The sequence below is a fragment of the Miscanthus floridulus genome, chromosome 8 (genome assembly GCF_019320115.1).
Source record: "Miscanthus floridulus cultivar M001 chromosome 8, ASM1932011v1, whole genome shotgun sequence".
NCBI classification, from domain to species: domain Eukaryota; kingdom Viridiplantae; phylum Streptophyta; class Magnoliopsida; order Poales; family Poaceae; genus Miscanthus; species Miscanthus floridulus.
This window is the reverse complement of record NC_089587.1, coordinates 153,699,631-153,771,719: the sequence shown is the minus strand read 5'-3', so window position 1 is coordinate 153,771,719 and position 72,089 is coordinate 153,699,631. Positions and strand designations below refer to the sequence as shown.

The following is a 72,089-nucleotide window of genomic DNA, read 5'->3' as shown; positions in this document are numbered from 1 at the left end:
ATCAAGAACTTTATGAAAGGTGTCGTAGTGACAGACCCTGCACCACCGATAATGACTGGTGCCGCGGTTCATGAACAGATAGATGGTCTCATGGTCAATTCAAAAGGTGGTTTTGTGGGATATGGAGAGCAACATATGTGGACTCATAAGTTAGGCTTGACTTGGCTCCCCTATTTTGATGACCTTCTCCTTCCACACAACATTGATGTAATGCATACTGAAAAGAATGTTGCTAAGGCACTTTGGGCAACAATCATGGACAATCCTGACAAGTTAAAGGACAACGTTAAGGCTAGAGTGGATCTGACAATGTTATGCGATAGACCAAACTAACATATGAAGCCTCCTAGTCACGGCAAGACATAGAGAAGGCCTAAGGCTGATTTTGTCTTGAGCAAGCCCCAAAGGAGGGAAGTACTAGAATGGATGCAAACGTTAATGTTTCCTGATGGGTATGTAGCTAATCTGAGGAGTGGAGTGAACTTATCTACTATGCAAGTCTTAGGGATGAAGAGTCATGGCTACCACATATGGATTGAGCGGCTTCTTCCGATGATGGTTCGAGGCTATGTCCTTGAGCATGTCTGGTTAGTGCTGGCAGAGTTGAGCTATTTCTTTCACTAGCTTTGTGCCAAGGAGTTATCTTGGGCCATGATTGCTGACTTGGAAATAATGGCACATGTGTTGCTCAGTAAGTTGGAGAAGATCTTTTCACCTGGCTTCTTCAATCCAATGCAGCATTTGATTTTGCACCTCCCATATGAGGCATGAATGGGGGGCCCGTGTAGGGTCGTTGGTGCTATCCAATCGAGAGATGTCTAAAGGTTCTTTGAAAGAAATGTAGAAATAAATGCAAAATCGAGGCTTCCATTGCAGAGGCATACATTCTGGAGGAGGTGGTGAACTTCACAACAACATACTATGGTGACAACCTCCCTAGCATGTATAATCCACCCCCTCATTACAATGCTGGCGAAAATGAATCGAACCTCAGCCTTTTCTGAGGGCAACTCGGAAGCGCAAGTGCATCGATCCCTAAGACCTTGAATCATGAAGAGTGGCACCATATCATGCTATACGTGTTGACCAACCTTAATGAAGTGGCACCATACATGCAGTAAGTTCTCAACGAACTTGTTAAATATGCTGTCACTATTCTGCACCCAACCCCCTTGTTTCTCGTTGGTACAGGGAATTTCTTCATGAATTCTGGCATCAATCAAGAGATCCTACCCCGCAATAGGTAGATACCCTTCTTAGACAGGGTGCGGGAAATGGAATGCTCGATTTCATTTTTTGGTTCAAATAGAAGGTACCGTCCAATTTAGCTCGTACTTAGTTTGACATTCCAAGTTAATCGTACGTGCGAATAATATAACGATGTATCTTGCTTGAGCTTATAGGGCCAAAGGGATGTGTCTATGCATGCCGAGTTGAGATAGGTTGCTGATGGCTTTGCCTATAGGGTCAGGTCATTTTCTGGTTATGACGTGAATGGATATCGCTTTCACACAATAAGCTACGAGTAGAGTCGGCCCAATCGAAGAACCACAAGTTCTAGAGTTTTTACGCCCGGCGTTGATGAGGTCGAGTATTATGAAAGAATTAAAAAAATATACGAACTCAAGTTTCATGGTTCCAAACCTTTTAATCCCATTATATTCAAATGCTATTGGTTTGATCCTGAAGTAATGAGACGGACATATTCTAATCTTGGGCTAGTCAAAATTTGACATGATTTCGTCTTACCAGGAGACGATGTCTATATTGTGGCCCAACAGGCCACGCAAGTTTATTATCTCTCATATGCATGTCAAATCATAAGGCATCTTAAGGGTTGGGATATTGTGCACAGGATATCGCCACATGGTAAAGTGCCTGTCCCAAATGATGAAGATTACAACTTAGACCCAAACACATATGACGAAGAGTTCTTTCAAGAAGAGGGACTAGAAGGGAGGTTTGAGATAGACTTAACCGAAATGATCGGAATGGAAGTAGACAATGAAACGATTATTGAAGAAGACGCTGGCGATGAGGTGCAAAATGTGAAGGACTTACAAATGCTTGAGCGATTACATTTAGACAATGACAATGACAACATTGCTCATTCGGATAGTGTTGATTATTTCGACATGATTGATAGTGATGAGGAGACTTATGATCCAGCTAATTTCGATCATGAAGATTATTTTTAATACATGTAATACTATGTTATTTTGTAATTGTGTTTTGTTTATTTTGCATCTATTTCTAAGTACTTCTTGTTTATCTGTGCTTATTGGTTTACTTTTTTTAATTGTAGGTGATTGAACAAAGATGGTGGGCGGTGGGATGAGGAAGCTAATGTCCTTGTACCAAAGGACAAGGACCGCTACACCAGGGGAGAGTAGGAGGAGGAGGAGCCACAGGAGGGAGTCATCACCTACCACCCCGTCACGTGAGGAGGAGGAGGAGGAGTAGGTGCCCTAGGAGGATGCCGAGGAGGCACAGAGGACACACAGGAGGATGACGAGGAGGCACAGGAGGACGATGAGGATGAGGCGACAGCGGGGGTTCCGCTTCCTCTAGTTCGTCGAGCGTCTACTTGCGAGGTTCCGTGAGCCTCCCTCAGCGACCGATACCTCATGAGAGACGCCCGCTGATTCAACCCGAGGGGGAAAAGTAAGTAACTTTAGATGTTATCACTACTTTATATGATATGTTGAAAATCAAAATAGAAATTAATAATTTTTCTTAATCATTTGGGTAGGAACTGAACGATTATGGCGAGTGGAGGTGGTCACAGACGCCAAGTCAATGTCATCATCGGTCTTCTATGCAAGGAGCACTAGGGATGAAAACAGTCGGGGACGGTCGGGAAAATGTCTTAACCATTCCCGCTCCTATATTTTTTTGCCGGGAACAGAAACGGGAACGGGAAGGTCGGACGGGAAAACGAAACCGGTATTACGGGATATCGGGAACGGAATATTTCGAATGGGAATGCGTCGATTATGATCGGAAAGCGGTAACACAAAATGGGAACATCAATATATATAACCACTTAAAACAATGAGCTCAATGCAACAATATCAACCATATGCAAACAAGTTGACAAGTTCATAACATCCTGGAGCGTTGTTATATTGTTAATAGAGGATACATTGTCAATAGTCCAATCCTGGGCATTTATTTTCTTTGTGGAGGACCAACTATATACGGAAGACAATAGAGGATACATTGTCAATTTTGGTACCCAAACCTAAGCTGACTTAATTCTCTTTCATTGTGGAGTAGCTATAGTGCTGTACTGTAGTTCATTTAAGTCGACAACAACAGTAAGGTAGCATATTGTGTACACGCTTGTACAGTTTGGTCTAAGCCGCCTGCTGACTGGCTTATTGCAGGGCGGCTTACTAATTTCAAGCCCTTTTCTACAGGTACTAACCAGCTATAGTTCATCGGTTATAGTTAACACACTTCAGTGGCGTCATTATCAGTATTAATATTTCTTGAGAGAGGTGATGATGATTATTGGTGTACCAAATACGGGAATACCATTGGGAATTTTCCTGCCCAAATACGAGAACCGTGAATACAGTCGGGAAAATTCCTTAACTGATTCTGTTCCCGTTCCTACCTAAAATACGGTGTCGATTTCCCGTTTCCTATTTTTCCTACAAAAACGGTATGCGATCGGTTAATGTGGTATACGGTGTTGGTCGGTACGGGAATTTCCCGTCCCATTTTCATCCATAAGGAGCACTTCCCTGGCCTAGTTGAGTACGCCAGAGTGACAGGGCCGGCCTACTCGTTTGAGCACTACACCGCCGCCCCCGATGCTACAGATTAGGCCCGCAGGGTATTCAACAACAAGGCGGAGTGGGTGAAGCAAGAGCTATGGGTAAGTCTTCCTCGCACTACATTGCTCAATACATTCTTGAAATAATGAATCGATACATCGTGTTTGTATACAAGATTTCTTTAGATGCCAGGACGAACATGATGCCAGGGCGGATGCGGTGGCTACCAAATGCTGCAAAAAACTCATCGTGGACATGCATTACGAGGTGCGTATTCAGGTCATCGTAACTTACCACGGGACCATCCTTGGAACGAAGGTCACCAAAAGGGATGCAAGATCCATGACGCTGACCCAAGACCAGTACCTGCAGGTGAAAGGTCCTAATGGCTAGAGGGGGGGGGTGAATAGCCTAATAAAATTTCTACAACAACACTTAACAAAATAGTTAGACAATTATGAGGCAAAGCAAGTGTTGCGCTAGCCTACTCAAAATGCAAGCCACCTACCACAATTCTAGTTTAGATAGTGTCGATTCACACAAGAGCTAAGACACTACCCTATGTTAGTGTGCTCTCAAAGGCTAACTAAAGAGCCACACCAACCAAGCAAGCAAGCTCTCACAACTAGCTACACTAAAGAGCTTGTCAACTAGTTTGCGGTAAAGTAAAGAGAGTGATCAAGAAGGTTATACCGCCGTGTAGATGAAAGAACCAATCAATCACAAGGATGAATAACAATGAAGACCAATCACCTCGGAATCAATTATGAACGCAATGATTTTTACCGAGGTTCACTTGCTTGCCGGCAAGCTAGTCCTCGTTGTGGCGATTCACTCACTTGGAGGTTCACGCGCTAATTGGCTTCACACGCTAAACCCTCAATAGGGTGCCACACAACCAACACAAGATGAGGATTACACAAGCCACAAGCAATCCACTAGAGTACCTTTTGGCTCTCCACCGGGGAAAGGTCAAGAACCCCTTACAATCACCACGATCGGAGCCGAAGACAATCACCACCCTCCGCTCGACGATCCTCGCTGCTCCAAGCTGTCTAGGTGGTGGCAACCACCAAGAGTAACAAGCAAAATCCATAGCGAAACACGAACACCAAGTGCCTCTAGATGCAAACACTCAAGCAATGCACTTGGATTCACTCCCAATTTCACAAAAATTATGAATCAATGATGGAGATGAGTGGGAGGGCTTTGGCTAAGCTCACAAGGTTGCTATGTCAATGTAAATGGCCAAAGGTACTAGCTTGAGCCGGCCATGGGGCTTTAAATAGAAGCCCCCACCAAATAGAGCCGTTGGCTCAAAAAATGGGCTGACTGTACGTCGACCAGACGCTCCGGTCACAATGCACCGGACGCAGCACCGGACGCTCTGGTCGTGAATACCAGACATGTCCGGTAGGTCGACCGGACGTGTCCGGTCTCTCCCAGACTGCCATGTGTCTAGTTCAAGACAAGGTAGCCATTGCAGCCCACACTTTCATGCGATTGGATGCTCAGATCGGACGTGGAACTACGAATGACCGGACGCTGAGCCGCTAAGTTCGGTCGAGTCCAGTAAGCCACTAGGCCGACTAGACGCGTCTGTTAGAAACTGATTGGACGCTGAGCCTCAGCGTCTGGTGGAGTATAGTAAGCATCCACACTCGACCAGACGCATCCGGTCACACCAGACCAGACGCTGCCAGCGTTCGATCGACTGCTCTACCGAGCACAGCATTTTTTGATTCACACCGGACGCATCCGGTGTGGCGACCGGACGTGTCCGGTCGTGGAGTTCGTCACCAAATATCGGACACGTCCGGTCACTCTATAACCAGCGCGGCTAACTCCTCTTCAACTCTATCTTCTTCACCCTTGCTCAAATGTGCCAACCACCAAGTATATCACCTTGTGCATATGTGTTAGCATATTTTCACAAACATTTTTCCAAGGGTGTTAGCACTCCACTAGATCCTAAATGCATATGCAATGAGTTAGAGCATCTAGTGGCACTTTGATAACCGCACTCCGATATGAGTTTCATCCCTCTTAATAGTATGGCTATCAAACCTAAATATGATCACACTCTCTAAGTGTCTTGATCACCAAAACAAAATAGCTCCTATAGTTTATACCTTTGCCTTGAGCTTTTTGTTTTTCTCTTTCTTCTTTTCAAGTCCAAGCACTTGATCATCATCATGCTATGATCTTTATTTGCTTCATCACTTAGAGTGTGCTATCTATCTCATGATCACTTGATAAACTAGGTTAGCACATAGGGTTTCATCAATTCACCAAAACCAAACTAGAGCTTTCAATCTCCCCCTTTTTGGTAATTGATGACAACCCTTTCACATAGATATGAATTGAAATTCAATTGAATCCATGTTGCTTGCCCAAGCATATTTACCATGTGTATAGGATATGGACAAGTTTCATGAACCCCAAATGGTAGCAATTGCTCCCCCTACATATGTGCTAAGAGTTTGGATTGTAGCTTGCACATATGCTTAGATAGAAAATATAGGAGTCAATGTCTACCACATGATGCTAAGGTATAAAAGATGGACCTTTGAAGCGTGATACCAATCGGAGTGCACGATTATACCATCCTTAGCACCATGGTTAGCTCAATACCACTTAGAAATATTTGGAAGCAAAATCACTAGATATCCTATGCATGCTAGTTTTCATTTCATCATTCAAACCTACAACTAGCATACACCACACAAGCATGGATATCAAAATTTAAAACTTGTGCCATGCAAGCAAACATATGAAATCCACATTCAAATGCACCATACAAGTTTATGAGCTTGCTCCCCCTACTTGTATGCTTAAAATTTTAGTTGATCCCTTTTCTTTGTCATATATCTCCCGTTATGATATTTCTCCCATGTTTTCACTATCTTTACTACCTATCTTTGTTTCTCTCCCTCTTTATCATCAATGACCACAAAGGTTAAAAATATAGATAGTATTACTTGTAGGGTCAAGATTATCAATGTCAATCAATGGGATGAGGATCAAAGTTCTGAATTTGGTTCAAACTAGAATATATGCCAAAGATATTTAACTCGGTTTGATCCAAGGACAAGCTTCTTCACACCTCCAAATGAGGGTTATCTTGTACCATGTTGAGTTAAACACTTAGAGCTCATTTTCTAGATTAAATACTAGGTTTACAAGCCCACAAACATGGCATATGCTATCACTAGATCAAGTCAAACATAGAAGCAATAGTGATACCATATAAACATCAAATTCATTTGATTTTCATGAATGGGCCTAATAAAATGGAGAAATAACTAGATGCACTAAACATGTCCTTAGCAAGGATGTATGACATGCCAATCAACTTTTACCTTGGATTGCTCAAATGAGAGGCATGTCATATTAGTGGGGGTGCATCAACACATATTTGAGAAATCTAATATGTTCAACTCATTCCTTAGCTTGCAAAACCTTTTCTCATCCAATGGCTTGGTGAATATATCAGCAAGTTGATCTTCGGTGCCTACACTCTCAATGCAAATATCCCCTTTTTATTGGTGATCTCTTATGAAATGATGGCGGACATCAATGTGCTTTGTTCTTGCATGTTGAACCGGATTGTTGGTTAGCTTGATTGCACTCTCATTGTCACATAGCAATCATAGTTTCTTGAACTTGATTCCAAAGTCACACAAAGTGGCCTTCATCCAAAGGATTTGTGCACAACAACTATCGGCGGATATGTATTCGGCTTCGGCGGTTGATAATGCAACACTATTTTGCTTCTTTGATGACCATGAAATAAGTGATCTTCTCAACAATTGACATGTGCCCGAGGTGCTCTTTCTTTCAACCTTGCATCCCGCAAAATCCAAGTCGGAGTAACCAACTAGCTCAAACTTTGCTCCTTTGGGATACCACAAACCAACATTTGGTGTATGCTTCAAGTACCTCAATATTCTCTTTGTAGCCTTCAAATGACTTTCTCATGGTGAGGCTTGAAATCTTGCACACATGCATACACTAAACATGACATCTGGCCTTGATGCAGTCATATAGAGTAGGCTTCCGATCATAGACCGATACAATTTTTAATCCACCATATTGCCACTTGCATCACTATCCAGGTTGCCATTTGTTCCCATTGGTGTGCTAATGACTTTGCTATCAATCATGCCAAACTTTTTGATTATGTCCTTAATATACTTGCCTTGACTCACAAATGTACCATTCTTCAATTGCTTGATTTGAAGATCAAGGAAGTAACTCAACTCTCTAATCATGGACATCTCAAACTCATTAGCCATCATCTTTCCAAAATCATCACAAAAGTCTTGATTGGTTGATCCGAATATGATGTCATCAATATATATTTGCAATACAAATAGATCTTTTCCAATCTTCTTGATGAAAAGAGTAGTGTCAACCTTGCCTATTATGAACCCTTTAGAGAGTAGGAAATCCCTCAATCTCTCATACCATGCTCTAGGTGCTTGCTTCAAGCCATACAATGCTTTCTTCAACTTGTACACATGGTTGGGCTTCTTATCATCTTCAAAACTGTGAGGTTGCTCAACATATACTTCTTCATTGATGTAGCCATTGAGAAATGCACTATTAACATCCATTTGATAGAGCTTGATGTTGTGGGCACAAGCATAGACTAGCAAGATTCTAATTGCTTCCAATCTAGCAACCGGGACATATGTTTCTCCAAAGTCAAGACCTTCAACTTGTGTATAGCCTTGTGCTACCAATCTTGCTTTGTTCCTTACAACTATCCCATCTTGATCTTGCTTGTTTCTAAAGACCCATTTGGTTCTAATCACATTGTGTCCCTTTGGTCTTTCTATCAACTCCCATACTTGATTTCTTGTGAAGTTGTTCAATTCTTTATGCATAGCATTCACCCAATCAACATCCTTCAATGCTTCATCTATCTTCTTTGGTTCAATGGATGACACAAACAAGAAGTGTTCACAAAATGATGCCAATCTTGATCTTGTTTGTACACCTCTTGAAATATCACTAATGATAGTATCCAATGGATGATCTCTTGCAATATTAGTTGGTTGGAGGATTGGAACTTGATTGCTTGCACTTGCTTGATCATTGGGTTGAGATGATGTACTAGCCACTTGATCTTGTTCATTTTCTTGAGATCCATTTGCACTAACTTGATTTGTATCATCTTGCACATTTAAGTTAGAGAGCACTTGCACTTGATCATCTTCATCATCATTTACTTGCCTAGGCCTCAATTCACCAACATCCATGTTCTTCATGGCATTTGAAAGTTGAATGCCTCTAATATCTTCTAAGTTCCCATTCTCAACTTGTGAATCCTTGGTTTCATCAAATTCAACATCATGAACTTCCTCAAGAGTACCATTATCCAAATTCCAAACTCTATATGCTTTGCTTGTGGTGGAATAGCCAAGTAGGAATCCTTCATCACATTTCTTGTCAAACTTGCCTAATCTTGTGCCTTTCTTCAAGATATAGCATTTACAACCAAAGACCCAAAAATGTGTAATGTTGGGCTTTCTACCATTCAAGAGCTCATACGGTGTCTTTTCTTTCAATCGGTGACAATAGAGGCGGTTGCTCCAATAGCAAGCCATGTTGATAGCTTCGGCCCAAAAGGATTGACTCACATTGTACTCACTAAGCATAGACCTTGCCATATCAATGAGTGTTCTATTCTTCCTCTCAACAAGGCCATTTGATTGAGGAGTGTACTTGGCTGAGAATTGATGTCTAATTCCAAATTTATCACATAACTCATCAATTTTAGTGTTCTTGAACTCACTACCATTGTCACTTCTAACTCTCTTGATGGTTGCTACAAATTCATTATGAATGCCTTTGACAAATGATTTGAATGTTGCAAATACATCACTTTTGTCCACTAGAAAGAATACCCATGTGTACCTAGTGTAGTCATCCACTATCACAAAGTCATATTTGTTACCACCAATATTAGTGTATTGTGTTGGCCTAAACAAATCCATGTGCAATAACTCAAATGCTTTACTAGTGCTCATCATGCTTTTCTTAGGATGGGTGTTTCCAACTTGTTTGCCGGCTTGACAAGAGCTACAAAGTTTATCTTTCTCAAACACAACATCTTTCAAGCCTCTAACCAAGTTATGCTTAACCAATCTATTCAATTGTTTCATTCCAACATGACCAAGCCTTCTATGCCATAACCAACTAATGCTAGACTTAGTGAACAAGCATGTAGATAATCTAGCTTCACTAGCATTGAAATCAACTAAGTATAGATTCTTATATCTAAAGCCTTTGAAGATCAAGTTAGATCCATCTACACTTATGATCTCTACATCATCTACTCCAAATATGCATTTGAATCCAAGATCACACAATTGAGCCACAGATAGCAAATTGAAATTTAAGCTCTCTACTAGCAACACATTGGATATGCTCATGTCATTGGATATTGCAATCTTACCAAGCCCTTTGACCTTACCTTTGCCATTGTCACCAAATGTGATACTATCATAACCATCATTGCCATTGGTGTTGATTGAGTTGAACATTCTTGCATTACCGGTCATGTGTTGAGTGCACCCACCATCAAGAACCCAATGCCTTCCTCTGGCTTTGTAATTAACCTACAAAAGAAGATTAATTCTTTTTAGGTACCCAAACTTGGGTCCTTGAAGGTTAGTCACTAAGCTCTTTGGTACCTAAATGGCTTTCTTCTTTGAGCCCATCCATGGTTTACCAATAAACTTAGCCTTCACACCATTTATACCCTTAGTAAGCATATAGCATGAATCAAGCTTAATGGAGGATACATTAGCATTTTTGCTCTTATTTTTGCATTCTTGCTCTTTGTGACCCACTTGCTTACAACTAATGCAAAACCACCATTGTTCTTCACAAAACTAGTCTTGTGAGGAGCAAAGGCTGCTTTACCTTTCTTGGGGGTACAGCCCAATCCCTCTTTATAGAGAGAAGTTCTTTGGCTACCCAAGCACATAAGCAAGTGGTCCTCACCACCATAAGCTTTAGCTAAGGTGTGAGTGAGCTTATTGACCTCCTTCTTGAGGTTCTCATTCTCAACCACTAGTGAGGTGTCACAAGTGAGACCATCACTACTAGATGAGGAGAAAGCAGAAGTACTACAAGAAGGGTTAGTAGGAGAAACAATGATAGGCATAGATAGTGATTCATCAATTATATCACAAGTTAAACCTACATTGCAAGTTTTAACATGCTTCTTTTTATTTTGCTCTTTAAGTGAAGAAGATTGAGCTTTTTTAAGCTTTTTGTGAGCTTTGCCAAGCTTCTCATGGGCTTCCTCTAGCTTCTCATGAGTTGCTTTGAGCTCATCAAGGGCTTGCTTAAGGGCTTTTACCTCCTTATTCAAGCTCTTGCATTCCCTTGTCTTAATGTCAAAGTGTTCTTTAGCATCTTTTAGCATGTCAAATAATTTGTCCTTAGTAGGTTCATCATCATCACTATCACTATCATTTTCATTTTCATATTCATTATCATCAACATGTTCTTTATCACTTTTATCATCACAAGATTGTACCTTAGTGGCCTTAGCCATAAAGCATGATGAAGATTCGAAGAGAGAAGGCTTCTCATTGATAGCAATGCTTGTAAGAACCTTCTTCTTGGTGGTCTTGTTATCATCACTATCATCATCATCATCACTTGAGGAAACATCACTATCCCAAGTGACTACATATGAACCACCCTTCTTCTTGAATGCCATCTTGTCCTTCTTCTCTTTCTTTTCCTTCTTGTCCTTCTTTCTGTTCTTCTTGTTGTCATCATCATTGTCGCTATTGTATGGGCATTGAGCAACAAGATGATCTTTGCTTCCACACTTGAAGCACCTTCTTGACTCTTCTTTGTTCTTGAATGAAGATTTCTTTCTTCTTACACGGTAGCCCTTCTTCACTATGAACTTGCCAAATCTTTTGACAAAGAGAGCCATCTTCTCATTATCATCATCATCCTAAGATTCATCTTCTTCACTTGATGTCTCTTGCTTAGCTTTGCCCTTTGATGATGTAGCTTTGAATGCCATGCTCTTCTTCTTGTCATCCTTCTTGTCATCTTTCTTCTCCTTCTTTTCTTCCTTCTCATCATCATCTCTATAAGCATCATCGGTCATGATATCTCCTAATATTTAGTTTGGTGTCATTGTGTTCAAACCGGTCCTCACTAGTAAGGTGACCAACATGCCAAATCTTACGGGCAAACATCTCAAGAACTTATTGAAGAAGTCCTTGTCCACTATCTTTTCACCAAGTGCTTTGAGATCATTGATAATCACTTCCATCCGATGGAACATGTCCGGCACACTCTCATCTTCCTTCATCTTGAAGCTTGCAAACTTCTCTTTGAGAATATGTGCCTTTGCACCCTTCATGGCTTGAGTACCCTCAAATGATTCTTCCAATTTCTTCCAAGCTTCATGAGCCATCTCAATATTCTTGATTTGCTCAAATGTTCTCACATCAATTGCATCATGAATGGTACTTAGAGCAATGTTATTATTTTGGAGAAGCATTTCTTCGGTCGTAGTGGGATTTTTTGGATCATCAATCTCAATTTTGGTTTCTACCACCTTCCACACCTTTCTATTAATTGACTTGATATGTGTGGTCATCTTTGTCTTCCAATAAAAATAATTTGAGCCATCAAATTGGGGTGGCTTCTTGGTGTTGTTGATTTGAGCCATTTTAACACCAAAGGTTGTTAAGCCTCAAATAACGGTGACCTCGTCTCTGATACCACTAGAAAGGTCCTAATAGCTAAAGGGGGGGGGGTGAATAGCCTAATAAAATTTCTACAATAATACTTAACAAAATAGTTAGACAATTATGAGGCGAAGCAAGTGTTGCGCTAGCCTACTCAAAAAGCAAGCCACCTACCACAATTCTAGTTTAGATAGTGTTGATTCACATAAGAGCTAAGACACTACCCTATGTTAGTGTGCTCTCAAAGGCTAACTAAAGAGCCACACCAACCAACCAACCAAGCTCTCACAACTAGCTACACTAAAGAGCTTGTCAACTAGTTTACGGTAAAGTAAAGATAGTGATCAAGAAGGTTATACCACCATGTAGATGAAAGAACCAATCAATCACAAGGATGAATAACAATGAAGACCAATCACCTCAGAATCAATGATGAACACAATGATTTTTACCAAGGTTCACTTGTTTGCCGGCAAGCTAGTCCTCGTTGTGGCGATTCACTCACTTGGAGGTTTACGCGCTAATTGGCTTCACACACCAAACCTTCAATAGGGTGCCGCACAACTAACATAAGATGAGGATCACACAAGCCATGAGCAATCCACTAGAGTACCTTTTGGCTCTCCGCTAGGGAAAGGTCAAGAACCCCTCACAATCACCATGATCAGAGCCGGAGACAATCATCACCCTCCACTCGACGATCCTCGCTGCTCCAAGCCGTCTAGGTGGCAGCAACCACCAAGAGTAACAAGCAAAATCCACAGCGAAACACAAACACCAAGTGCCTCTAGATGCAAACACTCAAGCAATACACTTGGATTCAATCCCAATCTCACAAAGATGATGAATCAATGATGGAGATGAGTGGGAGGGCTTTAGCTAAGCTCACAAGGTTGCTATGTCAATGTAAATGGCCAAAGGTACTAGCTTGAGTCAGCCATGGGGCTTTAAATAGAAGCCCCCACCAAATAGAGCCATTGGCCCAAAAAATGGGTTAGACTGCGTGTTGACCGGATGCTCCGGTCACAATGCACCGGACACAGCACCGGACGCTCCGGTCGTGAATACCAGACGTGTCCGGTAGGTCGACCAGACGTGTCTGGTCTCTCCCAGACCGCCACGTGTCTAGTTCAAGACAAGGTAGCCGTTGCAGCCCCCACTTTCATGCGATTGGACGCTCAGACCGGACGCAGAACTACGAATGACCGGACGCTAAGCCGTCGAGTCCGGTCGAGTCTAGTAAGCCACTAGGCCGACCAGACGTGTCTGTTAGAAACTAACCGAACGCTGAGCCTCAGCATCCGGTGGAGTACAGTAAGCATCCACGCTCGATCGGACGTGTCCGGTCACACCGGATCGGACGCTGCCAGCGTTCGATTGACTGCTCTGCCGAACACAGCGTTTTCTGATTCACACCGGACGCGTCTGGTGTGGCGACCGGATGTGTCCGGTCGCGGAGTTCATCGCCAAATACCGGACGTGTCCGGTCACCATACCGGACGTGTCCGGTCACTCTGTAACCAGCGCGGCTAACTCCTCTTCGACTCTATCTTCTTCACCCTTGCTCAAATGTGCCAACCACCAAGTGTATCACCTTATGCACATGTGTTAGCATATTTTCACAAACATTTTTCCAAGGGTGTTAGCACTCCACTAGATCCTAAACGCATATGCAATGAGTTAGATCATCTAGTGGTACTTTGATAACCGCATTCCAATACGAGTTTCACCCCTCTTAATAGTATGGCTATCAAACCTAAATGTGATCACACTCTCTAAGTGTCTTGATCACCAAAATAAAATAGCTCCTATGGTTTATACCTTTGCCTTGAGCTTTTTTATTTTCTCTTTCTTCTTTCCAAGTCCAAGTACTTGATCATCATCATGCTATGATCTTCATTTGCTTCATCACTTGGAGTGTGCTACCTATCTCATGATCACTTGATAAACTAGGTTAGCACATAGGGTTTCATCAATTCACCAATACCAAACTAGAGCTTTCAGCAGGTAAATACAGAATATTAACACTGATTCCTTTTGAGATTAAGTAGGCTTAATTTCATCTTCTGATATGTCATATACTTGATGGCCTGTAGATGATTCCTTATTGGTGCGCCGCGCATCCCCAGTGCTGGGAACAGATGGTGGACAGGTGGTGCTCGCGCGAGTGGGAGGAGACGCACATGTGCCGGGAGTGGCGTTTGATGATGCCAGGTGTAGCACACCATCAAGGTAGCCGCAGCCTTAGCGAATACGTAGAAACATGGGTACGCAAATTCATTTATTTATTCTAACGCTCAATTCTGCATGATTTCTAATCATCTTACATTTTTTCTCGCAGTCGGCATCACATGGTGGCCAGCCTTGCTCCATCTTCAAGGCATTTGCTATGGCCCACAAGGGCAAGGCGACGTCCAACGTCGACTACAACTCGGAGGACGGGCCTGAGGCGTACAATAATGCGACCGCCCACAACCGCCTCAGTGAGTACACATCGATGGCAAGGGAGGTTCATGTGTCAGAGTATGATCCGAGCATCGAGGACCTTGATGGAGAAGTCATCATGAGGGTGGGAGGAGGCAAGAAGCATGGGCGGTACTGGATTGCGATGGCGCAATTGACTCGGTCGCTACTCCCAGTCTCTCCCAGATTCGAGCAAGCAGCCGAGCAGGAGCCCCGCCATACGACCTCGGCAGGACACTTCACACCACCAGGTGGAGGCACTCGAGGTTATTCTTGGTTTATTCGTCGTTCATTAGTTTTTTTCATACCTTTTCTTTGCATTATTGTAACATTGGGGTGAATATATTATAGGCCCAGCTGGAACAAGAGAGGAGGATACGAGAGCAGATGCAGGCGAAGATGGAGAGGGTGGAGGCTGAGCGGGAGGCCGAGCAGCGGAGGATGATGGAGATTCTTCAGTACATGCAAAGTCTTGGTGCCGCTACGGGTGTAGCTCCGCCACCTTTGCTATTCGCTCCACCTCCACCTCCACCTCCTCACTATTCTACTCCTGTGAGTATAAATGTTTTAGTTTGTATGTTCATACTTACGGTCAAATCTAGTGGACTATGAAAGTTTTATTCATGTATGGTATATATTTATCTTATCTCACACATACAATCTCTTCTCCTTTATGCAGAATCAATCGGCGGCATCGAACGATCCTCATGCTTCAGCAAATCCTTCACCAAATCAGTGATGATACTTGTGGTTGTTAATGATACTTCTATTTGCAATTGTGGTTGACGATGATGGAGCACTTGGATTGCTTGTGAACTAATTTGTGATATATTGTGAGACATATAACGTTTGTGATATATATGTGGCGTTTGTGATATATATGTGGTGTTGGTGATATATATGTGATGTTGATGATATATATGTGATGTTGGTGATGTTTGTTATATATATCTTCTGTTTGTTTGGATGGGATGTAAAAAACAAATAAAAAAACTGTTTTCAGTCACTTTGCTGAGTGCAATGGTTATGACACTCGGCAAAGTGACCATCTGAGAACCACCTGGGAACATGCTTTACCGAGTGCAATGGCCATTGCACTCAGCAAACATCACAGATTTGCCGAGTGCCACGGTCTAGGCACTCGGCAAAGGTCGCCACTTTGCCGAGTGTCTGTCTTGTCGGCGACACTCGGCAAAGTGGCCACCTTTGCCGAGTGTCTAAGTCAATGGCGCTCGGTAAATCGGGTACCTTTGCCGAGTGCTTGACCTTGACACTCGGTAAAGCCGTCGTCACGGTGGCACTCGCCGTCACGGTCACTTTTCTTTGCCGAGTGTCGGATTGGCCGAGTGCCCGATAAAGTGCACTCGGCAAAGAGGTCTTTGTCAATAAACTGTTTACCGAGCGCCCTTTGCTGAGTGTAACACTCGGCAAAGACTTTGCCGAGTGTATATCGACCTTTGCCGAGTGCCTAAGCCGCCTCCGGTAGCGAGTGTGAGCACATTCTTAGTCTAAGAAGATATGCATCCCCACTCGTGGGCCGGGTGCCTATATACTTTCCCTACCTTTGAATCGATTCCAGAGCCCTACCTTTGAATCGATTCCAGAGCAGGAGTGAGCTAGAAGAATTCCAAAACCACAGCTCTATCCAAAGCGCCCAAACACAATACGAATTACGAACAACGCCTAGCACCATTCAAAGAACTCGCTGCGCGCCACAGCTCGCGTGCGTCGCTTGCGCACGAAAGCCTCCGGGCCACTCCAGCTACAGCCTGTCATGACCTGACCCGTGTAGAACGCTCCTCTCGCCACTCAAAGTATCCTGCTAGAGCTCAGAGCTCACTATATAGAGCGGCCACTGCAACGTTCCTGATGGATCGCTACGAGAGCAGCTACGACGTCGATCAAGAATTGCACGCCCTCCTCAACAAGCACGAAAAGGCCCAAGCTTCTCGACCAAAAACTTCGGGTGTTGTTGGTCTGTTGGGAGAGATGGCGGGGCCCAGACGAATGCGGCCGTCGACGTTCCGGTGCGCCGCGGCGACGGTGCTGGCGCTGCTGGTGGTGGTCTTCATCATCGTCCTCCTGTGGCTCTTCCTCCACCCGTCCAAGCTCTACCTCTCCGTCGACCACGCCGCCACGACGGGGTTCAACTTCACGGCCGCCGGCGGGCTGGCGGGCGCGTTCGACCTCACCCTTAGCGCCTTCAACCCGAACGAGCGCGCGAGCGTGTACTACCGCTGGGTCGACGTCGGGGTCTGGTACAACAGCACGTACCTCGCGGGCGCGCACGCGCCGGGCTTCTTCCAGCCGCCGGAGGACGAGACCCGCGTCGACGTGGTCGCCCGGGCGGCGCCGGACGCCTGGACGCTGCCGCGGGACGTGGAGGAGGGCATGAAGAAGGAGCGCACGGCGGGGAAGCTGACGGTGGACGTGCACGTCGTCGCCAAGGTGCGGTTCCGGTACGGCGTGGTGAGGACGCGCAAGTACACCGTCCGCGCCAGCTGCCCCGCGGTGCCCATCGACTTCGCGTCGCCAACCTCGTTCCACCGGGTGAACTGCCACGTGCACATATGATGAGTTTTACGATGCTCTGCGTGAGATGATTCGAGGGTTCGGCTCGATCTGTGTGGATTGATTGATTTTATTTATCGCTGCCTTCTTTTCGTGTTATGGTTATTATTATATATCTTTGGTTTGTTGTATGCATGCTTATTTAATTTCTTCACTTACTATTGTTTGCTGTCAAGGTTTTAAATCTCCGGCTATAGCCTCCGCTATCTCCGGCTATAGCTGTTAGAGAAGGATTTAGCTAAGTTTTTTCATGTATAAGTTAGCCTTTAGCTGCCGCTATAGCCCGATATAGCCGGCTATAGCCTATTTTTGGACATAGAAAGCTAAATGGCTTAGCCGGCTATTTAAAACCTTGTTTGCTGTAAACTGATTTTCATGGATTGGTGTAAATATCTGCTGAAAATTTAATTTGAACCAACCGAGGTTGCATGAGATTAGTCGTTTTTTCAGCACGAAAGTATTTTTGCTGGTGGAGCAACTAGTTTTCGTGTGATAGGGTGTTCCCCTAGCCTAGTGGGATGGCGGACTTTCCTTTCATTTGAGTGGGCTCGTCATTTGGCCCGTGAAGAAGTTTGCTATCATGCTATTGGCCCAAGCTAATTGTGATCATCTTCTTTGAGAAAAGAAAAAGAAAAAGAGCTCACCTCCAAATTTTCAACACCGTTGCGCTTATGATACTGATGATTTAACCTCTACAATAAACAAAGCACAAGTTGAGATGTTAGACGAATGATATGGCAAGAGTGTCCAAGAGATGAGATCCAGTCGTAAGCATAAACTGGCCTATCACATGGCTACGAAGTGTGTAACATGCTGAAGAAGGACTTGGCAAGTTGGGATCTTGTGTAAAGAGAGCTTCGTTGGAATCCTCAACCAGTCTCGCCAACACGCACCTAATGGCTCTTTAAAATACTCCAGCTGATTGTTCATTCTACCCTCTGATTCCCATCGCACGGCTGAGGTCTCACTCCAGTAGTCACGATCCGACGGCAACCGAGCCCACAAGGAATCAGGAGGCTTCGCTGTCGAAAGCAGTGGGCCCGGATGCACAGTCACACCCAGAGCAACTAACCAAGCAACAAGATGTCAAGATCCCCATATCCCAGATCCTCTCGTGCCTACCGCAAAGCTCCCACAGACCCAACCCTGTCCAATCTCACATCCTCTGCTCTGCCTCCCCTGCTTCTCCCGTTCTCCGGCCGGGCGGCCATGGCCATGTCCATGGCGATGTCAAAGGCCTTCACCGCGCGCCATTCGGAACATTTGCACCACCGCCTCGTGGCGGCGAGCTCCAAGTCCCAGGCGGCGCCGCGGCTGCCACTCCTCCCGCGGCGTCCGGGCCTAGCGGCGGTCACGGTCACGGTCGCGTCCCGCCCGCGGCTCCTGCCGGCGAGCCCCAGGTCGACGACGTCGGATGAGTCGGACCTTTCCCCTACCCCGCCTTCGGAACGCACCATGACGGCCTGGGACCTCGCCAGCCTCTGGGTCGGCCTCGTCGTCGGCGTGCCGTCCTACTACCTCGCGGGCAGCCTCGTGGACCTCGGCATGTCCGCGCTCCAGGGCGTCGCCACCGTCGCCTTCGCCAACCTCATCGTCCTCGTCACGCTCGTCCTCACGGCCGCGCCCGCGGTCACGCACGGCCTGCCGTTCCCGGTGCTCGCGCGCGCCGCCTTCGGCGTCCGCGGCGCGCACGTCCCGGCCGTCATCCGCGCGCTCGTCGGCTGCGGCTGGTTCGGCATCGAGTCCTGGATCGGGGGCCGCGCCATATTCTTGCTCCTTCCGTCCCGGCTCAAGTCCTACCCGCCGCTGCTCACGCCGGTGCCCGGGCTCGGCGCGGCGCCGCTCGAGTTCGCGTGCTTCCTCGCGTTCTGGGCCGCGCAGCTCGGCGTCATCATGAACGGCATGGAGGGCATCCGCAAGCTCGAGAAGTACTCGGCACCGGTGCTCATCGTGCTCACCTCGGCGCTGCTGGCCTGGGCCTACACATCGGCCGGTGGGTTCGGGCGCATCCTCGCGCTGCCGCCGAGGCTGACAGGCGCAGAGTTCTGGAAGGTCTTCTTCCCGTCGCTCACAGCCAACATCAGCTTCTGGGCGACGGTGGCCATCAACATACCGGACTTCGCGCGGTACGCGCGCAGCCAGGTGGACCAGGTGCTCGGCCAGGCGGGGCTGCCAGTGTTCATGGGCATGTTCACCTTCGCCGGGCTCGCCATCACCTCGGCCACCGAGGCCATCTTCGGCCACGTGATATCCGACCCGATCGAGCTCCTTGGCCGCATCGGAGGGCCGGCGACGACGTTCCTTGCCATCTTCGGCATCGGCCTCGCAACCATCACGACCAACATCGCCGCCAACGTCGTCGCACCGGCAAACGCGCTAGTCAGCATGAGCCCGCGGAGGTTCACGTTCGCCAAGGGGGCGTTCGTCACCGCGCTGCTCGGCATCGCCTTCCAGCCTTGGCGGCTGCTCAGCTCCAGTGAGAGCTTCGTGTACACCTGGCTTCTCGGCTACTCGGCGCTCATGGGCCCCATCGGAGGGGTCGTCCTCGCCGACCACTATATTGTCCGGCGCACCGCCTTGGACGTCGACGCGCTCTACTCCCAAGACAGGGGCAGCCCTTACTACTTCCAGGGTGGTTTCAACGTCTCTGCGATGGTTGCAATGGCGGCCGGAGTTGCGCCTATCGTGCCGGGATTTCTGCACAAGGTTGGAGTTCTGCCTAGTGTCTCCAGTGCGTTTGTCACGTCGTACAACAATGCCTGGTTCGTCAGTTTTTTCGTCGCCGGCGCCGTCTACTGTCTGCTCTGCAGCCGGCGGGGGATGCAAGCGAAAAACAGTACAATTGATACTATGCTGAACTTGTAAAAATGGCAGTACACAGTTGAAGTGTAATGGGAGCGAAAAAAAAGGTTAACTACCGATAAAAAAATCGATGACACAAAAAAGTACACAATTATTGATCCGTCAATCTTGGGTCACTAATGGAGTGTTTGGTTTTACAGAATCAAGTCAATCAACCTATTCTAGATGAGATGAGGCATCGTGAGTCTATTTCTCAAATTAGATAGAATGATTTTATTCGTCACACTAGTACTAATTATTACCTCGTAAAGAATAAGATATCGATAGATAACTCATTCTATTTCACTAATCAAATAAAAAACTAAAGACTAAGATAATAATGGACCAATTTTCCATACCCGGCCCCATAACTACACGAAAACATTCGAGCGTTCAATTGGCAGTCTCCTTACCCATTTTTACTCACGGTGTCCTCTTAGATCAATGGCTTGAGTAATCGTATCACCAGAAGTAGCTGTTGTACCATCAATAACATGTGCTGACGCGGCAATACAACTCCAGCTTTATTTATATCTATATCTTTTATAAGGCAAAACTTAAATAACCATATTTTTTGCTTACACGCTGCACTACATTATCTTAGTATTGTTGGTTCAATTCATTCAGTAGCTTAGTCCAACAACCAACATTAATACTGTACTACTTGGATTTGATATTCGTTGGCAACATAATGTCCATCCCGAACTACCATCATAAGTGTATATGTGCGGAAGGATTTTCATCTCTGCTAAAAAAAGCTGAACAAGAGGGGCTGATTTCGGGAGTGAAAATTTGTCCAGCTACGCCTAGTATCTCTCATCTCCTTTTTGCCGACGACTCTTTGATTTTGGCTCGTGCAAACAGAGAGGAGGCTACACAGCTACAGAACATTCTTGAATTATATGAGAGGTGTTCGGGACAGATGATTAACTGGTCCAAGTTGGCGGTTTTTTTTCAGTACTAATACGAGGGACAGGGACAGAGAAGATCTGAGAGAAGTGCTACATATTACTTGTGAGACTATGAATGAGAAGTACCTTGGTCTTCCTATACATGTGGGTAGATCGAAATCCGAAGCCTCTGGGTATCTAAAAGATAGGATATGGAAGCGAATTCAAGGGTGGAAAGAGAAGTTCTTGTCATGGGCAGGAAAGGAAGTGTTGATAGAGGCTGTTGCTCAAGCAATTCCAACTTTTGCAATGGGTTGCTTTGATTTGACAAAAGAACTTTGTGATAAAATCAGTGCTATGGTTTGCAGAAACTGGTGGAATCAACAAGAAGGAGTGAATAAAGTTCACTGGCTAAGTTGGGAAAAGATGATGATGTCTAAGAAGGAAGGTGGTTTGGGATTCCGAGATATCTACGCTTTCAACCTTGCTATGCTAGCCAAACAGGGATGGAAGCTATGGCAAGATCCAAATTCGTTATGTGCCAGGGTCCTGCAAGCTAAGTACTACCCGGGCACTAACTGTTTGGAAGCAAAGGTGAGAAGCGGGATGTCTTATTCATGGCGAAGTATTTTGCATGGTATTGACTTGTTGAAGAAGGGGGTGATTTGGAGATTGGGGGACGGCTGCAACATAAATATATGGAATGACCCATGGTTGCCAAGGGAGTGGTCGAGGAGGCCAAAAACACCAAGGGGACAGAATTTGGTTACTCAAGTCATTATTGATCCGTTAACAGGTGATTGGGACAGAGAAATGGTTAGGGACATATTTTGGGAGGATGATGTTAAATTGATACTGGCTCTACCAATACATGAGAATCGTTCAAATGTGTTGGCTTGGCATTTTGATTCAAAGGGTATTTTCAGTGTCCGAAGTGCATACAAGGTCTGTCGGGCTGATTTTATTCGAAATAAGAACCAGTCTGTTGCTCAGCAGAGTAGCAGTGGAAAAGTAGATCCTGTGTGGGGACAAATATGGAAATTGGAATGCCCAAATAAGATCAAACATTTTATGTGGAGATTTGCACATAATAGTCACCCTTTGAGGATAAATTTGAAGCGCAGAAAGATCAATCTGGATACTCTATGTCCGGTTTGCAATCGGTATGATGAGGATGGGAGTCACCTATTTTTTAAGTGCAAAACAATTAAGGAGGTGTGGCGCCTTCTGAATTTAGAGAGAGAACGAGCAGTGATGGCAGAAATGGAGTCGGCATTAGCAGTAATTCAGTATATTTTACAAATGAAGTTGGAAGCGAAGTACATGACACTGATTACTCTCTGGATGTGGTGGACTGAAAGGAATTCTATACGAACTGGAGGTAAACGAAGATGCACTGCATTGATGGCTCAATCAGTGCGCTTGTATATTGGGGAGGTGATGCACATGGTGAAGGGACCAAGACTATCAGCATCGAGGGTGAAAGAGAGATGGATGAAACCGCCTGAGGGGATTCTGAAAGTCAATTGCGATGGGTCCTTTTCTGCTTCTACTAAAGCCGGTGGGTGGGGCTTTGTGATCAGAGATTGTGATGGAGATGTGGTGGTGGCGGGAAGAGGGAGAGTTGATCATCTTTTTTATGCCTGCCAAGCTGAAATCATAGCCTATGTTCATGGTGTTCAGGCTGCAGTCGATCAGGGAATTGGTAATCTGATAGTGGAAACAGACGCGGTGCTAGTCAAGTAAGCTATATTGTCTGAAGATTTCTACAATTCAATGGTGGGTGGGCTTGTGGAGGAACTGCGGCTTTTAGCAAGCACTAATTTCATTAATTTTCGAGTTTCTTCAGTTTCTAGAGATTGTAATAGAGTTGCTCATGAATTGGCAGCTGTTGGGTGTAATTGTGATGAAGGAAGTGAGACGATCATCAGTTTACTTCCAGAGCACATTGATGTAATTGTTGCTGAAGAATCTTCAGCTTATGAGTAATGAAATTCACCCAAGTTCAAAAAAAATTGATAAGATTCGAACAAATAATTCTAAATAAACAAATTATAATGGTATATCTTAGAAATGTAAAAATTATAATGCACGGCACCGTTTCAAATACCCCCCTTTTCAATGAATCCTGATAACCCACTAGAAAGACATACTTAGAAAAAAATTGAAATGATGCATATCCATAGTATATTGTCACAAAAGTTGATATTCAGACTCCATCTTGAAAATTTATACAAAAAGAACAATTTCATGTGCATATGCATTGCAAGATTTTTTTTTGAGAATTTGTCTTATCATGCATATGCACCTGGAATTTGTTCTTTTTGTATGATTTTTTATAAAATGTGGTTGAATCTTAAATTTTGTGACAATGTACAACTACATATGTGCTATCGATATGCATAGTTTCAAGTTTTTTGAAAACTCCTAAGTACCACCTCCTCTTTTATTTACATGATTTATTAGCTTTGTCCTAAGCTAAAGATTTGTATTTTTTATCATCGATTTTTTACAAATATATATAGGTTCATGACATAAGATTTATAGAATTGCCATAAGAAATATTTTCATAATATATGATTCATATGTTGTGAAACTATAGGAATTTGTTGAAATAGATGGTCAAGGATAATAATGTTTCACTTAGGACAAAGCTAATGTGATACCTAAAAAAGAGCGGAGGGAATATGGTTTTCTAGTGGGTTTTCACAATTCCACCCAAGAGTTAGTTTGCATTAAATATTTTTCCATGGAGGTGTGGCCACCAGCAGGTGCCAGGTGGTAGTGAATTTGGATAATCTATAATCTAATTAGACTCTAATTGTTTCGGATGTACTTTGATATGATCCATTTGGATTCAGATATCATAATCATTTGATCCAACAAAATCAAAAATCCATTGGATATTAACTCAAAAAATCTCATGTCTATTGGATTTATATGGACTTGACTGTTTGTAAGATAGACCAGCCTTTAATGTCTAGTTTTAGGTTTATGACGTGGGACCCATGTGTATATCAAATCACACCGCCATGCACAAAAGTAGTGACTGAGCAATCGTAGTGAGACATCTCCATTTAATTTCGCTGAAATTTTAAAGTGTGAAAACAATAGTTTTATTTCCATGGTCTGATTTTTGACGTGGAGCACATATATATATTTCAAAAAAAGAGTGGAGACCAGTCTGTACAAAGTAACTGGCAATCTATTATATGTCACCAGCAAAAAATTCAAATGATTTTGCTAAAATTATAAAGTTTGAATGTAAGGTTTTCTAATTCTATGGTCTGATTTTCGATGTGGGATCCACTTATATACCTTGTCACACCGATCTACACAATGTAGCAAGCAATTATATCGATTCTTCTCTAACAAAATTTAGTCAATTTCGCTAAAGTATTAAAGTGTGAATGTACGATTTTAATTCTAGGATCCGGCTTTTGACGTGGGGCGTATATATCTAGTCATGCCTGTCTGCATAAACTAGATGGTAATTGTGCTAACTCGTCTGTAACAATTTTTAATTATTTTTTCTACAATTTTAAGGTGCGAACATAAACTTTTAAATTCTAAAGTCCATCTTTTGACATAGAATTAACAGATAGTAATAATAATTTTTTATTATTGAATTATATTGGATGGATTTGGACTTTGCAATTGGATTAGGCCTTAATCACTTTGTGTTAGGGTAGATTTGTACTTAAATGTTTTTAGATTTAATTAGATTTATCTATATGAATTTGGATACTAATCCATTGCCAGCTCTGCATCCGCTCGGTGCGCCGGTGGTCCAACAATGGCCGGGAATGGTCGGCGTCGTGACTCGCCTCCAGCGACTAAACGGAGGACTGGAGGACCGAACAAAGGGGAGCAGGGAGAACTGACTTTGGCTTTGGTTCATGGCTGTGCATGGATTGGGTTGGACGGACTGGGTCCATGTTGAACACAAAAGAAAAATATACTTATATAATTAAGAGAAAGTTTTAATTAGTTAGACGGGCTGCTTTAAGATCCATACAGATCTTTTTAGAAAATATATATGAAAAGTTCCTGTACAAAGTTACTTTTGGGTTATATATAGAAATCTACTCTCTATGTCCTATACTAGAATAAAAACACGTCTATGTTTTGGGAGCACATTACTATAGATGGAAAATTATGTTGTAGCCCCTACAAAATGGTCTGACACTTGTGGCATGCGGATGAACCTGTGGCTGGTATTCTGACTGCTGGTCTTTAGCATGCCCTAATCGAAAGTGCTGTATGTCTTTTTCTTCTATATGAGCATCTATTTTGGGATAATATTTGAATTCTATAGTTATAATTATTTTAAGACGGAGGGAGTATATTTTTTATAAAACTAATTGTCACTATAAGTTCTATCTCAATATCACATCATCTCTCATTAACTATCCACATAATTTTTCATTAATAATCATGTCATCCCACTAACTTTCAACCTCCTAATGCAAGTTATCGACGTCATCTCCACTTAGCGTAACTACTACATTCAATATACAAAAAGTATAGAAGGCATCCATGTATTGCTATGCTGTCATTCCATCCTATTATATTTTGATCCAATTCTGTTAGTTTTTTTATTAGACCTTTTCATTGTCTTGCCCAATTTTAATAAAAATGGGTGTAAGAATATATATGTTTAACTCATACGAGCAATGGTTTTATTTCTAAGAAAGTTTCGCTGCAACATGTGGTATGCTTCTAATTAATTGAAATTTGAAACCCACACATAAAAGGATGATTCTCTAAATTTCAAGAGATGCACCCACGTACTAGGTACTACATACTCTCCTTTAGAATCTAGTGAAGAATACTTGGTAGTTGGTACATGCCTTCAAACTTTGTGCTTTTATTCTCCTTATTATTTTTATTATTATTATCCGAGAGCCTTTTTTTATTTCGTGCAACCCCTTGATGATATCTTTGGTTGACATCCTAGTCGATGGCGTTTCCTCAGTGCATAATATCCCAAGTTTAAGTAATGAAACAAGGACCAGCCTTTTTCTGGTCGGTGCACCATCTACTCTCGCATTCTCATTTTCAATCTGTCACCAACTCCATGTTGATAATGTCCATAACTCGGTTGTCAATGGCCATCTCAACATAATTTCGAAGGCTCAGTCCATGTTCAACTTCATTATCCGTGGGTCTTCTCCCAGTTACCATCTCAAGGATAAGAACTCCATAGCTATAGATGTCTCCATGGATTGAAACCATATTCCCAACACCATATTCTGTAACATTGAGCAATGATGTTATGAGAGTGTTTCATTGAGCAATGATGTTATGAGATAAACTATTGGGGAATCTTTGATATTTTGCTCACATATAACCATTTTCTGGCTGGCCCTAGAGATATCATGTACAATTAGTAAGTTGTTCGTTCAGGGAAAATAAAGGAAACAAAACAAGCGAATTCAGATATCAACAAGATAATTTAAAGTATCACTGAATTAACATGAGGTTTAAAGGCATTTTGTGCAATGTATTCTTAACTCTAGATACATCATGTTCACTAAATATAAGTTGAGATACATTTAAGGCTGACCTGGTGGGGCGTATCCAATTGTCCCTCTGAATCCCATGGAGCTTGTCGAAGGTTGGAAAGAAGAGGATCCATCGGCAAGAATCCTGGCAAGTCCAAAGTCTCCAACATGTGCTACCATATCAGTGTCCAAAAGTACATTACTTGGCTTAAGATCACAATGCACAATTGGCGCAACGCCATGCCAGTGAAGATAATCCAATGCACAAGCCACATCAAGAATTATGCTCACTGTTTGATGGAGGTTTAAGCGCCTCTGCTCTAGCTGGTTTCTTGGACCTGGATGTAGCCAATCTTCTAGGCTACCATTTGGCATGAAGTCAAATACAATGGCTTTGAAATCATCCCCTTTGGAGTCGATGCTTGAGCAGGATGTGATTATCTTCACAAGGTTCCGGTGTCACAAGTTCCTCATAGCTTCACATTCAGCTTCAAAACTTTTGAGTGCTCCAGGTGTTGAAGTTTTAGTACTTTTACAGCAATAATAGTTGCAGGCTCACCACTTCTTCCTTCTAGTGTTCCTTTGAATACAGACCCAAATGTTCCTGTACCTAGCAAGTTGGTTGTCGAGAGACCATCTGATGCTTTTACCAACTGTGAATAGGAGATTAGTCGATGGCCTTGGATGGACCCAGTGGAAAGGTTTTCAACTGATTTCTTCTTGTGCCAAGTAAGGAAAAAATAGAGCAGCAAAAGCATCCCTAATGTTGCAACAAGAGGAATAGCAATAGGAATCACAGGGAGTCTGCGTCTTTTCTTTCTCCACTCAGATGAACATGTAGGCAAATGAAGATAAGGGATGCCACCACAGAGTGCTTCATTGCCTTGGATTGAAAGCGCAGTACCATTTGCAAAAATACTAAAAGTAGGTAGTTCACCAGCAAAGTTATTGAAGGAAAGGTTAAGGTAATAGAGTGAGCTTAGATTCCCTAAGAACTCAGGTATATGACCTGAAAAATTGTTTCTTGAGAGATCAAGAATTTCCAAACCTTTTATTTTACTCAACGTAAACGGAATACTACCTCCAAAGAAATTATTTTCTAAGTAGAGATTTTGGAGAACTTGGCAATCTCCTAGGGCGGCTGGAATTTCACCTGACAGCATATTAGATTCTAGATGCAACTCTACAAGATTGTTTAGATTTCCAATTTTTTCTGGCATTGATCCCTCCAATTTATTGTAGGATAAATCCAAAATAAGAGAGAGCGTTTGTATGTCGAATATTTCAGCTGGAATTGATCCTATAAAGTTGTTATTGTCGAGATGCAGGTCTAGCAAGTTTGTCAGGTTTCCGGAATTGTGCCGCTAAATTATTTGATGATACTTCCAAATAATTTAGCCTGGTGAGATTTCCTATTGCTAATGGGAATAACCCATTTAACATGTTATTCCTCGCACCGAGAGCACACAAACTTTGAAGCATCCCCAGGGAAGATGGCAGAGCCCCAGTGAAACGGTTAAAAGTCAAGCCAATGCCTTACAACAACAACAACATAGCCTTTCAGTCCCAAACAAATTAGGGTAGGCTAGAGTGAAACCCACCAAGAGCCCCAAATCACGGTTCAGGCACTTCAATAGCTGCTTTTCAAGTACTCCTATTCAAACATAGATCTCTAGGTATATCCCAAGCTTTCAAATCTCTTTTTATTGTTTCCCTCATGTCAATTTCGGTTTTCCTCTACCTCTCCTTATATTATTAGCTTGCCTTCGGACTCCACAATGCACTTGTGTCTCTAGAGGTCTCTTTTGGACATGGCCAAACCACCTCAAACGATGTTGGACAAGCTTTTCTTTAATTGGTGCTACCTCTAGGCGATCACGTATATCATCATTCCGAACTCGGTCTATTCTTGTGTGACCGCAAATCCATCGTAACATACGTATTTCTGCAACACTCAGTTGTTGAACATATCAAATCTTGGTAGGCCAACATTCTGTTCCATACAACATAGCCGGTCTAATCGCCGTTCTATAGAACTTGCCTTTTAGCTTTGTGGTACCCTCTTGTCACAGAGAATGCCAAAAGCTTGTCGCCACTTGATCCACCCTGCTTTGATTCTATGGCTAACGTCCGCATCAATATCTCCATCCCTCTATAGCATCGATCCCAGACACCGAAATGTATCATTCTTAGGCACTACTTGACCTTCCAAACTCACATCTCCCTCCTCATGTACAACTCCACCAAAGTCGCATCTCATGCATTTGGTTTAAAACCTTTAGACTCAAGGGTCTGCCGCCATAACTCTAGTTTCCTATTTACTCCCGTCTGGCTTTCGTTCACTGACACTACATCATTAGCGAACAACATACACCAAGGGATATCCTCTTATATATTCCTAGTAACCTCATCCATTACTAAGGCAAAGAGATACGGGCTTAAGGCTGACCCTTGATGAAGTCCAATTTTAATTGGGAAGTAATCCGTATTACCATCGTTTGTTTGAACACTAGTCACAACATTGTTGTACATGTCCTTGATGAGGGTCACGTACTTTGATGGAACTTTATGTTTGTCCAAAGACCACCATATAACATTTCTTGGTATCTTGTCATAAGCCTTCTCCAGGTCAATGAAAACCAAGTGGAGATCCTTTTTCTGCTCTCTAAATTGCTCCATAACCTGTCTTATTAAGAAGATTGCTTCTGTGGTTGACCTTCCGGGTATGAAACTAAATTGATTTGTTGATATCTGCGTCGTTCCTCGCAGGCGCTACTCGATGACTCTCTCCCATAACTTCATAGCGTGGCTCATCAACTTAATTCCCCGATAATTAGTACAACTTTGGATATCTCCCTTGTTCTTGTAGATTGGTACCAATATGCTTCTTCTCCACTCATTAGGCATCTTGTTCGATCGAAAGATATTATTGAACATCTTGGTTAGCCATACTATATCTATATCCCTAAGACAATAAAGTGCTACAGTAACACATGCGCTAATGGCGAATTAATTAGGCTTAATAAATTCATCTCATGGTTTACTGACAGATTCTGTAATTTATTTTTTATTAATATCCAAACACCCCATGCAACACCCTCATGTAACATTCGATGTGATACCCCAAAACTTTACAGGCTGGATCTAAACAAGGCTTGCCTCCGCAAGGTGTTCTTGCGGGAGTGATACGAGGGGTTAGACAAGCTTAAAACACTACTAAAAATTAAAAAATCTTTTTGGTTTTTTTAGGATGACTAAATTTGAGATTAGCTAGTACTAAATTTGAGAGGAGGAGGGAGCTTGATGTCGAAATGCTCTGAAGTTTTTTGGTTAGCCCATTGTTTTGTCCCCTTTCATCCTTTTCAAGGCTTCTCTGACCTTTGATTCTTGAATTCTCCACACAAAGCGCCTGTTAGTGTCATCAAACGAGTCGTCCAGCTGAACGGTGGTGTTCTCGTTCTCACCATTGAACAATTTATCAAAATACTCTTGCCATCTATGTCTGATCTCATCCTTCTTCACCAAGAGCTGCTTCCTCTCATCCTTTATGCACTTGACTTGGTTGAAGTCCCTTCTCTTCCTATCGCGAGTCCTAGCCATCCTATAAATGCCCTTCTCTCCTTCCTTCATACTCAAATGTCGGTAAAGATCCTCATAGGCCCGTCCCTTTACCTCACTCACCACTCGTTTTGCAGTCTTCTTTGCCAGTTGCCACCTTGTATTTCTCTATGTTGTTTGCACACCTGTCATGATCCAGCGCTTATAGCACTCCTTTTCTTTAATAGCCTTTTGCACATCTTCATTCCACCACCAAGTGTCTTTCGAGTCGCATCCGCTCCCTTTGGTCACTCCAAGCACCTTTGAAGCAACCTTCCAAACGCATGTTTCCATCTTCTCCCACATGCTGTTTGCATCGTCTTCATCATTCCAAGGCCCCTCTTCAATAACTTTTTTCTTAAAGACCTTTGATGTCTTTCCTTCTAATTTCCACCACTTCGTTCTAGCAACCCTAGCTTGTTTGTTCCCACGAGCAAGCCAATGCCTTGTAAATTGATAAAATTACCTATTCCCTTAGGTATACTCCCAGATATTGTGTTGTATTCAAGGTAAAGACCTAATAACGAAGAAGACAGATTGGAAACTGAACCAGGAAGCACTCCAGCAAACTTATTACTATCTAGCAGTAAAAACTGTAACTGGGAGCAATTAGTTAATGAGGTAATAAATTTCCAATCTATGGGCTCATTAGCTTCTAGGGAATTTCCAGATAGCACTAGGTGCTGGAGACGTTTTAATTTCCCAACCTCTGGGGGAACAGTTCCGCTAAAGAAGTTCTCATTGAGCTGGATTTTCGATAGATCAGAAGCATTACCTAATGAAGCTTGTATATGGCCATGAAACTGGTTCACATTCATATAGGATACTCGGAGAAGTGGAAGATTGTTGAATGCATTTGGAGGTATTGTCCCAACAAGCATATTTCCGGCCATAGAAAAGCCTATCAGTGTGGAAATGTTCCAAAATGAAGGAGGGATGACTCCGGAAAGGTTGTTGAACTCAAAGGAAACTAGGGAGATATGAGGTAGCTTGTCAAGATACGAAGGGAAAGCTCCTGAAAATGTGTTATTTCCAAGGTCCAACAATTTTATCGATGATAGGTTGGCTAGGGATTGTAGGATCTGTCCTGACAAATGATTATGGAAAACCTTTAAGAAGACAATATTTTTCGAAGACCCTATCTCTGACGGAAGCTCACCTTGAAGGTGTGGTTCATCCCAAGGTTAAGATACGAGAGTCGAGTGCACCTTCCCAGAGCTTCCGGGATGCTTCCCTCCAAAAGGTTCCAGGTGAGGTTCAGAACCTGGAGCCGCCTTAGTTGGCCAAGCTCTTCAGGGATCTGCCCCTCAAGATGGTTGTTGCCGAGATCGATCTCCCTGATGAAGGAGAGATTGCCAGCGATGAAGAGATACGCCCCCGCCAAGCCGAAAGAGTTCATCTGTAGCGCAATGACTCTCTCAGGATGCCGAAGGCCGCAAACAACTCCCCTCCAGCTGCAAAGGTAATTGGATGAGTTCCATGAAGCAAGCAAGCCGTCTGGGTCCAGAAGCAGGGACTTGAAGGACAGAAGACTGAGCTTGTCGGCAGAGCCATGGCTGCTTCCTGGTGGCACGGCCAATCATGGACGCCACAAAAGGAAGAAGCAGAACAAATGTAATGTCCGCATGAAGGAAGAAGGTTTGGAGATCGAAAGGAAGATTTGCGGCAAGTGTACATGCAGGACTAATGAGCTCAGTATCTGTCATTTGGGAGCGATCCTAAAAATAGAGAATTAGAGATGCAGGTACAAGAGAGTGTTGCTCCTTGCACAGCCATAGAGTGCCTTTGCAATGATGAGGCGAGTCATGGTCGTCGGTTTGGTCGTCTTGCAATGCTATTGGGTGGATGGATGTATAATGTATTTTCCAGCCACCTTGGAATATTGTTACCCACTTTTTGACTGCAGACTGCTCCCTCAGATCAAAACAAACGCAACTCTTATTTTAAACAATTTTAAATTCAACTAAATCTTCTACACCTAAAAATAATTTAGGTGCCCCTGCTTAAGTAATTAGCGTTTTACTGGTTCTCACCAAAATAATTTAGTTGGTTATTACCAACCAGGCATTGATTAGTACTTCCCAGTTCTCATTCCTTTTTCAGAGAACCATAATGCCAGATTTCACATGACAACAATGGCTACCTCGATGCAGGATCTTATCAAGCTTTCAGTAAAAAGTTCACCATTGTGTATTTACGATATTCCATTTGCTATGCCACAATGTTGGTGTATGACTTATGGGTCAAAAAAATCAGAAATTACACAGGAAATTCTTATCGATCAGACAAGTTGGAGATTAGCTGGCATTTTTCCTACGTAATACTAGCTGTTTGAAACAAGTCATCATTGAACACTATCACGAATTCACGATAGAATATTTGACAAACAGCTTGGAATTCAGTCGGACGGCTATGATAAACCAACCTAACATTCAAGCAACTGGGCACAGCTGTCATATCAGCGAGTCCTAGTTTTGATCATCTTCCCCCTAGATGCCTTCTTCTCCATCTTCTCCCTTTTCTTTCGCGTCTTCTCATCTTCAACTTCACCCTGCAAACAGAGATATGATACTTGTCTGTTATATCTCATAAATGAAAAGTTTTTTTAAAAAAAAAACAGGTATTTTTCGCCTTCGTAAATTTGAAACAGGAATTTTGACATAGGTTGCAAAAAATACATCTTTTGTGGCCTATGGCAGAAACCTGCAATTATTTTGATACCTTGTGAAAAAACTACAATTTTCTTAAAAACCTACAACTACCTTGACAACAGCATTAGCAGAAGAAACTTGCAGGTTTTTGCAACATGATGTCAAAATAGATGTATATGCTCCTACAATAGGAGCCAAAAGCTGTAGATTTTAATTTTTGGCAAACTATGTTAAAGTAAAAGATTCTAATAAAAAATATGTTGAAATCAGTGATCAATCTATTTTTTACCTCTGAGCCACCACTAAAAAATGTTCCTCTCAACAAACCGAAAATCTTGTATCCAGCAAAAGCTGGAATCTGCAAATGAATAGGTAAATATTAAGCAAAACAATAAGAAGTTTGGGATCATTGACGAGCCCTCTTGGAACTTGGAAACCCTAAAGGAAATCTTTTGTGACACAGAAAATAAGGAAATGACTCAATACAATAACCTGGCTACTTGAAATAAACAGTGATTAGTGGTGTGGTATTAATATGCATTGGCTGTTCATACCACATGATAGTTTGTTTGCTACCGAGTTGCAAAGCAGTTTTTAGCAGCAAGTAAACACAAGTTAGACACAGATCAGCTAATGTATGAGCACTGTTCCCATTTCTGACAGCTTAGTTAAGCTAAAATGAGCCGAACCAGAAGCATACTGTGAAATTGGGCCCAAAAGGTACTTTTTCATATTTCCTGCTATTGGTAGCAATATAAAGTAACTGAACACAAATACAAATATAATGACATGTGTGCATTATCTTACCACTAAATATGTCCACCAAATTTTTTCAGAAATGATAGACATCAGCTGCACAAAGACGGTGATGTAGATCACATCATATAAATACCTGCATGACAAGAAGTATAAATATGGTTCAGCAGTTTGAAGGGAGTCAAAACAAAAGGTTCCATAGATGCAAGTTGGTGTAGCAGATGACTGGTACACTGTGTAGTGCAGTTCCTTACTCGCAAACCCCACCAGTGCTCAAATCGAAGCCACCATCCAGTAGTTCTCCATTATCAGAGTAAACTGGCTTTGCCATACTGGCGAGTTGCTTATATGGAAGAAAATATGCTGCCGATGTTACCATAAGGCCAATCCAATGCTTCCAGGTGAAGGATGAATGCATTATAGCCATCCTCACCACTATGTAAATAGCCTGTAGAACAATGAAACATATGAGCTAGTCCTTATAAACCCAACTTAGCTGGCAGCATACTTCCAGCAGGTTAAGACAAATGCAATAGATGGAAACATCCACACAGTATAGCCATCTTGAATTACATAATGTATCACTACAAGATCTTATGATAAACAACACACCACAAGAAAAATAAGAAAAACAACCAAATTAAGGGCCTATTTGGATACAAGAGCTAATTGCTAGCTAGCTAAAAATTAGCCAAAATTAGCTCTAGTGCATCCAAACAGGAGGGCTAATAGGTGGGCTGATTTTTTAGCCAAGTGTTCAACTAGTTCTTAGCCAACTAGCTAGCCGACCATAGCTAATTTGGGCTAATTTTTAGCCCCAACTAGTAACTAGCCATGCCCATGTGTATCCAACAGCGACGAGTTCAGGCTTTCGGTGATTGGCGGTGTAGTACATGAGCTGAAGGAATTATTAGCCAAAAAATTTACCTCACCTCAAGTTAAATTTGTACCACGTGAATGTAATCGAGTAGCGCATGAATTAGCATCGATTCGAAGTTTGGGTACCGAGGGTATGCCCTCTGTGATGGCCAGAGTGCCAGATTGTATTATGTACTTGGTGTCCAGCGATTTAGCTGGTTCGGTTGATTAATGGAATTATGCATTCCTCTAAAAAAAAAAACAGGCCCTAAATAACAAAACGTATAGGATTAGAGCGGTGCAAAACAAAAGGTATTGGGTGTGGATGGCTTTTTCCCCCCTAATGACATGAGTTCTCAACTGGTAGGTTCATCAATTTGCTATCTTCTGCCATTTGTGGATTGTAATAATGGGTGTGTCAGGATTCAGGAACATATCTTAGCCGACTACCAGAGGCACAGATGAGTAATTCCACTGAGCCAAACTAAGTTAAGCTAAATCTCCACCTAATTTCATCCTCAGGGAATTTATTCCCGACACAGCAAAGTGGCATCCCAGATCCGGAACTAGGCAGAGTGTTATTCCCTTCCGGCCATACAGGAAAGAGTGAAAAAAAATGAGCACGCAGTACTTCAAATACTTAGTCCAATTCTTCTAAGTTTCGCCTCTTCAAATAGTTAGTCCAATTCTTCTAAGTTTCGCCTACAATATCACCCCACGAGCTGTACGAACAACAAATTAGACAGCAGCAATATATACGGGCCGAATAAGTGATTCGCGGATCTGTCCCGCGCGAGGCGCGACGGAGGGGAGGGGAGGGGAGAGGAGATTGGAGGCGGGTGCTCACGTTGGATATGAGGATGATGCGCAGGAGTAAGTCCAAGCGCTTCTTGTTCTCGTCCTTCATCTTCTTCGCCCCCTGCTTCGCCATGGCCGCGCTGCTCGAGGTTCGCCTCCCCCTGCGGTTTGTGCTGGGAACTTGGGATCCTCGTGTTTATACTTGGCACAAAGAAGCCGACTCCGTTTCCGTCCGTCTGTCCGCTACACGAAGTGACGAGCCCTTTTCTAGTCCAACCAGTCTTGGGCCGGTTCGCTTGGGCCGAACCGGGTTCTGAGGCCCATTGATCCGTTAGTGCCGGTGGCCCGGTAGGCAGTAGTACTAGCATTTATTAAGGCCGCCTTCTCCCCCACCCGTGCGATTCGACAACGGTCTAGCGCGCGCTACCAAAGGGCACCCCATTCACCAACCAACCCACGGGGAGAACAAGCGAGCGAGCGATCGCCGATCGATCAAGGGGAGAAGGGAGACCGAGCGGCCGAGTAAGATGGCGCAGGTGTGGGCGGTGTCCCTGGCGGTGGCGTCGCTCGCCATCGGCATGCTCGGGGTGCTCGGCGTCTGGCTCTGCTACCTCTTCGACGCCGTGGCTCGAGGCCGCGCTCCCCGGACCCCGCCGCCCACGCCCCAGACGTCGGAAGAGGAGGAGGAGAAGGGCGGCAAGAATGGGCTCTCAGAGGCGGAGCTGATGCGCCTCGGCGGGGTCGCCGTGCTGGAGTCCACGGACAGAGGGGAGGAGGAAGAGGAGGAGGCGGAGGCGCTCTGCCCGATCTGCCTCGATCCCATGGAGCCCGGCCGCGCCGTGCGCGTGCTCCCCGGCTGCAACCGCGCCTTCCACAAGGACTGCGTCGACCAGTGGCTCGCCATCTCGCCCCGCTGCCCTGTCTGCAACGTCTGGGCTGCGCCGCCGTCTTCGCCTGCGACCTCGCCGCTGGCGCCCAAGACCGGTTGGGATTCTTGACGTCGGGGCGCGGCGCGTCATCTCTGGCGCCTGGCGGGTCAGTTCTTGGTCCTTTACGAGTTCTTTGGTTGGGTTCTGATCATCGATCAAGAAGCCTTCTCGATTGAATCTCGTCGGCTTCGTACTTCTGGAGAGCGATTATTGATGAATTCTTGGCGGCTACTTGATTCTGTGAAGGATTCTTGGACGGGATTGCGTGTACATCGACTCAATCCTCGAATTCTTACTCGAAATCAGTAGGTTTTGCAGGTTACAGTCATTGTTCTTGTAACAGACCGTCGCATTTCGACGGATTTAAACTTCTTGATGAGCGAACTGAATAAAAAGATGATGCCAGAGTCTCAGAGACTCAAATAAAGCATCATTTTCCTTCCGGGGTTGCAATGTCTTTAATCTGTCTGTCATTGGCAGAAGGGATGACTGAAATTGTGAATTTCTGCACCTTTAATGATACGATAAAAAACAGAGGTGGATTCTCTGCACTGTGTAAATAAACTGCGAATTTCTCCACCTGTTTGCAGTACTGGGTTGATGAATGTTTGAGATCATTAGTTTATATTTCCATTGCTGCTTGAGTTACATTGTCATTAGGTTGCTGATTATGTGTTTTTAAATTTAAAATACTTGGTTCCTATCATGTGGCAAGCTATTCTTTTTAGTAGTACCTTAGTGGAATCAATTCATCTGTATTACACTTTTGATTGAAATACATGGTTATTATTAAGTCCTGACAAGTGCTTTTCAAGTTTAAAGCCTGGTTCCTGTTCTGCAGCAAATATTTTCCAGTATCGTAGGAAATGTAGTTTGATCCTCAAAGAATCAGTTGATTTTCAGACCTTTTATCTGGCTCCATTGTTTTTGTTACCAGCGTGTTCTATACTTCTATTACCCAATCAAGCTATAAATTGTAGTGTAGTCAATCATTTTACTTGCACCTTGCAGCTAGTGGGCTGTACTAATTTATGAAGATTTCCAGGTTCCAACCAAAGCTCACGAAAACAAATACCTGCTGATGCTGCCCCCAAATCTAGTGCAGCACACTTGTAGTTTTTGTAGCAGTTTTGGTGGTCAGGTAACTGCTGACATGTGTAACAATCTGCCAACTTTTTGCAAGGTGAATGGTGTACTTTTGCCAACTTAAATCCAGTTCTTACGAAATAATCTCAGTTATGCCGTCAGACACCCGGTCATGGGAAGCTGGGTGCTGGCCAAAACAAGTAAAGGCAAAATAGAAGAAAAAGATATTTCTCCATCCAAAGAACAAGTCATCCTGAAAAAATATGACAGCCAATTTGAGTTCCTCAGTTCACATGAAAGAGCAATAGGATATGAAATCAATTTTGGTAGAAGCAAGAAAAGCAATAAGACTTCAGGTCACTAGGTACAGTTGAAATTGAAAAGGATATATGTTTCTGAGCATTGTTCTTGTAACAGATCATACCATTTCGACAGCTTTAAACTTCTTGATATTGTAACAAAAATCAGAGGTGGCTTTGAACAGATTAAAAGATGATGTCAAATTATCATTTTTGTTTTGGGATTGCATGTTTTGTCTTTGATCTGTCATTTGCAGATGACTGAAACTGTGAATTTTTGTACATTTGATGTTGTGACAAAAAGCACAGGTGCTTTCTGCACTATGTAAATAAACTGTAAATTTGTGCATCTGTTTGCTGTACTGGGTTGATGAATCTTTGAGATGATCAGTTTATATTTCCATTGCTGCTTGAGTTACATTGTCATTAGGTTTCTAATTATGTGTTTTTAAAGTTGAAACCTCGGTTCCTATTATGTGGCATAGCTAATTATTTTGTTAGTAGTGTCTTAGCATAATCAATTTATCTGTTTTGATCCATTTCTTGGATATTTCTGTTCCTTGCAGTGCCACATTCAGGAGTTTCAACTGAAACAGCACGTTGTGGCCATCACGGGAATAGTCCGTTCTTGTCAGATACCTGAAATTTTAGCACACTGGTTTTCAACGAGCCATGTATAATCTGGTTCCATTTTTATTCTTTCTCGAGATTTGCAGGGTTTTGCAGGTTTTAGAATTTTCTTGTAACAGATCATCATCACAAATATAACAATCATCGACATGTTTCCAATCGTATTGCTCTGTTTCTGACATCCCATAGTACCATTTTCGTTTTTCCGGCCAACTTTCTCGATTTTGATTTTGTTTTGAACAAAAATATGAAATTAAAAGTGGCGAGGGGCTTTTCGTGAGTTTTTCATCTAAGCGGGGGCCAAGAGGTTTGGGACTTTCAGTATATTTGTTAAGTTCGTAGCTTATTTAATACTCATTAATTAAACTCTCATGACAATCTTACTTAAACTGACATAAGGTACTTGATGGGGACTGAAACACTAAATATTCCCTCCACCCCAAAATAAATCAACATCCCTCCGCCCCAAAATAAAATCAACTTCTAGATAAGTAGTAGCTGCTGACATGCCTGACGATCTGCTAGCTTTCGCACGGTGAATGATGTTCTTTCAGATGTACTTTTGCGAACTTAAGACCTAGTTTTTACAAATAATCACACTTATGCCGCCAGACACCCGGTCATTAGATGCTGGCCTCCTGGCTATATTATATGTAAAGAATCTGTAATTGCCTATGGGATCACAGAACCCAAGTAAAATCAAAATAGAATAAAAGATATTTCTCCAGCAGAGAGCAAGTTAGCCTGGAAAAAATGACAGTCAATTTTAGTTACTCATTTCACATGAAAGAGCAATAGGGTATGAAATCAAATTTGGCACAAACAAGAAAAACAATAAGCCTTCGTATCACCAGATACTGTTAAAGTAAGAACCGTTGAGTTGAAAAGGGTATATGTTTCTGAGCACCACATATTTTGAGTAGCATATCCGACAACTTAAGCGATCACAGTATTTTCAGCATGGACTATGGAAACATTCACAAGATGGAAGACTAGAAAGATTTATAAAGAAATCTGCATCCCTGTAACAATATTCTTACAAAAATGGCACAAAAATTCATTACATATAGTGTTGTTCCTTATTAAAATGAACCTTTTTCAAACAATTTAGTCATTTAGATATCATGGAATGGATTCTGGAGCGAGCAGATTACAAAAGCAAAGATAAAGATGCAACTCAGATTAGCTGTTCCCTGTCATGTCAAGCAGTTCATCGAGACCTTTTAGTCTCTGCTTCCCTTCACTAATCAAAAACCTAATCTTTTGTTTATCATCACAATGGCGATATTTCTCAAACTCTGCCCTTGCGGTCTGCCTCAACTCATCTGGACAAACCATGTCAATGAATAATTAGTTGCACCTTGTCACCTTGACATATAGCAAGCACACAGCAGAGGTAAGAGAAAAAGGAGCCAAACCTCGAGCATGTACAGGGGCTCGGTGAGTAATACGCAATGCCTGTCTATAAAGCTTCAAGATATGTGTGTGCAGGATGAAAGCCCGTAAATCCATGAAACGCGCCATTGAAGAACAACTTAATGCCAAGTAATGATCAATCCATGTGAAACCTCCCAGCAAGCTGGAAATTCTACAATCATGTAATGGTCATGAAGTTAAGCCCTGTTCGCTTAGGCTTGTTTGGCTTATAAGCCGTACTTTTTCAACCAACAAATAGTATTTTTCTCTCACACCAAATCAGCCAACAGTACTTTTAGCCATGGCTTATCAGCGAAACAAGCCCAAACGAACAGGGCACACAAAATACTATGCATACTGAACTTCTCCTAGTCAAAATTCAACAACCACGGAAAGTGCATTTATACTGCAAAAAACTTTGCATAATCATGCATTATTCACTAGGATAGATACTAAAAAATCTATTGCATAGACTCAACAAAGTATCTCATCTTCAGTTTTTCATGAACGAGGGCATGCCGATACAAAAAGGATAAGCCACTGGTCGAAAAATATAGATCTCTTATGAAATCATGTGCTCATAGAGAGGATTTTACCAAGTGCAATCCACGTTCCATCAGTTCCCACGGAACAATCAGTGTAAGTTGCCTAAATTCTACTAATACACTGAAAGTAAGGTCACACGTAAAGATTCAGCGGTTTCCTTAACCACCAAGAAGGGCAACGGGTACCAGATCCCATGGCGCCTAAATTCCCATTTGAAAACCCCACGTTTAGCTACTGAAGCTAGCTCCAAATCAATAGGAATCCAAAAACTAGAGGGAGCCACAGTCACTAACCAACTTGCTGCCGCGCCACCGCTGGGGATGTCTGCCTGCTCCTCCGCCTTTCCGCGAGCTGTTGTCGACGGCCGCTGCCTACCTCTCTCTCCGCTCGCTCCTTTGGCACCTTTGCTCCTCGCTTGCTCGGCCCGCAATGGTGCCCACCAGATTTGGGGCTCGTTCACAAGGCTACGTGCGGGAGAGACAGCAGCCAAGGCATGCGGGCGAAGGAACGAGGAACAGGTCGGGGGCGGCGGCGGTGCCGCGCCGAGGAGAGGCCGGCGGCGAGGGCACAGGAGGGCGGGCCGTAGAGGAGCCGTAGCCAGGGGCGGAGGATGGGCCGCCTGCTGCCTTCCTGGCTTCCTTCTCAGCGGCCGACGACCTCCTCGAGGGTGACGACGGCGGTCACAGTGGGGCCATGTTCATTTGGGCCGGAAACAGCCGGGTTAGGGCCCAACTCCCGTGGATCATCCTGGCGTGGAAGCAATCCTGGCCCACGAGTGATCGAAGAAACAGAGCCCGGCCTCTAGTGGCACGAAAGAAATCTCATCACAAGTGAAACAGTACCATTCGGCATAGGGCGTCTGTCCGTCCAGTGCCGATGGTGGACCGCGACATAGTCCAATGACCGCTTATCCACTCGCCCTCGCTCCCCAACCTTTCTAAAAAAACCTTCCTGTCCCTTGCTCCCCAACCTTTCTAAAAAAAACTTTCTCTCCACCATATCGCCTTGTGGCTGACACTCCGCCCATCCTGACCCGAACGTGGATAACACTCTGCCTCGCTGCTGCCTCGCGCCCCATCCGGCGCCGCTCGCTCGCCCTCGTCGCGAGTGCTTCTCGCCCCCTCTTATCGTGCACGGTGGTGCTGGTGGTGCTCGCTTCGCCCGTTGCGCGCACCGCTGATGCTAGTGCGCCCGTCCGGCCGAGCTAAGCCCGCTACTGGTGGTGGTGGTGCTCACGCGGCGCCGGTCGCTGCTAGCTCCGACCCTAGCGGCTGGGATCGACCGGCCTCGACCTTCCCCTTCCCCATGTTGCATATGTATGTTTCAGTTGTTTCAGACATTTCAAATGTATGATGTAATTGTTCTATTTTGATGTTGCAAAAGTAGATCAGGGGACGTTGCACACATTGCATATGTTGCAAGTGTTTTAGATAGCGTTTGTTCACAATATTTCATCTATTTTCAGAAGTATGTTACAATTGTTTTTTATCTGGACATTGCATATGTTTCAGACATATGTTGCAACATTATGTTGAAAAATGTTTCAGCTGTTTCAGTCTTATGTTGTAGCAGTGGTTTCATGTTGCAAGTTGCAAGTGTTATTTTTTGGATGTTTCATGTGTTCCACACACATGTTGCAAGTGCATGTTCCAAGTGTTTGTGTTTTTAGATGTATGCTACATTCAAATTTTTTTCATGTTGCAAGTGTTTTATGTTGTTCATCCAGGGGCGAGCCGGAGGTAGGAGGACCATGCGCACGGCACACCCAGGGGGCTGCAGACGGGGACGCAGGGGGTGGGCGGACAGGTGCTCTGGTCGGGGGCACATCGGGTCTCAGCTCTCGAGTGCCGCCAGCACAGAAAGAGAGAGGAGCGGGTTAGGGGAATGACCGACGGGCACAAATATGGGGGTGGAGTGCGCGCGTGGTGCGGGACGAATCCAGACAGGGTTGGGGCGATGGCGAACTGGGGCGAGCTGCGCGTGCGTCTATCCGACGTCTAGGCGTTAGCCACGGCGCAAGTGAAAAGGTATGGCAAAAATTAGCTTGCAACCAAGCAGACTCAAAGTTTCACTATCACTTGTATGCCTTCTTGTGATAAACATGTTTGTTTTATGTTTGGTACGGCTTTAGCTTTGGCTTCTTGCCATTCGGTTGGAGCTTTTCCTAGCAGGAATAATTCCTGGTGAAGAGCTAGCTATACAAATTACACATCCATTCCTGGTAGGAATGGTTCTAGGGCTTGATTCCCTGGGAATCGAATGGAGCCTTACAAGGAGCCAAAACAGAGCCAATTTAGAAGGAGCTTAAATCGTGCCAAAAGTGACCTAAATATGAACCAGTAGATTTAATTCCATTCATATGTATGTGAAAGAATCAATTGTTAGTACTTGCACACAAATTGGTTAATTTAGTGGAGGTTCACGAGTTTGTTGAAAGCGCTGAGATCTAGGCTTCGGGGAAAAAGAGGACTCCCTTCTCCTTTCCCCGAGTGCCCCCCCTTCAGGTGACTCGAGGGCGACCGGCGCCGGCACCTAGGACCACCTCCCCCTGCCGGCCACCGTCGCCGCCCTTCGGTGTGCGACGGTGGCAGCCAGCGGTGGCCCCAAAAAAGGGGCATCGTCCGCTACGCATCCTCCCTCCCCCTCGCTCCTCCACCTCCCCCTTTTTACCATCTCCAACTCCGGCAACCTCGCGCGTCCGAATGGGTGAATCTGACCTCGTCGGGACTAAATCTAGCCTCTACACCTTACCCCGCCTAGTAGAGTTGTGGTCACGACGCGCTGCCTGGGTTCAATGGCTAGGCTGGGCCATGCGTCTGGCCACATGGGCCGATGTCCATGACCGGTCTGCTCCTTGCCGTAGGCGCCATGGCTAGCCTGCTCATGTGTGGATCTAGCAGGGACCGTGGTGGGGAGGGAGCCAATGGCCAGATCTGGCTGGCCGGTGGCTACTTGCGGTGGCTAAGTCTACGGCTATAGGGTCATGACTAGTGCACCAGCCTCTACCGCGCAATAATGCCCTTGCCTTCTCCGATGGCCAGGCAGGCCAGTGAGCCAGATTTGGCCACCCCTGGGCTGGATCTGCCTTCCCCTTCACTGGTTCTGGCAAGGTAGTAGCGGTAGATGGTGGCATACTCATAGGTCGTGGCGCCTTCAGGGCGGCTAGGGTCGGGCGGCGGAGGCCTACAGGTTGGTCGTCTCGGCAGCACCTGGCAGGGTACTAGGGTTCGGGCGTCCCCCCACTGCTACCTCCAACACAGAGGCCGACTTATGGGGCCAGATCTTGTCTCCCCAAGGGCAGATCTGGTTCCCCAGGGCTGTTGGCGGCCTCATCCTCAGATCTAGACTGTTGTTTTGGGGTGAAAACCTAGCCAGGCTTCCCTTGGGCCAACAACGGTGGTGCGCCAGTGTCATCACCTTCTTGGAGGCGTCATCAAATGCTCAGTGGGGTTGTTGGGACAAGTTTGCGGACAAAAGTCCCTTTTGGGTGCTCCTCCCAGTGAAGTTGGCATCTACGGATGTCATCCCCTTCTTGAAGGCTTCATTGATGCACTCTGGTTGTTCCCACTGCATCATTCGTCAGAGTCTACTGTATTGTGTCTGCATGTGCTTCATTCTATTCTTCGCATCGGTCTCCCCTGCATCAGTTAATGTTGCCGCTGTAGTAGCTCAGTCGATCACAGCGGCTACCTAGTCACTATTGATGTTGCCACCATAGTCACGTCATTCACAGTGGCTTCCTGGTCACTGTTGATGTTACCGCTACAGTCGCCAGTTCACAGTGGCTACCTAGTCGCTATTGATGTTGCCGCTATAGTCACTCAGTTCATAGCGGCTGTTAACAGTAGTTAATAAACATTATAAACCTCTAATATAACTTGTATAAGGGCATGTATATGATACCAATATAGGTTTAGGGGTTTAAACAAATAAATTTCACAAGTTTTGGTGAATCTATGTTTTCAGTAGGATTTATTCAGAAATCCATCAAGGTGGACCCAAACGTCAAAAGTAATCATGCTTATTCGCAGCGAAAACAACTACCGAAGGTTCTAGAGGACACCAGAACCCAAACCATCAAAGAAGACCATAGGGTGGAGCCAGCCGGCCCCACCTATAGGACGACCAGACTCTAGGGCCCACTATCAGCCTCCTTCTTCCAATGTCGGTTCTCCACTGCCTTAGGGTTTGCATCTACGCCATCCTTTCAAGTCAATTTGATTCAAGGGCTCAAAATGGATGTTACGGCCTATATATATCAGCCCCTGCCACCCCCTGGCATCAACTCTAGTCATTCAAGAGATCAAGAAACCCTAATCATCCTCAGAGCTCCACCATATTCTAGGGCATAGCTAGCTAGGCTAGATCTAGAGGGAGGGCAAGCTTCACTTGGATTCCTGATCATGTCAAGAAGCGTGGCTTGATATAGCCCCTTGTATCCTCTTTTGTATCTTTCATTATTCATATGTTTGCTACAATTGATTCGACATTGTTCTTAATATTATTCATGTTCCTAGTTATCATATTCATCATTTACGTTGATGATATGCTTAGTATAGCTAGATTATCATTATGTTTAAGCATAAGTTCGTATAGCGCTCGCTCTGGTGTACACGGGGTGAGTGGTCGATATTGTGTAAACGTGGTGCTTATACATTGTTTACCTACGGATGCACCCTATATTCTGGGCTATGTGGTAGATCGCAGATGTGACACTCCCGTTGAGTCCTTTATAGTCCACTCCCCGAATATAGGACAGGTAGGATCTAGTTACGAAGGAAGACAAGCTCTGTTCTTAATCTTCCTTAGTAATATCCTTTATGTGTAAATATGAAGTTGATCTTAGCCTTGACTACTAAGTGTAATTGTACTAATCAACATATACTTTGACTTGTAATTAAGAATGACTTAAGAATTATTCTTCTAATTTCTACTTAGCAATGCTAATGCAATAAAAAGGAGTACTCTGAGTGATCATTTATTATTTATCATTACTTATCATATTTATCTCTTGACTTACCCCTATTGTGAGTAGAAGTTTGGTTATGGTTTCCTTCTCCATCATACGTATAAGTTATCAATATATTCCAACTGCCCATCCTTCCCTATGGTAAAAATATAAATAACGATACCTAGAATACTCCTGGGTGAAATGCTACAATGGTAAATTATCTGTGCGCTTGCTGATCCCTTCATATGTATATTTATATATTCTCTCTAGTCACATAAAATACTAAGTTACTTCTTAGTATCATTCTAGTAGTGATGCTAGGTAGTACCAACAAGCATTTATGGCATCATAGCTAGGGATGACAACTTAACAAAAGTGATATTAAGAAATGTCAACAACATTAGGTGGCTACGTAAATAAGTGACAAGTTAATAAATACCAATAAGCATTTCTGGTGCCGATCCCCACTGCCGACATGCAAGCAAGCCAACAAAAACCACGTGGAGCAGATCCCGAGCTCTCCTCAGACTTAGGAGGACACCGGACCGGATGGTCGTGACCTAGGGCGTGCTAGTCAATTTGACCCTGCAATTGACAAGGAGACAAGATTGATCAATAATTTAATGTGGAACATACCAGTGTTTGTCCAGACAGTTCTAAATGTGCGGCTAAGTAGCCAAAGATACAAGGATATCGACTAGAGAGTCGATATCTAGCATGTTCATGATGCATGATCGACAAAATGAGCATATCGACAATTATTAGTTACTCAATTACATAGATCTAAACAGCTGATGATCATGAAAACATGAAAAAGGTGTAGGAAGATAGGAGTGAAAGCATTAAATGAGAAACATACTAACTTTTAACCAAGGCAAAACAAGAAAGAGCATGTAAATAGCCAATATATTCTCAATGTATGGGCTATCGGCTAAAACAGTCGATTCTAGTGAAAGTAAAGTCGTAGCATACAGACATCCATCCATTGAACGTGGATAAGTCCATACACTTATCAGATCCAATCTACCATCTCTAATAGTGGGGATACGAGTCGGACCGATGCAACCGTGATAGAGATAACAGGTTAAACCCTCAAAGCATATGAATCTATGCGTGCTTAATGGAATCGTGAAAGCATGCTACGATCGTGGAAGCATAGGTGATTGACTAAATTGTCGATGCAAACATAGCATGCAGCCAGAGGCTATGTTTGACCATAAGCAAGACTTGCTATTTAACGATCTCTGATCTATAGTGCTAATAGTGGGGGTCGATCGAATCGATGGCAGCCATAATAGCAGTTCTAGACCAGATTTCATTAACTAGCAAGCTTTACTTAGGGTTAAACACGTCCTGACCACATGCTATCTTCGATCAAGATTGGATCAAAATGGCTAAGTTAACTGAAACCATCATCAAAGTGAGATGTAAACAGGTAAAAGCAACAAGACGATGTGAAGAAATAGAAAGTCGATCCGTTTCAATCTTAATCAGGCAAGGGGTGATTTTGTTACAAATAGTAAGAAACTAAAACAAGATCGATAACTAACAAATCTATTAAAAACTAGCAAGGAAACCCTACCAATCTTAATAGATTTAGTCGATAACTAATCCGTATCAAAATTTGTATGAGATACGAACCGGACCGATGCAACCATACAAATTTTGACAAGAATCAAGGGTAACTTGTATCAGATAATTGTAAGAGATACAAGCCAGGCCGATGCAACCTTACAATTAACTGATGATAACTAACTTATTCCGTGCTAAAAGGTCCTAATATGGCTAGAGGGGGGTGAATAGCCTATTTAAAAATCTACAAGATCACTAGGGCAATTTGATTAGTATGATAAATAGCGAAACACAAACTTGTTCTATCACTACAAGGGTTGCAAGCCATCTATCCAACAATTCTAGTTGCTATGATTACTAGGCACACAAGAGGCTATGTTGCTACTCACTAAGAGCTCTCAAACTTTGCTACACTAAAGAGCTCCACTAGATGAACTTAAGCTACAAAGTAAGCTCTCAATTTTAGCTACACTAAAGAGCTTGTTACAACTAGTTTGTGGGAATGTAAATGAGTGAGTAGGGTGGTTATACTGCCATGTAGAGAAGTGAACCAATCACAAGATGAATACCAATTCAATCACCAGGAGAATACCAAAGGGCAAGAGACAACCGATTTTTCTCCTATGGTTCACATGCTTGCCGGCACGCTAGTCTCTGTTGTGTCAACCAACACTTGGTGGTTCGGCGGCTAAGAAGTATTGCACGAACCTTGTCCACACAATTGAATACCACAAGAACCTACCAATAAGTGAGGTAACTCAATGACACGAGCAATCCACTAGAGTTACCATTCGACTCTCTGCCGGGGAAAGCACAAGACCCCTCACAATCACCGGGAGATGGTTGTTGGTATTTATTAACTTGTCACTTGTTTTAATAACCACCTATTAATTACATATATCTCCTAACATTACTTTACTAGGTTGTCATCCCTAGTGATGATGTTAGAGATGCTTATTGGTGCTGCCTAGCATCACTACTAAAATGATACTAAGTAGTTCTTTATTATCTTATGTGACTAGAAAGAATATATAGATATGAATGAAAAAGGATATGCAAGTGCACAGATAATATATGATTGTAGCACTTCGCCTGAGAGTATTCTAAGCATCATTATTTATAATTTAACAGAGGGAAGGTATGGCATAGACAAGTATTGATAACTTATACAATTGACGGAGAAGTAAACCATAACCAATGTTCTACTCATAACAGGGTAAGTTATACGATAAGATATATATATATAATAAGTATTGATCAATGATAATGATAAATCACTCAGAGTACTCTTTTCTATGGCATTAGCATGGTTAGGTAGAATATTAGAGGAATAATTCCTAAGTCATCCTTAATTATAAGTCAAAGCATATATTGATTAGTGCAATTATATCTAATAGTCATTGCTGAGATCTTCTTCATATCTACACATAAGGGATATTACTAAGAGAGATTAAGAATAGAGCTTGTCCCCCTTCATAACCAGATCCTATGTGCTACCTACATCAGGGAGTGGACTACAACAGACTCAATGGGAGTATCACGTCCGCGATCTACCGCATAATCCAGAATATAGGGTGTATTCGCAGGTAAACAATGTATAAGCACCATGCTTACACAATGTCAACCACCCACCCATGGTACCTTAGAGTGAGCGCTATACGAACTTATGCATGAACATGATGATAATCCAACTATACTAAGCATATAATCAAAGTAGACGATGAACATTATAACGAAGAACATGAATAAGGTGAATACTAATGCTATCATAACAATTGTAGCAAGCATATAAAAATAATGGAGATACAAAAGAGAGAGGGGGTACAAAGATTATACCGAACCACGCTCTTGACACGATCGAGAATCCAAGCGAAGCCTGCTTGCCTCCCTCTAGACCTAGCCTAACTAGCTATGCCCTAGAATATGTTGGAGCTCTGAGGATGATTAGGGTTTCTATCTTCTCAAATGACTTGATGACTTGGGTTAATGGGTGGAGAGGTAGGGGTTGGATTATATAGCCTTGAGGGTCCAACGTGAGGCCTTGGATCAAACCGACTTAAGCAACGGCTTAGATGCATCCTCAAAGGCGGTGGGAAACTGACATAGCGACAAGGCTGATAGATGGGCCCATGGGGGGCTAGGGGCCTGACAGTGGGGCCGAGTGGCCCCACATGTCATCCCCTTGCTCTCTACTTTAGTGACATGGCTTCTAGAGTGTTCTAGAGTCTTCCCACATAGATACCACGGTGGAACTCCATATTTTCCTTTGATGATTAGGTCCTCCTTGATGGTTTTCTGATTAAACCCTACTAGAAACACAGATTCACCAAAACTCATGGAATTTATTAGTTTAAGCCCCTAGACCTTTGTTGGTGATCTCAATTATGCCCTTATACATATTTTATTGACGGTTTATAATGGTTGTTAACTACCGTCAACAAGATCCCCCAAGCTCAACCTTTGCTAGTCCCTTAGCAAAGCTAAACTCAGCAAAATGGATTAAGAGTTGCGTCAATGCTTTCACTCCTCAAAAGTACACATGCATTCAAATAAGAATTCTCCTCTGGATTAGAATAAACCGATCTGAATTTCAAACTCACCCATATTACCTGCAACTATGGGGCTCCTTAGCCTTCACTTGGGTCTTGAGTAATTGAAAGATAGAACAATCAAGTCAAGCACTATGTTTCAAGTTCTTTGCTCATCCATTATTCTGGAGTTTTTAAAGGTTTTCAAAATAAAACTCAGAGCTTCCATTGCATGACACTCTCAAGTCTCTCAATATATGTGATATTTATGGATCCTTACTAAGACAATAATAATGTTATGCCTTTCTCTTCCTACAACTAAGGCTTATGTAAAGCTCATAGGAGTGGAAAAGGCATGAAAGAGTATACTTACAATACATATATTGTAAAGTCAAACCTCAGATCCAAAGAGAGTTAAGTCATACAATCAAATCAAGATGTGCATGTGTGTGGATGTATATGGTGGCTATATATGGTGGCTAACCTAATTCTACTATACTCCTTGAAAACATATCTTTCTTTTGAAACTTGGAAACAACTTTGCAAGAAAACAAGGGCTATCTTATTCATCTCTTCTTTCTTCTTTTTTAGGCGGGCATCGGAGTACCCATTGTTTTAGATATCTTAGACACTTGTCCATTTTTTCAATACTCTTTCTTTTTTTGAATAACTTTTGCATAGCTACATGCTTCTTTTTCTAAAACAAAACTTTTGAGAGATAGCAACAAGAACTTCGGAGCATTTATTTGGTGGATATCCTATAGGATATATTTTTGATGTTCACTCTGAGTGTAAGAGTAAAATATTTTTGGGTGGATCTAGATGGAATGGCATGTTTTTGCATCTACCCCAGTGTAGTAGTGCATATGTGGGTGGTGTGTACGTGATCTTGATTTTAAGAGCATGACAAACCTCTCATAAGGGTCAACAAAGCTTGACTAAACTCAATGCAAAATAAACATCATATATGAGTGGAACTTTTTCTAATCTAAATATCATATATGGCTCTGGTAGGAATTCAAGCTTTGTCATACAAGGAACTCATCATGTAGAATTTTTATTTTTTTAAAAGATAAATCTTCAGAACTCTAGTATCACTAGGAACAAGATAAACAGCAGAGACCTTCTCATATCATATCTGTTAATAACCTAGACTTAGATCAAGCATATGCTACCCATGAGTTTCAAGTTCCGAGTAAATTTTTATATCAAAATAATCATATCCAAAACTCTGTTGAATTCAAGGCTGAAAACTAGGTACTTGAAAGAAATTACAATAGAGCAACTATTCATCATTTCCATTGCAAGAGATTATCCTCATAGCTCATTTATTCAACTCCTAAAAACTAGACACACTCTTTTATTTTGTTTTTTCATTTTTAAGATCACACCTTAATATATATATATATAGCTAACATAATTTTTTATTTTGTTTTTGTTTATTATGCATCTTTTTATGACTTTAGCAAATATATAGAAAATTTAAAGATAGTAAAACTGAAAAGGGAAAGAAATACTTAGCTAGATACATGGGGGATGCTCCTCCCCCAAGCTAGATGTTGCTGTGGTCTATTGTTGAATGTTGAGTGATCTTTCTCGGAGCGGGTTTGCTAGCTGATGTCCTTCTTATTCATCCAGAAGATGGGTTCCTCATGTGTAGCAAGTATAGCAGCGATTTAGAAAAATGTAGTTTGGGTGGATGAAGACAGCCGGGTAAACTTGCTCTTGATCTTATGTGTCATCCTGCAAAATACTTCAACAAGAACACCAAAACTCATGGCACAGATTAAGATAAGGGGTTAGCAGTAAGCCATTCAAAGATTTGTTGTCCTTGTGGGTTTAGATGGATTTTATTTTAGTAGAATTTTAGCAAGATGTCCATTTAATATTTTTTACAATGCAGAAGAAAAAATATGCATGCTCAGTATTTTTATTTTTATGCCACCACAGTGAATACTTCCGTAGGTGCTTACACACCGTAGATTTATTCACATGCAACTTAGGATTTTTTTAATGCAATAATGAAATTTTTATTCTCTTTTACTAATGCAATGCTAATGCAGAAAAGTAAATATGCTAAAGAGACAAATAGTTTATGCAATGCTAGAAGGTAAATATGGATAACTACCATTGTTACCTCACGGTGAGGGTTTGGATTTTTAAGTCCTCCACACAGGACTTAACTGGAGAGAAGTCCTTTATTCCTTGGGTGCATCATCCGGTTTTAGCGGTGGAGACTCAGATGAGTGCACTTCTTGGGATGGTGATTCTGATGATGATGTCACCTTTTCTTTGCACACCTGCCTGGACTGTGGACTTGTCTTAGGCGGAGTAGGTTCATCTTTCATAGGTGCTTTAGGTTGTTCATCTTCCCATTCATTCCATCGTGGTTGGTTCATTTGACGTTGGGATGATCGACATCTTCTCCTAGAGCGGCTATTCTTCGGCTGTTCATAAGTAGTATAACTATTAAAATAACAGTATACCTTTTCTCCAGGGAATTGGAAGTGGACTTGTCTAGATCCAATATAGATGATCGTGTTGGTGGTGTTGAGGAACGGTCTTCCAAGGATGATGGGTGTATCATCTTCTTCTTCTCCCATGTCTAGGACCATGAAATCGATAGGGGCATAGTGATCTTGTATTCTTACCATAACATCCCTCGCTATTCCCTCAGGGAATCGAATTGATTGGTCCACCATATGCAACTGCATATACGTAGGGAACAAAGGTTCATCACCAAATAAATATTCATACGTTACCTTAGACATTATATTGATGCCCAATCCAATGTCGCAGAAGGTCTTGTGGAAGATTCTTTTTACAATGGTACACTCGATCATCGGTACGCTAGGATCATCCTTCTTAGCAAGGAATGGTGAAAAGAGGAGGTGGTCGTACTCAGATCGGAGTGTGTTGATCATGTTGACCATTTCTTCTTGTGGCTGACTGGTCTTGTTCTTCCTCCTTTGGTTCTTCTTTATCTTGGTCAATGTTGTCTCTTTGGGTAGGTATGTCTTTTATGGATGACTAGGAGATTGCAAGATGCGGTTCTTGAAAGAGAACTTCTCCTTTTTATCCTTGATCATGAAATAGATCTTAGCATTGTCCACAAAGATTATGGCTTTTGTGGTACTTAGGAAAGGTCAGCCCAAGATGATGGGTGCCCTTTCATCTCCACCTGTTTCTAAAACCACAAAGTCTATGAGAACATATGATTGTCCCACTCGAACAATGGCATCTTCAAGAACTCCCTTGGGGTAGCAGAGTGATTGATCTACAAGCTGCAAATACATATTTGTGTACAACAAAGTATCTCCATTAATTTTATCATTGATCACCTTAGGCATGATGTTGACACTTGCTCCAAAGTCATAGATAGCTTCCTAGAAGATGTGAGGTCCAATGGCAATAGGCATGACAGGTCTCCCTAGATCACCTTTCTTGTCAGGCAAGGTGTAATCTATCCACCTCCCCATCACTGGCTCCGTATAGTAGTAAGCTGCAGTATGAATATCAACAAGATTTGCAGTTTCTAGATCTTCTGGCTGCTCTACAATCTTACCTTTATTGGATGGAGGAACAACAGCCACCAATTAAGCTATTTATGATTCTATCATTTTATTAAAGCTATGCTGGTTCTTAATGGCAGAAGCAAAGCTATTTATTCTATTATTTATGTTTTCTAATATTTTGTCATTGGTAGCTACCCTCTTAGATAATCCTTTTATAAGTCTAGATTGGCCAGTAATTAATTCTCTCAAGGGTGATTGATTGAAGTTACTATAATTATTACCTTGAGGGTTACCTTGGTAGTTCAGCCTCTGTTGTTGGTTCCATCCTTGATTCTATTGAGGATGATAGTAGTTGTTATTAATAAAGTTCACATCCTCTTGGGTTTTAGGACAGCTATTCCCTAAATGCCCAGTGTTGCCACATACTTCACACGTCATGCGTGAATCATGAATGTGCATGACTTCTTGCTTTTCATTAGCTCGATCTTTGAGCTTTTTCATCAGTAGGTCCATCTTGGTAGATAGCACGTCTATCTCCTTGAGTTGATGCATACCTTCACCTCTCTTGTGGGTCTGAACACGTTCTTCATTCTAGCCTTGGTTGGAGGCCATTTTCTCCACAAGAGTGGTCGTAGCTGGAAGTGTAAGTGATAAGAATGCATCTCTAGTAGCAGCATCTATGGTCTCACGGGTACTATTGGTCAACTCGTTGTAGAACATCTATATGAGTAGCCAATTCTCTATCCCATGATGAGGACATTCTAATATATAATCTTGAAAGCGTACCCATGCCTCAGGGACAGATTCATCATGTTGCTGCTGAAAACTTGAAATTCTCGCACGCAGAGCATTGGTCTTGCCCATGGGAAAGAACTTTGCTAGAAAGGTAGTGGAGCAGTTATCTCATATAGTATTTCTATCTTTGTTGGTATATAACCACTGCTTTGCCTTCTCCAAAAGTGAAAATGGGAAGAGGTGAAGTAGTATGGCATCCTTGGTTACTCCCTTGATGGTAAAAGTGTTGTAGATCTCTAGAAAGTGTTGGAGATGTGCACTCGCATCTTCATGTTCCTTTCCACAAAATTGGCTCACGTGCACCATGTTGATGAGAGCTGGCTTGAGCTCGAATCCATTGTCTCCCACATTGACTGTGGGTCCAGTCTGGATGTTGGCAGTGGTTGGAGCAGAGAATTCGTGGAGAGTTCTATCAGCCATGGCTTCAAATTCTAGTGTTAAGTTTCGCCTTCTATGGATGTCTTTCGACTCTAAAGCTGAAACCTTTTTGAGTTTAGCCTTAGTCCTCTTAAGTAAAGCTTCTGGATTGTCAACATAGTTTGTCAAAAGGTCAAAACCGGTCATACATTACTATGGATGAAAACAGGACAAGAAATTCCTGTACCGACCGACATTGTATACCGCATTAACCGATCGCATACCATTTTTGCAGGAAAAATGTGAAACAGGAAACCAACACTATATTTTAGGTAGGAATAGGAATAGAATTAGTTAAGGAATTTTCTTGACCATATTCACAGTTCTTGTATTCGGGCATGAAAATTCCTGGCGGTATTTTCGTATTTTGTACACCTAAACCTCACATTCAGCCCACTGATTGATGCAGCCCACAAAACCTCCCACTCCCCCACGCCACAGGACTAGCCCACTCCCATCCACTACTCCCTCCTGTCCATCCCAAAAACAGTGGCCAAACCCTATCTGCTATCCCCGAGTCCCTAACTCGGCGACTCTTGTCTTGTGCGGCATCGCCTCTGCCTCTCTACGAGAGCAAGATTGCCTGGCTGCCCCTGGCGACTATGAGCGGCTAAGCACTATGTGCCTATGCCGCTGCCCCTGGTCGGCCCCAGCTACCATCACCCATAGCCGGCTAGACTCCTGCAGCCCTGCTTTCGCCTCGGCCCGGCGCGCGCTAGCCAGCCTCCTCCCATCCTCCAACCCCTATCGGCCTCCTCCCGTCCTTCGACCCATAGCCGCATTAGCTATTAGCGGTCTGCATCAATGAGTAAAGGTCAGGTGTTGTTCTGGCTAGAAAGTGGTTCACCCATGATGAGACACTGGGGGGGCTTCAATAGTTGGATTGACCTGCCGCCGGTTGCTGATCAGCGTGTGCCGATGTAGCACTACCTACCTATTACCATCTCCTGCATGTGAGGCTGCACTGATTTTTTGTCATGATGCAAGTCACAGCCGACGATAGATTCAGAATTGAAATCTAATTGGTGGCGTCTCCCTCCACATAGCTATATTGCTGCATTAGCCGCATCTGGACTAGAACAAGGATGTTAGAAATGGTGAGCTGTGAGACTGACCGGGTGTGTGCAACAAACTGGTAGATTCTGAAGAAGTAGATGTCAATGATTTTTGTTTCTAAACATGGAGGGGAAGTCAATGTCAGTGTGGGTTCACTAGATGAGGCAAGGTGATATCGATATATAGTAGTTGCTAAGTTTTGGTTTTAGTCATCAATTCTGTATCCTTCATGGTTCAATAATATAACAACGCTCTAGGACGTTATGAACTTGTCCACTTGTTTGCATATGGTTGCTATTGTTGCATCGAGCTCATTGTTTTAAGTGGTTACATATATTGATGTTCCCATTTTGTGTTATCGCTTCCCGATCGTAATCGACACGTTCCCGTTCGAAATATTCCGTTCCCGATATCCCATAATACCAGTTTCATTTTCCCATCTGGCCTTCCCATTCCTATTTCCGTTCCCGGTAAAAAAATACAGGAGCAGGAATGGTTAAGACATTTTCCCGACCGTTCCTTACCGTTTTCATCCCTATACATTACCCTGCATAAGATACACAAGTAGACAAAACAAGGGTAAGCCTATTTGAGCAGAGGTTAATGGTTATTTTGATCACATCAATAAGTATAAGTTTATCGATATTTTCTTTGTCTAGCTACCTTCCCTGGCAACGGCGCCAGAAATGCTTGTTGGTATTTATTAACTTGTCACTTGTTTTAATAGCCACCTATTAATTACTTATATCTCCTAACATTACTTTACTAGGTTGTCATCCCTAGTGATGGTGCCAGAGATGCTTGTTGGTGCTGCCTAGCATCACTACTAGAATGATACTAAGTAGTTCTTTATTATCTTATGTGACTAGAAAGAATATATAGATATGAATGAAAAAGAATCTACAAGCACACAGATAATATGCCATTGTAGCACTTCACCTGAGAGTATTCTAGGTATCGTTATTTATAATTTTACCACAGGGAAGGTCTAGCATAGACAAGTATTGATAACTTATACTATTGATGGAAAAGTAAACCATAACCAATGTTCTACTCATAATAGGGGTAAGTCATATAATAAGATATATATAATAAGTATTGATCAATGATAATGATAAATCACTCAGAGTACTTCTTTCTATGGCATTAGCATGGTCAGGTAGAATATTATAGGAATAATTCCTAAGTCATCCTTAATTATAAGTCAAAGCATAACTTGATTAGTGCAATTATACTTAATAGTCATTGCTGAGATCATCTTCATATCTACACATAAGGGATATTACTAAGAAAGTTTAAGAACAGAGCTTGTCCCCCTTCATAACCAGATCCTATGTGCTACCTACATTGGGGAGTGGACTACAAAGGACTCAATGGGAGTGTCACGTCTGCGATCTATCACATGACCTAAAATATAGGGTGTATTCATAGGTAAACAATGTATAAGCACCACACTTACACAATGTTGACCACCCACCCATGGTACCTTAGAGTGAGCGCTATACAAACTTATACATGAACATGATGATAATCCAACTATACTAAGCATATAATCAAAGTAGATGATGAACATTATCATGAAGAACATGAATAAGGTGAATACTAATGCTATCATAACAATTGTAGCAAGCATATAAAAATAATAGAGATACAAAAGAGAGAGGGGGTACAAAGATTATACCGAACCATGCTCTTGACACGATCGGGAATCCAAGCGAAGCCTGCTTGCCTCCCTCTAGACCTAGCCTAACTAGATATGCCCTAGAATATGCTGGAGCTCTAAGGATGATTAGGGTTTCTATCTTCACAAATGACTTGATGACTTGGGTTATACCTAGGGGAGAGGCAGGGGCTAGATTATATATCCCTAAGGGTCCAACATGAGCCCTTAGATCAAACCAACTTAAGCAACAACTTAGATGCATCCCCAAAGGCGGTGGGAAACCGACAAGGCTAACAGGTGGGCCCATGGGGGATGGGGGGCCTGATAGTGGGGCTAGGTAGCCCCACATGTGATCCCCTTGCTCTCTGCTTCGGTGACGTAGCTTCTAGAGTGTTCTAGAGTCTTCCCACGAAGGTACCGCGATGTCACTCTATATTTTCCTTTGATGATTAGGTCCTCCTTTGCGGTTTTCTGATTAAACCCTGCTAGAAACACAAATTCACCAAAACTCATAGATTTTATTAGTTTAAACCCCTAGACCTTTGTTGGTGATCTCAATTGTGCCCTTATACATGTTTTATTGACGGTTTATAATGGTTGTTAACTATCGTCAATAATAGCCATGAACAATCACCAGCTCATGCCAATCCTCCTCAGCTGCTCTAAGCCATCTAGGTGGCAGCAACCACCAAGAGTAACAAGAAACCACAGCCATAATGATCCCCAAATATCACTAGATGCAATCACTCAAGCAAATGCACTTGGAATCACTTCCAATCTCACTATGATGATGAATCAATGATGAAGATGAGTGGGAGGTGTTTGCTTAGGCTGACAAGGATGTTAGAAATGTCAAAGTGCCAAGAGAGATGCCTTGAAGCCAGCCAAACACTATTTATAGATATCCCCAAATTAATAGAGCCATTAGAATCAAAGAAGGGTGCCCTGCATACTGACCGGACACACCGGTTGGGTTGACTGGACACACCTGAGCCATCGTCTGATCATGTATCTTGTGCCACATGTCAATGCTTTGAATGTCGTTTATTGATTGTCAATGGTCACAAAACGGTTAGTGCCCAGTCAAACCGATGATCGAATGCATAGCAAGTTGCACCTGACGCTCAACCCTTCAGCGTCCAAACGTTTCTAGTAAGCTTCCCAAGGCAATTTTTATTGATTGGACGCATCAGGTCAATGTCGACCTAACGTGCCCTAACATCCAGTCCTTACTTCTCTTCCCTGTGCTCGCCCGCGAAGCCAATGTCGGCATACGTCATCGTGACCTGACTCAGACCCTGTGCGTCTGATCAGGTGAACTCATCACCGCTTTTCAACAAGTCATCGGACGCACCGGTCAAGCCAGCCCTAGTGTCCGTTCCCAACTTCTCACGTTCGGTCAGCCACCGCGCCTTGGCTAAAAATGACCAGACTCGCCTGGTCAGTGTCTAGTCAGGATGTGTCCAACGTCTGGTCAACATGCAGCTCCTCCTTTTCTTTTCCTAAGTCTGCAACCGCTTCACCCTTGCTTCCAACTCACTAACCACAAAGTGTAGAACTTGTGTGCACGTGGGTTAGCATTTTTCAAAGCATTTTACAAGGGTCAAAGTTAGCACACTAGGTTCCTAAATGCAATGCATGAATCATGTCACCTAGTGGCACTCGATAAACCATTTAGCCAAAGATTTCCCCTCTTTATAGTACGGCTATCGATCCTAAGTCACTCACACCCTCTATGGTGTCTTGAGTGTAAAACAAAAACATATCTTATACCTTTACCTTGATCTTCTAGGTTTTTGTTTTTCTCTTTCTTCTTTTCCAAGTTGAGCTTGATCATCATCAACACATGTCCATCTTCAACTCCATGGACCTCATCTTGCTCAATCACTTGGATTGCACCAACCTAGCTCATATCATCGCTCATGACAAAGGTTAGTGCTAGATTTCATCAATTATCCAAAACCAAACTAGGGCTTTCATGTGCTTGTAAGAGGTTAGACTTAACCGATGGTAGCCTTACAAACAAAATATAAGTCATGACAGATACTCATAGACAAACCAAAGCTTAGATTTAATCGATGAAAGCCCTGCTTGCCGAAGAACTCGCTGAGATCTACTCTACTCCTACTCCTAGGGGGTGGCGTAAGCCAAAAAGTAAAGGTACTGGTTTTTGATTGATCGCTAAGATGTTTGTTACAATAGCTAGGTTTTAATATTTATACCTGAGGCTTGCCTATGAGTCCTGGTCGAATCAGACTGATCACAAAACTTGGAAAACAAAGCTTCCTAAATTACGATAACTTGGACCTCAATCTTTCCTGTCTATGAAGTCCAATGTGTCTTCTTGCTCCATGTCTCATCATCCCTGCTAATGGGCCCATTCCCTTGAAATAATGGTGTTATCTTACCCAGTAGATGGCAATTTAGTTAGCCAATCTTGCTGAATATTTCAGCTTTCCCTTGATAAGTTTCCATCCTTATGGCCTCCTCATCTCGAACCAAATTTCGGTGTCAACACGATGCAAGTAGACTTCTTCCAATTGGACGTGTCATCCTCTATCTTTATTCTGATTAGTCCAAAAGTCCTTTCTAGCTACACACACACACATATATATATATATATATATATATATATATGTAAGTATTTAATTAATGTATGGCAAAAAGATCCTCATGATGCAACTTGCTTGCTTGTTCCATCATAATGCCACCAAATCCAATCTCCGGACCAATGATCAGCTTCCTTTTCTAGCACAAGAGCAAAACGTATCACAACTAGACATGCATGTGATCCTCAGTTCCTAGTTTCAAATCCTCTTGAGACAATTATATCTCTCCTAATTTTGGTAAGCGAACTAGATGCCAAATTTTGGTGTCAACAGTCGCTAGGCAAAAAGGAATATTGATAAACTTGTACTTATTGATGTGATCACGGAAAACCATATACCTCTGGTCAAAAAGGCTTACCCTTGTTCTGTCTACTTTTGTATCTTATGCAAGGTAATGTATGACTAGTTTTGACCTTCCAACAAACTACGTTGAAGATCTAGAAGCATTAATCAGGAGGACTAAGGCTAAACTAAAGAAAGTTTTAGCTTTAGAATCAGAAGACAACCAGACAAGGCAAAGCTTAACACCATTTTTTGAAGCAATAGCTGATAAGACTCTCTATGAATTCTCTGCTCCAACTATGGCTAACATCCGTACTAGACCGGCAATCAACATTGGAGACAATGCTTTTGAGCTTAAGCCAACTCTCATCAACATGGTACAAGCTAGCCAGTTTTGTGGGAAGGCACATGAAGATGCGAGTGCTCATCTCCAACACTTCCTAGAGATTTGTAGCACTTTCACCATCAAAGGAGTTACCAGAGATGCCATATTACTTTGCCTCTTCCCATTCTTACTTTTAGGGAAGGCGAAGCAATGGTTCTACGCCAACAAAGATAGAAATACTACATGGGAGAACTGCTCCACCTCCTTCCTAACAAAGTTCTTTCCTACAAGCAAGACCAATGCTCTGTGTGGGAGAATCTCAAGCTTCCAACAGCAACATGACGAATCTATCCCTGAGGCATGGGAATGCTTCTAAGACTACATTTTAGAATATCCTCATTATGGGATGGAGGATTGGCTACTCATGCAGACTTTCTACCACAGGTTGACAAACAACACCCGTGAAAACATGGATGCCACTGTTGGAGGTGCATTCTTGTCACTTATAATCACACAAGCAACAACTCTCATGGAGAAGATGGTCTCCAACCAAGGTTGGAATGAAGAACATCTTCAGACCCACAAGAGAAGTGGAGGTAAAAGCATCTATGCCCCTAGTTGGGTTTTGGTGATTAATGATGACACGAGATTACTATGACTAACATGTGTTTTGTAGAGGCAATTTGAGTTAGGTCATGGTAATGGCAATTGATTGGACAATCATGGTTGTCATGCCCCTATCGATGGAAATCATTTCGGTTTTCAAAGGATAGACGACAAGGTTAAGGACGGACTAGTTCTAAGTGTCGTTTGGTGATGAAGAGACACTTAGAGTACTTTAGGACTTTGTTTTTCCTTTGGTCATACTATTAAGGGGGGTATGGACTAGTAGCTTGAATTAGGTAAGTCTAGTGGGTTAGGTGTGGTGCACACTTGTCAAACCTAGCACTAGGTAGCTCAGGAATAGCCCTAAGATCAATTGGAGTAAACTTCATTCAAATAGGATTTCGAGTTGGAAGTGAATGAAGGGTCAAATGATTGATCAGACGCTGATCTAGTTGTGACCGAACGTTAGAGAGTGAGTCCCGTCAGTTCATTTGATCAACTGTAGTCATCTGGTACTGATCAGACACTGAGTGGAAGTGCACCGGACGCTAGGTACCTATGTCTGGTCAACTCCAGAGAGGTTCTAGAGAGACTTTTTTCTAACCAGACATGTCTAGTGTGTGCTGATCGGATGCTGGTTAGGATCCGGTACCTGACCGGACGCTAAACAGTGAAGTAACTGGACTCTAGGTACCAGCGTCCGGTCAACATCAGTAAGGTTCTAGAGAGCATTTTTCTTGATCGGACACGTCTGTTTAGTGCTAACCGGACATAGGTCAGAGTCCGATTAGAGCCTAACGGCTCTCTTTGACACAGTGGCGGGTATAACTAATCGGAGCATCTGGTCACCCTAACCGGAGCATCCGATCACCCTGCAGAGTGATGACTCAGCCTCCAAATGTTATGTTTTGAATCAAGGGGTATAAATACTTACTCCACTCGTCTAAAGGAGGTCTCTTGCCCATTTGTTCAGCTCAGAAACACCTTTGGAGTGCAAGGGAGAGCAAGAGCCTAGTGAGGTTATTGAGATTTGAGAATCCAAGATTAAGGACCTCATTAGTGAATAGATGTAACACCCCTGGTGTTACGAGCTTGTTTAGCGCCGCGATTTAGGCCTAAGAAAAATTATCGAACAGATTTTCTCGGATTTTAAAATTTAAAAACCAGTTTTTCGCGTCAACGGTAAAAATCAGAAATTATATTTTAAATCGCTAATTGTGGCGAATTGTTTTGCGCAAAATAATTACATAACACCTAATATTTTGTTCTATGACTGGATATGGAGTAGGAGCTATCCTATGAAATGTTTGGGGATGGTGCTCGATAGGATTTAAATCTTTTGGAGTGCTGACGACGTATCGCTGTTCACATTTGCATCGCACCGTCGTCGAGTCTTGTCGTTGTACCGCTGCTCCCTCTCCCTCGCTTGTGTCGAATATGATATTTTTATGTGAGCGCCACCGTTTGATTGCCTGTCTCATCGTGTCGTCTCTACTACAATAAAGGCCACGGTCTTGTCCATGCCAACCGGCATGCCCTACCGGCCACATTGGGCCAGGTCGTCCTGCCGTCGTGTTTAAGAAGTAACCGAACCCGCACGCATCTCCTTGCTTGTTCATCTTGAACTAGTCTATCTTTGCTTGTCCTTGTTGCCTACCGCTACTGTTTGTCTCTTTGCCGAGGTGAAGTTGCTGCTGTTGTCTCTGTGTCGAGCACCCGACGTGTCCACAGTGCCAGCGTGTTTACTACGTGTACCACCCTCATGATGTTGTCCCCTTCTTTTTCTATTTCTGCTATCATGTCCATCGGTCACTCCTTGCTTCCCTCGCCACCCTCTGCTTGCCCGCGCCGTTCTCCTTTTTCCTCCTGCGCATGCGTTCATCCATGACACTGTCCAAGCGTGACTCGCGCTGGTCCACAGCTTCCCCCGCGCTGCCTCTCCACATCAGATTCTGCTTCCACTCTCCCCTCTGACTGCTGCACACCATGGCCACGCCGTCTAACACCGTTCGTGGTCTGGCCCCTCATGACCACACACGCATCTTAGCTCCAGTCCACCGTCGCTGGTCTTTTTCCCCCATCGTGCACGTGAACTCCACGATGCCCGCGTGCATCTTCATCCTACTCCCCACGCCACCACGTCGATGGGAGCCGCCGTGTCCCCTGCACAGGCCTTCGCCGTGCTGCTCGCACGTGGCCAGGCCATGGCGCCCTGCCCTAGCATGAGCAGGGTCTAGCCAAGGGTGCGTCTTGTCCACTCGGTGCCCGGGAGCCCGGCCTCACTAGCCACCATGCCCTACAGCACCATCGTCGCCAGTTGCCGGCCGTTGCGCCCACCGCAGCACGTGGCCGTGTCTCTATGGGCCATGGTGGGAAGAGTTTTGGCCACATCCGTGCGTGTCCTGGACCGCTGCTGCCTCGCGTCGTCTCCCTACCATCGGTGGGTGCATAGGATGGCTGGAAGTTGGTCGATCAATGTGGCAGAACAACCTAATTTAATGCCTCACTGGAGTGCTTGTCTTCCATTAGACACTAAGCACTCGAGGGAGAACACTAAATTACTCGGTTCTGTCGGGCACACCCTAGGGGAGAACCCGAAAATCCACATTTTTGCCATCAGGATCACAAATGGGAGAATAAAGCTTACATCATTCATAACCATTTCTTACATCCCTTTTAATGCAACATCAGAGTATAATATTTATTAATATAATGGTGGAATGAAATCATGTTATCAGAGTTATAAACAATTTAATTGAATAGCGGAATAGAAACATGTGAATAGAGTTACAGCAGAAATAAACATCTATTAATGACACGATGAAGTATGGATATATAGACTACGACAACAGATTATGAAACTTTCATTTATAAAAGTATTTGGTGAGAGTTATAAATAACAACTACGATCGCAGCGTAAAGGAAATCCTCTCTGAGCCAACCAGGAGGAATCCACACACAAAGGTCAGCTCAAGCCTCCACTTGTTACCTACAACAGGGGGAAATAAAATCCTGAGTACTCAATTGTACTCAGCAAGACTTATTCGACAGAAGAAAAAGAAAATACTCCAAGGATATGCTAGGCTATTTGGCTTGTGGGTTTATTGCATTTGCAGGAAGCATTACTAAGCGTGTGTCCTTATATTCAATTTTTTATTAATAGCCACATTGGTTCATTAACTAACCATTCTATGTAAGCACATGTGCTACTTTCAAGCAAGTGGTAAGCAATCAGATTTCCTTTGTCCATCTTCCATCTTTCATCTTTCAGTTCTTACTACGATTGTAAACCGTAGACAAGATGTACCGGATAGCCCAGCGATTCGCGAATCAATGCCCCTAGCTAGGTACCCCAAAAACACACGCCCTGCTTGTACCCCGGGCACAAGCAGGACCAACCCATCACTCTCCTATCCCAGGTGTCCAGGTCCCTGTCCAAACTAGGACTCCAAGCCCCCGCCCCTGAGTCCTGGACTCAGGGCAGCGTAAGGACCTCCTCCACTAAAAACAAACCCTAACAATCGGTCCAAAAAGAGCTGGATCCACGACAATCGAGCAACAAGTCTTCCAAGCACCCATACACAAGTATGTGCTCGGGATAATAAGTCTGTGACCTACCTAGAGTCATATGCAATGATCGGTCCTTAACCGACAAGATAGGGAAAGCAGTGTAACCAAGCTATGCCCCGCGTCCACGGCGACACAACCGCTTACACCCTCAATACCCAAACCATATCCCTACCCAGTCACCATTTTCCTTTCCACCATTTTATATATTCCAAGTGGTGATAATCCAATAATATATTTCCTATATCTCGCGAGTGATAGGCAATCACTCGACTTCTACCGGAGTCCTGTAGCATAGCAATCTACACGATCCTATCATACTAGTAAGACTCATAGGATAAAGATATATATGCAAGTGGGTTTCATTCAACTCCTTAAAACTTAATGCACAAATATAATTTAAACTGCAGAAAAGTTGGGGTTATGCACCGGGGCTTGCCTGGGTAAGATATATTAAAAGTTAGTGTCTGCATCTTCAGAACATCCACCATCAACTGGATAGAATCCCATTGCATCATCTCCTAGAAAGAATACCCTTACACCATCTTTGAATTCCCAATCATCCTTCAATCGATCCATTGATCCATCATCGTACCTATATGATATGCATACGATGCAATGCAAAGATGTAATTAACCAACTGCAATCATGACTCGTAACATACGACATATGCTTCTCGAGCTAATGGGCTAGTTCTAATGACGACCATACTTAGGCTACATATACATGTTGTCGGATAAGACGTTATTTCCCAACAATTATTTTAGTTATATAAACCCAAGTTGTTTCTTTATTTTATTCCATCGATTAATCCTTATTCAAAATAAAGCATCATTAGCTACCTAAGAAACTAATTATTTCAGAGCTACAAAATTTATAGTGATTACCTAATATTGCTAGGAGCCTACTGTGCAAATTTGAGATTCAACACTATTACCGATTCATCCTAGAAATTCCTACAAGTTCATCTTTTAGCAATATTAAGCACTTTAAAATACTTATATAGCTCCCAAAAATATTGCCAAACTTTGTGAACAAAATATACTAACATGTAGAGCATGATTTTAGGGGACTAACAAAACTGGTTTTGCTATTTTTGGACTCCTATGCTATTTTATATTGCTTCTACAACTTTACCTTTTTAAACTAGCTTAGAAATTTCTCTACAAGTCAAACGGGCCGACGTCAAACAACTCGGCCTAGGCCTGAATGGTGCACGCGGTCCAGTGGTGCATGGCCCATGCGGCGGCACTCCACCCCAGGTGGGCGCGCGGCGGCCCAGGTGGCGAGTGGCTAGCAGCCCAGTGACGCGCGAGTGAGCAGCCGGCCAGCCCAGCGGGGCAGGCGGCCCAGCAGCGCGAGTAGGCCCAACACGGGGTGGGGTGTGACCCAGCACCAATGGTAGGATGGCCCAGCAAACTGGCCTGGTCACGAGATCCACATCGGCTGCGGGAATATTAGCAAAAAGATCCTTGAGCTTCTACTAAATCACTCCGTGGTACTAATGTACTATTTAAATGAGTCTAGTATTTTGCACCAAGAACCCCCGTACAAAAATCTACTTGGATTCATACCCTTCGTCTTCTTCCAAAGCAGAGCACCAGCAGGGGAGCTCTGGTCGGTGACCAATCTCGGCCAGGAAGGCACAGCGGTGGCGGGAGACCCGTCGGAGAGTTGCCCGGAACTCGCGCGACCATGACCCGGCCGCGGCAAGGCCCGAGCTGCCCCATGGTAGCCTGCCCACGCAAACCGTGGAAGGTGGCAAAAATGGCAGCGGCGGCTCTGATTCATGGTGGCTCGGTGAGGACAGGGGCGTAGGCGACCGGATGGCGTGCGGTGCTTTGGCGACTTGAGTGTAGTGGCGCTAGAGGCTCGGGCGCGCAGGCACGGAGAATGTAGATGCTGTCAAGAGCAAGCCACGGCACTTCACGTGAGCTTGCATGGGGGAGAGGCATGGCTATAGGCGCGGCCATGGCGCTGCGGCAGCGGGCAGGTCACATCCAGCTGGGCGCTGCGGAACAAGGGACGCTGCTGCTTGGGCACAGCCATGGTAGTGGCAAGCGTGTGCCTGCATGCGTGGTAGTTGTGGCTAGCAAGGCGGCTTGGTGATGTGGTAGTCTAAGCCATGCGCGCCATGGGGAGAGTAGGAGTTGGACCACGGCTCCAGCGTGGAAATAGGTGCAGCGCGTGCGCTCGCGCAGGGGAAGGAAAGGGGTACGCGGCTGGTAGAGGTGGAACGGTTCTGTGGTGGGGCAGCGAGTCCTACGCGGTACCGAGGTCACGCATGGATGACGGCATGGTGCTGTGGAGCAGCAGGTCATAGGGAGGTGCATGGACCGGTGCGCTCTGTGATTGCAGCGAAGGTCGAGCACCGAGATGGAATGGCACGGACGTCGAGGTACCGAGCGAGCTCAGCATGGGGTACCATGGCTGAGTGGCTCAGGGAGGCAAAGAGGGAAGGAGGGGGATGCTCGGGTACTGTGGAGCAGTAGGACAGCACAGCACAGCGGCTTGCACATGAACTCCGGCGAGGCGCTGTGGCTCTGGTGGTGGGAGCCTATGGCGGCAACGACAGCGGCCTCGCTGCAGTGGAGTGGCGCACGGTGGTGAGGCCCCGTGGGATGGCGCCCATGGCCAGTAGCAGGCCTTGCTAGGGAGGTGCACAGAGAGGCTATAGGCCCAGCATGGTGGGGCTCATGAGTGGGGAAAGTTGGCACCGGCAACGGTGCTCCAGGGCCTAGGGCACCTCCTCCTTGGCACAGTAGGAAGGGAGGGAGGGGAAAAGCAACACGATGCTCGGTAGGTGATGCTCCGGCTACTGGCCTAGTAGAAGAAAAGGGGAAGTGGAGAAGGATGGCAGGAGACAGCAGGGGCAGAGGGAAATAGTGGCGCAATGACAAGCAAGATAGAGAGAGACACGATAGACAAAAGCATTGATTAAAAGAAAACAGCAGCGATAGGGAGACGTGTGCGGTGCCGGCCAACTCCATCAAAACAAGAACAGCGCGGCAAATTGACATGAGTTGACTCAGAAATAGGATCACGTGCTTCTGACTCAGGCACTCTTATATATATCATCGTAACATCACTTTGCTTTGGAGCACGTTCATCCATCGTAACTTTTACACGGTTTACTAATTTATGCGGAAGCTTCTCTTATCGTTTCCCATATATTTTAAATCAAAATTTCAAGAAACTCATTTCAAAAGTTTTATTGAGGCCTAAATCATGGCGCTAAAAAGGATCGTAACACCAGGGTGTTACAACCAACCCCCCTTAAAAAGAATCTCGTCCTAAGATTCAAAACTGGAAGTAGAAAAGGGGAAACGCGATTACATTCCGTAGATCAGGGACTGCACGAAAGATTACACGACTTCGAATACTAAACCACACGAGGGGCTAGGGATACATGGTTAGGAGCAACTTGGTACAACCGAGATCTAATCCAGAAGTCAAGATACACCAGGACAATAGAGAAACAACAAGATAATGATTATCCAAAACATGGCATAGCACCATATGGTCCAGAAATAGGACTCCCAGAACTCAAACATGGGGAACCCTAAGACCAACTAACCAAAGGGAACTCAAACTTCTTCAAAGAACAAAATCCCTTTCTTCTCCTCAGATTACACCATCACCTTAGATTGACAAGCCTAACTCCACGAGCGACGACTGGACCTCGTAGCTCTACTCCAAATGTGAGGGAATGGGATGAAGAAGAAGAGCAAGGTCCAAGGGGACTTCATAGAGGAGAACGGAGAGGGGAGCAACACACCGGAGGTGGAGGCGGAGTGAATGGGATACATAGATGGTTCATGCTGTGGGGATAAGCACAGCCATGGTGCGCATTCTTGCGTGAGCGGCGGAGGGGGAATGAAGGAGAGGAGAGGGGGTCCGTTCGACGAGGCAAGCGTGCTGGCGGTCGTGTCACCAAAAGAAGAAAGAAAGGGCAGGGGAAATGGGGGTCTGATATGAGGGACGAGGCATGAGAGTCGAGAGCCGACCGGATGCTGGGAAAAGAAGAAACGCACTGTGCACAAAGACAGCGAGCACATCACGATGCCATGGCCACGCGAAAACAGGGTGCTACAGGTCCTGACACAGGCGGCGTTTGTAGGGCATGCAGCGAGATGACCTAGCATGCATAGCGCGGTCAACTAAGCACAAGGCTTGGGACAAGATGTCCACTCTGACTTTTGCAATTTCTCACGACTATCCACTGCTAACCTTCCTTTACTACTCTTCTTTTGCTTTTCTTCCTTGACCACATCTGTCTTTTCTGTAAACCTAGATCATGTCATACTTTCTTTCTCCAAACCATCTCTTGTGTACCTTGAGAGAACACTTCTGCATCACCCCATTGTGGATATCTCGTTTGAACACTTGAACATTTCCAAGGAGAAATTTTTTTAAAACAAAATGGTACAGCGGTGTAACTTGATAAAGGTACTTGGTCAACAACCTCGATACCAGCGCGTGCCGAGCAGCGTCACCATGTGGCAGCTATTCCACAGGGAGCCCTCAATGTCGTCGTGGCACCATAAGCTATTAACCAGGCAACTATTACCAACTTACATGCCATGAAGACGGTGGGGTCATAGACCACAGAGTAAGGGGAGTATTGCAAGGGAAAATTCAAACAACAAAAGTTCCCTTCACAACAAGGGACAAGGAATTCAAATACAACGACGGATTTATTTTAAAGAAATTCAAGTGTTCTGCTGGGGCATCCACAATTAGTCAATACAGTGTCCAATAACATCCAATCATGGTTGATCTGCTGGCATCTAAATGGCAACATTTCTTGCAACCCGCTTAATATCGCCTTGGAAAACTTTAAGCACATCTAACGAAACTTTAAGGTAGATGAACGCAATAAACACAGTGAACTAGACAAAATGTAGGTTCCAACGGTCCTATATGGGTACATCATACAGGCATTCAGGCTCCCATTCACGACACAGCATTCACCTATGGTCAAATGAGCTCAACAACTACGGACGACAACAACGGCAAGAGTACAATATTGGGGGACAGCAATGAAAAACACTACTACTATGGGTACAGCATCCTAAGACAACTAGTCTACATCCTCATGGCGCAAATGGCTGAGCGAGAGGAATCAAAGGTTCTTCTTCTAACACTTTCGAGGGTGGAGGTGCGGGCGGTGCTGTAACACTTGTTCTTCTTCTTTCTAGCGGGTAGATAGGGATCCCTTCCAAAATCAGGGCATCCTGCCTTTCAGTAGCCAGCATCCTCCACTCGGCCCTGGTGACAAGATAGGCCACCCGCAGCTGATGAACATGCCGATCTTCGGCCTCCTTTAGAACTTCCTCCATGGCAGCCTCTCGGCTCTCAGCAGCTATAGCGCTGGCATGCGCTTCGGCGAGCTGCACCTAGAGCATCCGGTTGAAGATCTCGGCTTCCTCGGCGTGCCGAAGGCACGCCCTTAGCTCCAAGGCTTGATGGTCGTACTGCTCATCTAGAGCGAGCAGGTACGTGGTCAAGTGCACCATGGTGGGACTGTCCTCTTGCACATCTTGTCCTTGCAAAGCCTCCATGCGGGCCTTCTATGCCCGTCGATTCTTGTCCAAAGGAGGAAAGAACCGCATGGGGGTATGAGCAATGGGCTCCTCATAGATCTAGTAGAGGTACCGCAAGGCTTTGTGGGCCACAACCTGGTAGGTGTCGACAAAGCAAAACCCGGTTGCGGTCACACTCTAGGCTTCAGTGAGGTCAGGGAACTCCTCACTCTTCCCGATGTAGACGGTAACCTCACACCACTTGGTGCTGTGCTCCTCATACTCATGGCCCTCATACTCGGGACGGTCTCTGACCCTGAGCTTTTGCAGGGTGGCATGCAGGATTTTGGAAAAACCCTCAATGTTTAGGTAGTAGGTACTAACCTAGGCTCCTGCCATCTTTGGCGGTGGTTGCAAGGAAGGCTGAGCGAAAAGCTGGCTCAAAGAAAAAGCTAAGCGAGCTAAAGTGCGTCGAGTGGTGGTACCAATGGCTAAGTCATGATCTGCTTATAAAGGCAGAGCGTTCGGTGGTCCTAGCGCGGTGCACCAGGGTTCCCGCGCAAGATCACTACGATGAATCGATCAAATTCCACACGTTTAGGGCGAGCGATGTGCGATGCCTTTACTGACTAGTACGACTGCTAGGCAAGGGTCCAACAAGAGCATAGAAGAGAGGTATGGGGAGACATGGGTCATGACCGGCGCGAACCACGGGTGAATGTGAAACACAAAGCCACAGTGCAGACCTAACTCTAGAATAGGAACGAGTCGTTCATGCACAATGTGACACGCATGACACCTATGAATGGCGTATCTACAAGCAATACGAGTGCTACAATGCACCAATGGGATATGCATGAATGCATGTCCTATACGTCCTTTCACTGTTGCCAACATATAGGGCAACCGTTCTCAGATTTTTGGCATATCGTTTTCTCTCTGTAACTAGTCGATACTATCGGACTATGCTCGAGTCCGTGTATCTACAGAAACTTGATTAATCCTATCCAAGTCAGCAAGGTGCCAACTATCCTAGATACATAACCATAGTAATAGGGCTTACTTATATAACTTTGCATGTAAACGTCCTAACTTTTTGTAAAAATAGGTTGTCAAATTTTAATTTAGAAAAGGATTTGGAAGCTTTATTTCCTCATTTACGCTCTAATACCACCTATGGCAGAACCGCCTAATTTAATGCCTCACAGGAGTGCTTGTCTTCCATTAGACACTAAGCACTCGAGGGAGAACACTAAATTACTCGGTTCCGTCGGGCACACCCCAGGGGAGAACCTAAAAATCCACATTTTTGCCATCAGGATCACAAATGGGAGAATAAAGCTTACATCATTCGTAACCATTTCTTACATCCCTTTTAATGCAACATCAGAGTATAATATTTATTAATATAACGGCGGAATGAAATCATGTTATCAGAGTTATAAACAATTTAATTGAACAGCGAAATAGAAACATGTGAACAGAGTTACAGCGGAAATAAACATCTATTAATGACATGATGAAGTATTGATATATAGACTACGACAACAGATTATGAAACTTTCGTTTATAAAAGTATTTGGTGAGAGTTATAAATAACAACTACGATCGCAGCGTAAAGTAAATCCTCTCTGAGCCCACCAGGAGGAATCCACACACAAAGGTCAGCTCAAGCCTCCACCTGTTACCTACAACAGGGGGAAATAAAACCCTGAGTACTCAATTGTACTCAGCAAGACTTATCCGATAGAAGAAAAGAAAAGACTCCAAGGATATGCAAGGCTATTTGGCTTGTGGGTTTATTGCATTTGCAGGAAGCATTACTAAGTGTCCGTCCTTATATTTGATTTTTTATTAATAGCCGCATTGGTTCATTAACTAACCATTCTATGTAAGCACCTGTGCTACTTTCAAGCAGGTGGTAAGCAATCAGATTTCCTTTGTCCATCTTCCATCTTTCATCTTTTAGTTCTTACTATGATGCTAAACCATAGACAAGCCGTATCGGATAGCTCGGTGATTCGCGAATCAATGCCCCTAGCTAGGCACCCTGAAAACACACACCCCGCTTGTACCCTAGGCACAAGCAGGACCAACCCATCACTCTCCTATCCCGGGTGTCCAGGTCCCAGTCCAAACTGGGACTCCAAGCCCCCGCCCCTGAGTCTCGGACGCAGGGCGGCGCAAGGACCTCCTCTACCAAAAACAAAACCTAACAGTCGGTCCGAAAAGAGCCAGATCCACGACAAGAGAGCAACAAGTCTTCCAAGCACCCATACACAAGTATGTGCTCAGGATAATAAGTCTGTGACCTGCC

The 72,089-nt window shown here is 43.8% G+C and overlaps 4 protein-coding genes, 2 non-coding genes and 1 pseudogene across 6 annotated transcripts; 4 read left to right on the top strand and 3 right to left on the bottom strand.

Moving 5' to 3' along the window:
- Positions 1-16,662: 16,662 nt before the first annotated feature.
- On the top strand, positions 16,663-17,924 carry LOC136473774 (uncharacterized protein At1g08160-like). The gene has a single exon (XM_066471415.1). It carries the CDS (start codon positions 16,856-16,858, stop codon positions 17,558-17,560), a length of 705 nt encoding a protein of 234 aa, XP_066327512.1. The 5' UTR covers positions 16,663-16,855; the 3' UTR covers positions 17,561-17,924.
- A 780-nt stretch (positions 17,925-18,704) lies between these two features.
- Positions 18,705-20,509, top strand: LOC136473772 (purine-uracil permease NCS1-like). The gene has a single exon (XM_066471414.1). The coding sequence runs from the start codon at positions 18,767-18,769 to the stop codon at positions 20,420-20,422; it is 1,656 nt and encodes a 551-aa protein (XP_066327511.1). The 5' UTR covers positions 18,705-18,766; the 3' UTR covers positions 20,423-20,509.
- A 5,504-nt stretch (positions 20,510-26,013) lies between these two features.
- On the bottom strand, positions 26,014-32,122 carry LOC136473773 (receptor kinase-like protein Xa21; annotated as a pseudogene).
- Positions 32,123-32,555: 433 nt separating this feature from the next.
- Positions 32,556-35,681, bottom strand: LOC136473771 (uncharacterized). The gene is made up of 5 exons (XM_066471412.1): positions 35,505-35,681; positions 34,054-34,247; positions 33,851-33,935; positions 33,333-33,401; positions 32,556-32,943 (listed from the first exon to the last, which is right to left on the bottom strand). Exons 1-5 carry the CDS (start codon positions 35,586-35,588, stop codon positions 32,851-32,853), a joined length of 525 nt encoding a protein of 174 aa, XP_066327509.1. The 5' UTR covers positions 35,589-35,681; the 3' UTR covers positions 32,556-32,850.
- Positions 35,682-35,881: 200 nt separating this feature from the next.
- On the top strand, positions 35,882-36,827 carry LOC136473770 (RING-H2 finger protein ATL66-like). Its single transcript, XM_066471411.1, has one exon. It carries the CDS (start codon positions 35,983-35,985, stop codon positions 36,451-36,453), a length of 471 nt encoding a protein of 156 aa, XP_066327508.1. The 5' UTR covers positions 35,882-35,982; the 3' UTR covers positions 36,454-36,827.
- Positions 36,828-53,669: 16,842 nt separating this feature from the next.
- Positions 53,670-53,778, top strand: LOC136478639 (small nucleolar RNA R71). The gene has a single exon (XR_010764359.1). It is a non-coding gene; the product is annotated as a small nucleolar RNA R71 (small nucleolar RNA).
- A 6,595-nt stretch (positions 53,779-60,373) lies between these two features.
- On the bottom strand, positions 60,374-60,482 carry LOC136478706 (small nucleolar RNA R71). The gene has a single exon (XR_010764422.1). It is a non-coding gene; the product is annotated as a small nucleolar RNA R71 (small nucleolar RNA).
- Between the last annotated feature and the right edge of the window lie 11,607 nt (positions 60,483-72,089).

Coding starts and splice junctions, on each gene's coding strand:
- LOC136473774 (XM_066471415.1), top strand. CDS start 16,856: ATGGATCGCTACGAGAGCAGCTACGACGTCGATCAAGAATTGCACGCC.
- LOC136473771 (XM_066471412.1), bottom strand. CDS start 35,588: ATGGCGAAGCAGGGGGCGAAGAAGATGAAGGACGAGAACAAGAAGCGC. Junction 34,248..35,504: donor GCATCATCCTCATATCCAAC/GTGAGCACCCGC, acceptor ATTGTTCTACAG/GCTATTTACATAGTGGTGAG. Junction 33,936..34,053: donor AGCACTGGTGGGGTTTGCGA/GTAAGGAACTGC, acceptor CTTGTCATGCAG/GTATTTATATGATGTGATCT.
- LOC136473770 (XM_066471411.1), top strand. CDS start 35,983: ATGGCGCAGGTGTGGGCGGTGTCCCTGGCGGTGGCGTCGCTCGCCATC.
- LOC136473772 (XM_066471414.1), top strand. CDS start 18,767: ATGGCCATGTCCATGGCGATGTCAAAGGCCTTCACCGCGCGCCATTCG.